General features: G+C 48.0%; 3 protein-coding genes across 4 annotated transcripts; 1 reads left to right on the forward strand and 2 right to left on the reverse strand.

Moving 5' to 3' along the window:
* The first annotated feature begins 14,944 nt into the window (after positions 1-14,944).
* Positions 14,945-30,710, forward strand: Defb124 (defensin beta 124). Its single transcript, XM_021663237.2, has 3 exons — positions 14,945-15,062; positions 28,072-28,350; positions 28,726-30,710. The coding sequence occupies exons 2-3, from the start codon at positions 28,293-28,295 to the stop codon at positions 28,881-28,883; spliced, it is 216 nt and encodes a 71-aa protein (XP_021518912.1). The 5' UTR covers positions 14,945-15,062; positions 28,072-28,292; the 3' UTR covers positions 28,884-30,710.
* Positions 16,646-24,449, reverse strand: Rem1 (RRAD and GEM like GTPase 1). 2 transcript variants are annotated; one of them, XM_021663231.2, is made up of 5 exons: positions 24,340-24,449; positions 23,004-23,565; positions 21,990-22,069; positions 18,209-18,407; positions 16,646-17,403 (listed from the first exon to the last, which is right to left on the reverse strand). In XM_021663231.2, exons 2-5 carry the CDS (start codon positions 23,341-23,343, stop codon positions 17,132-17,134), a joined length of 891 nt encoding a protein of 296 aa, XP_021518906.1. In that variant the 5' UTR covers positions 23,344-23,565; positions 24,340-24,449; the 3' UTR covers positions 16,646-17,131. The 2 variants fall into 2 exon arrangements, with proteins under 2 accessions (XP_021518906.1, XP_060239055.1); XM_060383072.1 differs by having other exon boundaries at positions 24,302-24,385.
* Positions 30,711-39,952: 9,242 nt separating the features above from the next.
* Defb123 (defensin beta 123) lies at positions 39,953-48,444 on the reverse strand. Its single transcript, XM_021663232.2, has 2 exons — positions 48,222-48,444; positions 39,953-40,171 (listed from the first exon to the last, which is right to left on the reverse strand). The coding sequence occupies exons 1-2, from the start codon at positions 48,277-48,279 to the stop codon at positions 40,026-40,028; spliced, it is 204 nt and encodes a 67-aa protein (XP_021518907.1). The 5' UTR covers positions 48,280-48,444; the 3' UTR covers positions 39,953-40,025.
* Positions 48,445-70,349: the final 21,905 nt, after the last annotated feature.

Here is a 70,349-nt window from a genome sequence, read left to right on the forward strand (position 1 = left end):
CTTCATGAATGCTAGACAGAGGTGAGCACTCTATCAGCCTACGCTTGGCCCCAATCTGCAGAATGATCCCATGCTTGCATCCTAGTGCTAGGCTAACAGCCTGGCTGTGTCTGTTGTGGTGGAGTTCGTGGGCACTGCACTTCCTGATGTCAGAGAGATCAGGCTGCATCCGGCCCAGCCTTGGTAGCGATGTCAGCATAAGCACCCTCCTTCTTTCTGGTCCCACCTTCCCTGGGTTTGCCAGCCTGGGTTCCAGGGATGGCTGGCATTTTGAAAAACAGGCAGAGCACAGCATGAAAAGGCAGGGCCCAGGAACTCAAGGAGGAAGCCAGGAGCTTGGATGCTTCTCCCTGGGCAGATGCCAGAACTGTAGCCTCCAGGATCTGCCCTTCCCCCTGCAAGCCCAACAGTCCCTGCCCCTTGCTTTTCATAGCAGGACTTTGAAAACAGTCTCCCGGATGGACACTGGACACGGCGCGCCTCCTCCCTGCACACTTTCCATTCTCAGACTGAGCCTCCGCCAGGCTTCCTCAGGAAAATTGGCTGAAAGAGACATTTTCCATGCTCTTGACTCCTCTGGCTGTGCTGGCGCTCTCCAGCCTCCTCTCCCTCGAGTGACCCACACCCAGAAAGAGGGGGTGCTGTTTGGTCAACCTGCTGTTATTCATCCACCACTTGGTTTGAAGTCATTTTGCTCCCTGGGTCTCAGTGTTCTAATCTACGAATAAGCTACTCAGCTTGCGTGTGGTGGCTGCAGGCTGTAGTCCCAGCACTTGAGAGAAGGATACAGAGGGAGAGCAAGTTGAGGCTAGCCCGAGTCTGGGAGGAGTGCTTGCTGTGCAAGTACCAGGACCAGATTTGGACCTTCATCATTGGTGGGTAGTCATGCCAGCACACCGGGACTCCAGCACTCAGGGAGATGGAGACAGACAGGACCCTGCCTTAATACATAAGGTGGAGAGAGATTGCAGAAGACAAGTGACGTCAACTTCTGGCCCTCACAAACTCATGTGCACATGTACCCCAGCACACATATACCTCACCCCACATATGTGAGCAGGTACATGCATGGACACAAGAAAAATAAAGAAACCATCAAATCCAACCAAGCAATCAATCAACAGCAACATACACACACACTCACACACACAAACCACATGGCTTAGTTGGTAAAGTACCTGGCACACACATACAAGGATCTGAACTGAGTTCAGATCTCTAGGGTCTGCATGAAAAGCTGGGTACAAAGGCACAGGACTATAGCCCATAGCCTTGGGGTAGGGACAGGGATGAACAGACCCTGAAGCTCATTGGCTGGCCAACTTAGCCAAAAATATAAGGTTCAGGAGAGACCCTGTGTCAAAAAGTAAAGGTGAAGCCAGGTGTAGTGGCACACACCTTTAATCCCACCACTCGGGAGGCAGAGACAGGCAGATCTCTGAGTTCGAGGCCAGCCTGGGCTACAGAGTGAGTTCCAGGACAGATAGGGCCATGTAGAGAGACCCTGTCTCAAACAAACAAACAAACAAACAAACAAACAAAGTGAAGAGTGACAGAGGAAGGACACCTCATGTTGACCTTGGTATCACATACCTGTGCACACATGTACAGCCACACACACACACACACACACAAACACACACACAGAATGAGCTACTTGGGAAAGAGGCTTAGTTAGAACTCAGAAATTTTTGGGGGGCGGGCAGTATTGAGAGAGGGTTTCTTTCTGTAGGCTTGGCTGTCCTGGAACTCACTGTGTAGACCAGGCTGGCCTCAAACTCAAACCCTCAGAAATCCAACTGCTTCTGCCTCCTGAGTGCTGGGAGAAGAGGCGTGCGCCACCACACCCGCAAGATCTCAGACATTTCTTTCTGTATTTCATATTATATGTTGCCTGTGACTTTGCCCAAGGTTGGAGTCTTCACTCTGCTCCTCTGTCAGATTCACATCTCTTACTGCTGAAGGCGTTGATGAAGTAGCTGTACTACTTCTCAGGGCTCAGTGACATCAGCTTCTGTGAGACAGAGTCTTACTGTGGAACGAAGCTAGTCTTCAAACTCAGGATCCTTTTGCCTCCTGGGTGATGGGGTTACAGATACGTGCCAGCACTTTTAGCTCTATGTTTGAGACGGGCTCTCACTACAGAGCTTAAATGAGCTGGAACTTTCTACGTAGCCTAGGCTGGCTTCAAACTCTCCATCTTCCTATCTCAGTGCTGGATTTCAGGCATGTGGCATCATGTCTGGCCATTTTATTTTTAAAAGGTTTGCTTATTATTTTAATTGGTGTGTACTAGTGTTTTGCCTGCATGCATGTGTGTCACAACCTGTGTACCTGGTACCCCTGGAAGTTGGAAGAAGGTACCGGGATCTTCTGGAACTGGAGTTAAGGATGCTTGTGAGCTGTCACGTGGGTGCTGCAAACTGAACCCAAGCCTTCCACAAGAACAGCAAATGCTCTTTACCACTGAGCCATTTCTCCATTCCCTTTCTCTCCTTCTCTCTTTCATACAAGGTTTCTCTGTGTAACTGTCCTGGCTGTCCTGGAACTTGCTTTGTAGACCAGGCTGTCCTCAAACTCACAAAGATCCACCTGCCTCTGTCTCCTGAGTGCTGGGATTAATGGCGTGCACCACCACACCCCACTTCTATTCCAACTCTTTTTAATGTTTAACTAATTAATTAAAATTGAGTTTTAGATTAGCAGGTACATGCATGGGCACAAGAAAAATAAAGATAAATAAAAAATAAAGAAACCATCAAATCCAACTAAACAACAGCAACACACACACACTCTCTCTCTCTCTCTCTCTCTCTCTCTCTCTCACACACACACACACACTCACACTCACACAAACCACATGGCTTAGTTGGTAAAGTACCTGCCACACAAGTACAAGGAACAGGTATGTGGCACACACCGCTTCCGTTCCTTTGTAAAACTGAGCAGATCCCACATTTCAGAGGCCAAGTGTCTCCTCTAATCTCTTGCCTGGCACTTGGCTAAGTACAAGGCCCTCACAGGCCGAGCTAGGTGACTGCAGGCTTGCTGTTCTGGCCGAGGCTCTCTTCAGTAGCAGAGCACTTCTCTGGCTAGGCAGAGAACAGAGTGCAGCAGTCCACAGTAAAATACAAGCCAGAGCCAGGTAAGGGGGTGCACACCTTTGATCCCAGCATTCAGGGAGGCAGAGACAGGCGGATCACTGTGAGTCTGAGGCCAGCCTGGTCTACAAATTGAGTCCAGGACAGCCAAACCCTGTCTCAAAAAACAAAACAAAACAGCAAACCCAATCCCCCCCCAACAAAAGACAAAAACATAGTGCAAGCCAGCTTTTAGCAGCCGGGGAGCACAACCACGGAGAGGAATATTGCCCAATTATTGCAATGTGGGAAATGTCATGTAAGCAATGGGGCACTTTCCTACCAGCTGCCTTTCATCCCGTTCTCTAACAGAATGGAAGCAAACAAAGCAACCCGTCCCCCATAAAAAGGCTTGGTGCTGTAAGGTGGGTGGTGGTGTGGTATCAGGTACAGCTCTTTTGGAGGACAATTTAGCAGTGTCTGTTGGACTAATAAAATGTACATGCATTGGATGGATCCCAAGCTTGATCTGGTAATCCCTCTTTCATGTTAAAATATTCACAGCCAGGCAACACGTTTTCAACCAGCCCAGAAGTCTGTCAGTGGACAATGTATGTTACTGTGTGTCCATACTGTGAAATATTTCTCAGTCATGAAAAAGAACACGGTAAAGAAAAATACTGACAAACAGAAAAGAGAAATAGAAAAACAACCAGTGGCAATTGTTGGAGATTTCAATGCTCCTCAGCATGAATGTTAAAAGAAGGTACGTAATTATCAGGTACATGGAAGGCTTGACCAGTGTGGCACAGTGCCTGTGTGGAGACCAGAAAACAACTGTGTGGAGTCAGTTCTCTCCTCTACTTTGAACATACTTACTTGTTATTATGTTTAATATGTGTGTGGGGCATGGGTGTGTACGTGCAAGCACAGCTGCCTACAGAGTCCAGAGGCACTGGATCCCTGGGAGATGTTACAGGGGAGTTGCAGGCTGCCGGACACGGGTCCTCTAGCTAAATGAGATCAGAATTCCTTCTTGATTCCACATCAGAGAACAACACTGCAGTTCTGGCAATGTGGAAGAAATGAAAAAAAAAAAAGGCCAAACATTTTTACAGGATATACGGAGGTGGGTGTTAGTGGGAGATACCTCCAGCGAGGAGGGAGGGGGCATGGAAGGAGTCCTGTGACAGATAACATAGTTCTGTCCAATGGCCCTCATTTCCTTACAGAAACCAACTTGTCTGGAACAGAGAGGATGAAGCAGGATTGGCCCAAAGCAGATATGGCAACCTCATTCCCGTTTTCTTCTGCCCTATAGTGGCATTTCCAGCTTCCCTTGCAGCTAGAGGTAGTAAGATTCACTTGCCAGTGAGCTATAAACAAAAGTCTCTTGGCAAACAATTTCCCCCTTGATTAAAAGAAAGGAGAAAGGAAGGAGGAGGAGGAAGAGGAGGGGAGAAAAAGAGGGAGAGAGAGAGAGAGAGAGCGCTCTGACATTGTTCTTTCTCACTAGTTGTTTGGGATACCAGTATAAAGATGGAATGCTTGGAATTGAGGTAGTCATATTACAGCCACGAGAAAAGACTGACAGAGTTACAGAGTTGCAGACCAGGGTCCTCACCTTTTAGGGCTGATGAATCAACCCCAAATTGCCCACCTCAGGACATGAAGGTAGGAAATGTTCTTCACAGGATTCCCATCATGCATAGCTACAAGCAGCTTTATAGATAAAGGCATCTTTGAAATTTCATGCCATATATTCTCTGTTGTTTTGATTTATCCTTTGAATGAAAATGTATTATTGCTGTAATTCCAAGTTCAGTTTGAAATATACACCTCCTGTCCTAGGGCATCCTTGGTATTCCAAGTGGCAGGAAGAGGTACTGGTGGAGAGAGAGCGCCAGTGAGGAGTGAATAAAAGGAACACTCTGTTCCTTGTAACCTTGTCCTAACTCTGAGGAGCGGCCTTGCAGACTGGGCGGCAGCTGGGAATCCATTTCTCATCTCTTTTTGGGTTTTCATCAAAGGTCATAAAATGCTAGCCTCTGGTTAGACTTTAGATGAAGGCTGTGTATAACTGCTAGACACGTCCAGTTCTTTCAAATTTAAATTTATGTGTATGGGTGTTTTGCCTGAATGTATGTCTGTGCACCATGTATGTGCCTGGTGCCCACAAAAGCATGGTGTCACACAGCTTTAATCCCAGCATTTAGAAGTCAGAGGCAGGAAGATTCTGATGAGTTCAAGTCTAGCCTGGACTACACAGTGAGTTCCAGGCTTACTGGTGAATAAGAGTCCATTATGTCAGGCAGCAGACATAGTTGCTGGAGCAGGAAGCAGAGAGCTCATCTGTTGAACTCAAGCTGAAGTAGAGAGAGTGAACTACAAATGAGGCAGGTTATATACTCTCAAAGCATGCCTCAGTGACATATTTCCTCCTACATCTCCTAAACAGCTCCACCAACGAGGGACTAAGTGTTCAAATGCCTGAACGTGGGAGAGGTTGTTCTGAACCTTGTTGTTCTCTGAAGTCTACCTGTGGCCTCCATGATTTATGTGACCTAACTCTGTGAACACTTCAGTTAGTGACTGCTGGTTTGTGTATGTGTTTGCGTGTTTGGACTCTTGTATAAGCCTAGAACAGCCATGAGCAAGGAGTGCCCTTCACTGTCCTGCTCAAGTTGTGGGGTGTTAACCTACCCGGTAGCTCAGACTGTGGAAGATGTCATGTTGATGGAGGAGGATGATTGGGAGACAAGTTCTACTTCTGTGGGTATGGAGTAGGATTTTCTAAAAGATGAAGAGGGAGAGGTTTGCTCAGTGCAGGTACATTAGTGACCAAATAAGTTGTCAGAAGCAACTTAAAGTAGGAGAAGTTTAGTTTGGCTCATAGTTTCAGGGGACACAGTCTACCATGAAGACATGGTGGCAGGAGCAGCTGACTCTGAGGTGAGGGGAGCTTGCAGTGCTGGCTTCTCACATGACATGGACCAGGAAGCCTAGCTAGGTTATAATTCTTAGGGATCTCCCTAGTGGCCTCTTCCATCAGCTAGACCCTATGTCCCAAAGATTCCCTAGGCCTCTTAAAACAGCACCATAGCCTTCAGGTCCATGAGTCTGGGGGGAAAAGTTCAGACTCTAACTCTAAGCATGCTTCTGGACAAAGGCATGGGCTCCAGAAAGAGAGGCGAGATCAGCTTCTGGGGACAATGACCCATATCCAGTGTGCCCAGGTGTTCTCTTCATGGCCCTTGAAACATGGCTAGGGTGAAGGGGTGAACGAATGAAAGCCCATCCATCACTTCCCTGCAGTCTTTTCTCTAGCCCACTATGGTGGGGAGGTAACTTGCTCTCCACAATGCCCAGTCTAAATCTCTGGTGTCTGTTACATGACATGATGAAGATGTGTTACATTACACTCACTAACAAGATAGATGACTTTTATACAGAGAACTTGGTGGCTGGGGACATGGCTGTGGGCAAAGTGTGAGGACCCGAGTTTGTATCTCCAGCACCCATGTAGCAGCTAGGTATGGTGTTGTACATCTGTGATTCTCACTAAAAGCAGGTCCTGAGAAGCTGCTGGCCAGCTGGAAGCAGCAAGGGCCAGGCTCTGTGGGAGGCTCTATCTTAAAATTAAAGAAATGAAGAGGCACAGAGGAAGATACCTGGCATCCGTCTGGATAGTTAAGAGCACCTGCTGCTCTTGCAGAGGTCCTGAGTTTTGTTCCCAGCACACATACTGGGTGATTTACAACTGCCTGTGTTGAAAGATTATCAATATTTAATATTGATTTATATTTTAGTAAAGCAGTAGTTACTCCCTAACCCCCTACATACCCGGATAACCACACAGAGAGCCTAGGATTTATTTAATTAGCCTAGAACACAATACTGTGCAATAATTACTCCATCCTAAACCTATAAGCTAGTATAGCTTCCTCCCATTCAGATTTCTCACAGTATACTTGGTTTTTAGTCATATCCTAGGTCTGTTTCATTTTATTTTGAGACTAAGACTGGGTCTCACTGTGCAGTCATGAAACTGGCTTTGGAGACCTGGCTGACCTCAAACTCAACAGAAATCCTCTTGCCTCTGCCTCCTAAGTGCTCAAAAAAAAAAAAAAAATCTTCAGCTGTCTGACATATTCATATACAGGCCTATGTACCTGTATGGGTATGTATTTGTATATCAGCACACACACCAGGTGACCTGTGTGGGTCCAGTGTAGTCTCAGGATGGAAAGAAAAGCAAAAGGGGGGTGGAGAGATGGTGCATGTGCTTGGCTTGACATTGCTGGTACTGATGTGACGAGGGAGCTGTGAGCCAAGGAAAGCGGTTTACCCTCTGGGAGCTGAAAAGGAAGAACCGCCTTCAGTCCTGAGGGTACTGATGCCGAAATGCTTCGTATTCAGTCTGGCCAGACCTGTGCCCCAATTTTGCCAAATTGTAAAATAATGAACGGGTGCTATTGAGAGCCACTGAGCTGAAGGGTATTCGTCGTAGAAGCAATAAGGAACAGAAACTCTGACCCACTCGGAGAGGCTTCGTGTAGATGAGACCCCTGCTTACTGCGTGTGGCACCCCTGACATGTGACATCACCTCCTGTTCACCCAGGGCCCTACTTCCCAGGCACCGTAGTCTCAGCAGAGGCTCCAGAAACAGCTGGATCTGTTTGTGGAGGCAGGGTGAGGGCTGGAGGCACGGCACTGCTCTGACAGCAGTTGGGAGTTCTTACCAGAGACCTTTCCTCAGATAAAGTGAGATCCTTGACTTCACCACAGAAAGGAATTCCAGGATGAACCTGTATGGAGAGAGCCTGGCTAAAAAAGCCTGACCAGCTCCATGACAGGCTTCATTTTCTTGCTAGAGAGAACAGGCCTAAGAGAAGAAAAACCACAGAAAAAGGGCAATTAATCAGAAACAGCCAAGACATCTGGCCCAGGGAAGGTAAGGTTGCTTAACTATGGGTTTGAAAAGCACCCAAATCCTGACCTGAGTCACGTAGCCGCCATGGCAGCAGCCAATCCCAGTCGAGCTCATGTAGCCATAGTCAGAATTCCCCCTCTCTGGCTTTAAAAGGGGCCTTTGAGCTCCCCTGGGGGCTGCCGACCTGTTGTGAAGGTGGTGGCCCCAGCATGCTGGACTTCTGCAGAATGAACGCCCTTTGTCGCTTGCGTGCTGCTCCCGTCTGGGTCGTTCTTTCAGTTCCGGACCCTGGCAGTATGAGGCAGAGCGGGAGCTTATTAAAAATATATTTACATATTTCATTATTATTTTTATGTGTATCGGCGTTTTTGCCTTCATGTATGTACATACATCACGTGTGTGCAGTGCCTTCAGAGGTGAAGGAGGTGTTAGGTCCCCCTAAAATGGAAATTCTGGATGAGTGCGAGCCACTGTGTAGGCACTGGGAACTGAACCCAGGTTCTGTGCAGAAGCCCTCTCTCCAGCCCCAAGATTTAAAAAAATAGACTTAAGTTCAGGGGTTAATAGAAAGAGATACGTGCAGAAAAGGAATAGGAGACACCCAAGAGCATGGATGTGGGCTTCTTATAGGTCCATCACACTGCATTATCTCCTTTACAGAACACATATGATTTTGGTGACTCTTGAGGTTATCATCTTCAAAGGCTTGTCAAGGAGTTTAAATAAGGTGGCAGGTGATTCCCGAGGTGCACCAGGACAGGGTTGCAGCTGGGAACAGAAACAGGACAGCTTTACTGAAAGCAAACACTAATAGCTTTACTTGTGAGAGTCTTGCAAAATATCCAGACAGTCAGGTCACACTTGTGTGCATGGTTCACTGCTATTTTTAACTTTTTAAATGGGTTAATCTTTATGGAAAGTGAGTATTGTCTCTCTGCTCTGGCCAGTGCTAATTGTGCTGGAAGCCTTGACTGTCAGCTGGCAAGAAGGGCCCAGAGAGGGGGGTTCTTTTCCTTCCCATGCTCCCATCATCTCCCTATTCTCTGTCCTACCTCAGATCCACTTTTTTTTTTTTTAAAGATTTATTTCGTATATAATGTTCCTCCTGCATGTATGCCAGCACACCAGAAGAGGACACCAGATCCCGTTATAGATGGTTGTGAGCCACTAGCGACTTGAACTCAGGACCACTGGAAGTACAGCCAGTGCTCTTAACTTCTGAGCCATCTCTCCAGGAACTGGAGAGATGTGGGCTCCTGCCTCGTAGTTTCTGGGTAGGAGAAATGGCGGCTTCTAGGCGGCGGCACTTCGGGCCTCGTTAAGGCAGCCCAGGGTGGGCACTAACGACCCACCTGACAGCGCCCCACCTCCCCTCCTTTTGTTGTCTCAGACATAGCTTTCCCTGTTGGTAGCTTCTGTTGATTCTTTTCCTACAGGATCGGTTTGTTTATTTAGCGTGGGTATGGTTCTCTTCTTCCACCGTGCGGGTCCCGAGGATTAAACGCATTATCTTGAGGTTCAGTGGCAAGTGTCTTTACAGGCAGAGCCATTTCCGCCAGACTCTGCAGCTCTGCTCAGGGAGAAACCCTGGTTAAGCCAAGCGGATGATTGGTTTGAAGGTGGCCACGTGGCTATATCTGGTCCAATGGGAAACCTAGATTGCTAAAAGATGCTGGGTGACACCTGGTTGATGAAAGTCATGTGCCCAGGAAGCAGCAGCTTCCTCACTTCCCCTGGATATTATCCTGTTCATATTTGATATTTGAAGCTGGGGTGGCCATATTGGCATCTCAGAGGTAGTGAACCCAGGTAAGCTGGGACTCAGAAGATGGTAGAGAGGAAAGTTGGGAATAAAAAAAAAATTCGGACACCTGTGCTCAGTGTTCACAGCAGCCCTGTTTGCAGTATCAGAAAAAGTTCAATGGGAAGAAAGATGAAAAAAAAAAAAAAAAACAAAACAAAACTTGCACGTTTATAAGCCACACAGTAGAATACTATACAGCACTAAAAAGTATGATCTAGAGCTGGGCACAGTGGCGCATGCCTTTCATCCCAGCACTCAGGAAGGCAGAGGCAGGCAGATCTCTTGTGAGTTTGAGCCAGCCTGGTCTACAAAGCGAGTCAGGACAGCCAAGGCTACACAGAGAAATCCTGTTTCAAAAAAAATTATGAACTATAGTTAATTATCAATCCAAATGAATGAATCTCATAAACACAACATTGGGCATGAAAAGTAAAGCTGAATCATATATATATATGATATATATATATATATATATATATATATATATATATATATATAAAACAGCTGGGTGGTCTAAAAGCTTCAGAGAGCATATACATGGGAAAGGGAAAACGAACTGAACAAAAATATAACTCTAGATCACAGAGTGCCCACTCACTGTGTGTGAGAAGCATCCTGTTAAGAAACAGTAATCTGAGCTCTCACACTGACCGTAAGTGAGGGAAGGGTGAGCCAGAGGTGGTGGGTGGCTTCAAGGAAAGATTTGCAGACATAACAGGGCTGATGGGCATGTGCGCCCCCAGACTATGACAGCATGCACACAACCTGCACAAGCTCATGTCACACAAAAGCCCATCGTGGAGGAGGAGAAGCGCACGAAGCCCCACCCCTAGTCAGAAACTATTTGTAGTCAAGAGCTGCTAGAAGAGGAAGTCGCAGCTATCCTCACTAGAGTGGCCCTGGGGTCACCATGCTCCAAGGAAGGCTCCATGCTCAGTCAGCCGACACAGTCACACTCCACGGTTGTGTGTGTGTTAGAAAAACAACTCGACTTATTTATTTTATTATCTTATGTGTGTTGAGGGTTTTGCCTGCAGGTATGTCTTCGCATCACATGCATGCCTGGAAGAGGACATTGGATCCCCTGGGACTGGAATTACTGATGGCCGTGAGTCACCTTGTGGTGTGAGGAATGGATCTTCTGCAAGAGCAACAAGTGTTCTTAACCACTGAGCCATCTCTCCATCTCCCCCAACCCCTTTCTTCAAGAGAGAGATTGAGCATGAAGTTGGGTAGATGGGGAGAGGGGATCTGGGAGGAGCTGACATAAGGGGAAAAATATAATAAAAATGTATTGCATGAAATTCTAAAAAATAAAATAAAATAAAATAAAAACAAAAAACCAAACCAACCAACCAAACAAAAAAGAAAATGCCCCACAGACACACCTACAGGCCAACCTGATGAGGCAAATCCTCATCCAAGGGTTCCTCTTCCCAAATGACTTTAGTTTGTATCAAATTGACGAAAATCTAACCAGCAAGATGTCTTTGTTATCCATGAAATTGAATAAGCCTCTTCACCTCCCCCCAAAAGAAGGGAGGGAGAAGGGAGGCCAGTACCCACATTTTCCTGATGAGAAAACAGTTCTGAGAGACAAGGAAATTACCCAGTGGTTCCAAACACTTAAAGCTCATTTCACTTTTTCATTTTTATTTTTTGAGACAGGGTCTCTTTCTGCAGTCCTGGCTGTCCTGGAACTCACTAGGTAGCCCATACTGGTCTCAAACTCACAGAGATCCTCCTGCCTCTGATTCCTGAGTGCTGGTACCATCACACCAGCACCCCATCTGATTTTGTGAACTGTAATTATCACTTCCAAAGGGAGACAGGTTGAGTGAGGCCTCAGGGTGAACAGAAACCAAGCTTCCTAAATGGGATCAAATATTGATTTTTGTCTAGTTCTAAAGCTTTACCAACTGGTCTCACTATGAAGTGTGGGAATGTCTCTCTCTCTCTCTCTCTCTCTCTCTCTCTCTCTTTCACACACACACACACACACACACACACACACACACACACACACAATACCCCTTGCCTTGAACTTGGGTCAGATGGAAACGGGGAAAACCACACAACTTTGGTGAACCCAAACCTTCCATCCCATCATTAGTGCTATTTTTAACTGAACTCTGAACTGCAAGGGACAGTGCTTAAATTGAGATGGAACTTGTATATTTTTCCAAGCTGTTAAAATTGAATGCTCAAGTAGTTTTTGAGACAGAATCCACCACACAACAAATTCCACCATAATCTCCTCCTTCAGTGTATTTTGATTTGTCTAAGGTCGTCTGAGTGGCCTGAGTCTAGAGACACTTAATCACTCTGAAGGAGACACACAGGAGTTGTTTTTTGTTTTTTTTTTCCTACATCTCTCTTTCCTTTCCCCTCCCGAGCCAGGCAATTGCACATTTCCATGTTTGCCAGAGATGCCCTCTGTGCCCCTGGCCTTCCTGCACAGCACAGATGAAGGAGGAGCAAGCTGGGTCCTGTGAGACCACGTATTTCCCACCACCCAAGGCCAGGAAGCCATGGCTGGAACTTGATCCTTTTGGGGGCTCCAGGCAGAAGCCTCATGATCCAAGCTGAGAAACGCAAGCGTTCTACCAACAGGGAGCCTCTGTCCTCTGAACAGCAGCTGGGTCGGCTCAGGGGCCAGGTGGCCTTCATCTCTTCGGGACAAGGCCAGCACAGAGCATGACCTTCCTCCACAGCAAGAGGGGGACTCTGAGGAGCGTCGGAGCCCCTGGGGAGACATTCATCTTCCCAGCCTTTATCACTTTTTTTCCATAACAGTACTCTCCCTTTGAGGATCAGTGGGCCAGCTGGAGGCGGAGGGCTTTCAGTGTGTTTTTGTTCCGAGCCCTATTCCCATTACAGGCAATTAGGTACAGGGCAATAGACTTCCCTATTTCCATGACGGTCTTTTCTTGGCTTGCAGTGCCAGCCAAAGGTGGGATGTAGGTGAGCCCCAGCCACTCCGGGACAAGACTGCGCTAGTTTGGATTTTGGTGCTGTTTGCTAACTGTGCAACCCCGGCTGGGTCCCGAACTTCCCTGTGTTACGATTTCTCCACCTTAAAGCTGGCATGGTGACCACACCACCAGTCTCGAGGACTTAGTAAGGCTCCTGTGGAAAGCACCTGGAACAGTCGTACCTTGCTCACAACAAAATGATGCTTGCTGTTATATCACACTGCCTTGAACTTGGACCCTCTCCTCTCTCTGTCTTTAGTTTCTCCAGCCATATAACTAAGAGGATTACTGTATGTACACCCCATGCATGCCCGGAAGAGGACACTGGATCCCCTGGGACTGGAATTACTGATGGCTGTGAGTCACCTCGTGGGTGTGAGGAACAGATCTTGGGTCCTCTGCAAGAGCAACAAGCGCTCTTAACCACTGAGCCATCTCTCCAGCTCCCCCACCCCCTTTCTTCAAGAGAGAGAAAGAGCATGAAGTTGGGCGATGGGGAGAGGGGATACCTCTTGACAGTGGCTGAGGTGACCCGGACTTGTTCCCATTTCTTACATTCTTTTAGCTTCATCGTGTTCATATGTAAATGCTGCTCCTGAGAAGGGGGTGGGGACAGTGGTGACAAGAGGAAACAGGTACCAAGGCACAGGGCTTGACCCTTTCACTCGGAAAGACTTGACAGTTAGCCACCTTGTTTGTTTTGGTGGGGGAGGCCTGCCTAAGAGGGTCGGCTGTGCTTTTCTCATGTGCTGTCCCAACCTGCCGTCTGGACTGGAAGGGCACTTTATAGGTCGTCGGTGAAGTGATGCTGTCCACACTCACTGAGCATCTGTAGAAGCCAGCCGCTGTTACAGCCACTGGTGCTGGAGCCAGAACGGCGTGTAAACTCACCCTTGTGAGCCTCCACGTCTTGGGCTGGGGACGACAGACAAGCAAACATGGGAGCACAGAAACACAACACAGGCTCAGACTCAACCCTTTCCTTTTGCAGACGGAGAATCGGAGGCCTAAGGAAAACTTCCTAAAGTCCTCTTGTGGCATATCCAAAACCTCCAGGCAAATCCTCACTGTTTAGGCCTGCTTACCCTCAACACTGGACCGAGCCAAGGTCTCAAGGTGCGATAGCATACGCGTGAGGAGGTTAAGGTCAGCCTCAGGTACTGTGTCTCAGCAGACATCCATGCCACCTTTTATCGGCAGGTGCCGCCTCGCCTGGCTTTTTGTTTTTGTTTTGTTTTTCAAGACAGGGTTTCTCTGTGTAGTCCCTGTCCCGTAACCACGCTGGCCTCAAACCGAGATCCACCTGCTCTGCCTCCCTAAGTGCTGGGCCTAAAGTGTGCGCCACCTCCACTCACCTTGTAGTTTTGAGACAGGGTCTCTCAGTGCGACCGACAGCTCACAAAGTGAGCTAGGACGAGGATCCAGCGAGGGCCCGGGGCCTGCTCATCTCTGTCTCCTCAGTGTTGAGGTCACAAGTCTGTGCCAGGGTGCCTGGCTTTTTGCATGGGTTCTGTTGAAACTTGGGTCTTTGAGCCTGTGCAGCGCTGGGCCACCTCCCATCCCCATTTTATACATCTCAAAACATTTCATGCTTGTATCAAGTCTGGGGCGGGGAATTGTCATGCGTCTTATTTGATAGTGGGGGGGGGGGCGATGAGGCACACAGAGAGGGAGGGAGGGAGGCTCGCAGCCATCCACATACCCTTTCCCCACCCTGGCTTCCTTTCTTTTCTGGGTGGTCTGGGGGAAGGCCTCTCCTCTTTCTGGCTTCACTTTCCTCGTGGGTGAATTGAGGAGCCCTCCCGATAGCCTCTTCTCCCTGTGACTCCTTTATCCACTTGGTTCTCTAGTGTACCTTCCTACCATCCGGGGTGAGCTCCAGGCAGCCAGCAGTGTCTCTCCAGGGCCAGCTCCCTGCCTTGGCACGTAGTAGACCCTCAATAAAAAGCATGGTGCAAGAATGGAGAGACAGGACAGCACTTGTCCATGGTTCTCGATGCCTGCTGGGAAACGCTGGCCGGCTTTCTCTCTCCCTTCTCAGTCCAGCAGCTGTCTTCCCCTCCTCCCACCCTCGCACCCAGCCCTCCATCCGGCCTGCATTTTTCCGGGTTTGATATCATTTTTTCCACTCTCCCGGCTGCTGCCGGCGGCCTCTGCCAACTTTCCACAGTTACAGCCTCCCACCCCCGTTCTCCACCACAGGCCGGAGACAACTTTGGGCGGGAGACCCTCCTCCACTTCCTGGGCATGGCTGGTGACCAGTGAGATGGTGAGCCGAGGGGAACCGGGTACACCAGGGCACTTTTTTGGGCACTTCATCCTCTGGACTGGGTCACGGGTGATTTCCGTGTGGGGTCCAGCAGTCTTGGGGGGGAGCAGTTGGTTGGAGGCAGGGATGTCAGGCTTCTGAGACAGGATGGTCCAAACAGTTTGCATCTTGTTCTCTTCTCAAAGTGGTGACAGTCCTTCCTCCCCCATCCTCCCCAATGGAAACTCCTGACCTGACCCTACACCCAGCTGGGTCCCCAGCCAGGCGGGAAGCCTCACAATGTCCTCCATCCCTCACAACCAAGGGAGGTTGGAGGAGGGGGCTGGGGCCTGGGGGCCCTGGAGCTCACTGCTTGGTGACCCTGGCTTGCTCTCTGTTCCTCTCAGGGCTTTACTTTCCACATTTGGAAAATGAATGCACTGGACTAAATTAGTGTCTATCCTGGGATTAATGGACTGAGTTCCATGGAATTCATTCCCGCCCTTAAATTATATGAACAATTGTGTTAGAAAATTTGTGTCCTCTCGTTGTTTTGGGAGCATCTGGCTAAGCAGACCTCGCTGGCCTGGACCTTGCTATGTAGATCAGGCTGGCTTTGAAGTTTCAGTGGCTCCTCCTGCCTCTGCCTTTCCTGAACGTTAGAATGTTAGGATTATGGCTATGTACCTAACTTCGACCTCCCTTTCCTGATAGGCTAGATTAGCCTGGAACGCTAGATTCTTCTGCCTCAACCTCCTGAGGTCTAGGGTCATGGGCATGTGCCACTATTCCCACCTCCCCCATAGAACTTTAACCCTCTGCACCCCTTTTCTGTGCAGTGCCAGAATCAAACCTATGACCTCACACATGTTAGGAAGCCCTACCCCTCAGTCACACCTCTACCTCCTATAACTCTATGTGGGTAGACCGGAAGTCATCTGCCCACTTTTTTTTTTTTTTCCCCAGAGACCAAACCCCTGACTGGCCTGGAGCTCAGCAATAAAGCAGGCTGGCCAGCCTGTGAGTTCCAGGGATCCATTGGTCCCTGTCTCCTAGGTGCTGGACTTACACCTAGGAGATGTCGCACCAGGCTGGCTCTTTGCCCGAGTTCTAGGGATGGACCTGGGGACCTGTCCTTAGCTCTTCATCACTGGGCTATTCGCCAGCCCCCTCCTGAAGAGGACTGTGGCAAGGGTCTCGCAGGACTTGGGATCTCAGCAGCCTCTCTTAGCATCTGTGTGATTATGGGCTCCTGCCTTCACTCTCTGAACCTCCTTTCTTAAGTGGCCACACGCACACATACACACATGCATGCACGTGTGAACACACACACACACACACACACACACACACACACGCACACAAACGCACCGGGGTGGGTGTGTGTTTCCTAGCATGTGTGACAGGCTGACAGCTTGGCACAGTCAGTGCCAGGGTGCATCCAGACAGACAACACTTTGTGGGTCTAGAATCTAGGAAATGAACTAAGGCGGAGACAGCAGGTCACTCAGAATCGCGCCATGCACGTGGCCCACAGTGTATCTGTCTCAAAGGCCTGGGGTGGAAACTGAACCCAGCCGTTGGGAGGAGAGCCTGAGCGGATAATTAATTCACCGACTTTATTGATTGTCCAAGGCATCTGGGCCAGCAGGTCAAACCAGTCTACAGTCACGTTAGATGTTTTGAGAGGAGGTGGAGATGCCTGGAGGAGTCCAGGGAAGGAGGTCCCACGCGTCAGACAGGACATCCTGGACTGGTTGAGGGTGGAGCATTCTGAGAACTGGACACAGCCCAGGGACAAAAACTTTTTTTTTTTTTTTAACAAAAAGACACCCACCCTGTAAAAACTGAAAACCCCCAAATCAAAAGACCCCGCTTGTGCCCAGCTTAGGTTTACAGCGTTATAGCCTAGTCATCACTTCCTCAAGCAGGCAGGGTCCTCACAGCCCTGGCTCCTGGCGATGCTCTGACTCCTGATAATGCTCTGGCCATCTTGGCAACCGGTAAGGTCCACCATGGGGACTCCAGGAGATGCACCATTGCCCCTCGGTGGTACCTCTGCGTCCCATCACCCCAGAGAGGCGCTGGTCTTAGAGCACAGCCAGGTTGTGGCAGGACTTGGAGCGAGCCTTGAGTGCCCGGCGTCCTGCACTGCGTGCCGTCAGGCGTGACAGGAAGCGGCGGGCACGCTGGCCCAAGCTGGCCCGTCGTCGCGGGGAAGGTGGCTCCGGGGCCACGCTGTCGTGGCGGCGCAGGCGCAGTTGGCGCACCACGCCCTCGAAGAGCTCTGTCACGTTGTGCTGCAGAGCGGCTGAGGTCTCGATGAACTTGCAGTCGAACACCACTGCGCAGGCACGGCCCTCTGCGGGGGGGGGGGGGGGGCGGGGGGCGGAGACAGCCAGAAGGCAGAGATAAGGGTTGAAAGGGGTCTGTTCAGACCCTCAGGGAGCAATTTCCCAGGGGCCTGCTTAATGCAGGTGTCAGGGGACCCAGGGGCAGGTCACACCAAGCTTTGCGACAGCAGCTCAGTCTAGGGGTTGAAACCCAGCAAGAACAAGGCTGGGAAGATTCCACCTTGTGAGCAAGGCCATTTTAAAGATCTTTGTAGAACCCACTAGATATATGAACCTTATTAAAATATTCCTATGCCACTGTAAATATAATTTACACCTAACTTTAAAAGTTTTGGTTTGTAGTTCCTGGCCAACACACTAAGTGTTTCATACAGAGCTTGAATTTATAATCTCCCTTATTTATAACTGGAGCCATCAATGGCCATTTTTAGCCTTTGAGAGAAGCTGGTAGAAATTAGGTGTGGGTAGAGTGAGGAGTTACGAGGGGGGCGTATTTAAAGCGAAGGTCACAAGGTAAGATGCGGTTCTGGAAATCTCTGTCAGCTGTTGGGGAATGATTGAATAGAGTCAGAGAAACATAGGGACTGGCCTGGACAAAGCAGGGATGCCAGGACGGGGCAGAGGCTTGGGGTGTGGGCGAAGAGGAGGGTGCCTGTAGGACTTGGGTGCCGACTGGGGAGGTGAGAGAGGCCAGCCAGGTTGGTAGTTGCAGGAATGGGCGAGGCTGTAGGGAACAGACCTTTTCGGAGGTGAGCACCGGAGGAGGGGCAGGCGGTCGGAAGGAGAGAGGGTGGGGCAGGGTAAAGGGCTCACCTTCCACCGAGACTTCCCGGCAGCGGGCCAGGTCTGCCTTGTTGCCCACCAGAATGATGGGCACATGGTCGGCCTGGTGCGCACGCCTCAGCTGGATGCGGAGCTCGGAGGCGCTCTCGAAGCTGCTGCGATCGGCGATGGAGTACACGATGACGTAGGCGCTGCCCGCCCGCAGGCACTCCTGGCTCCGGCTTTCACCCTGCGGGGGAGGGACCCCAGGCTCATCCTCAGAGGGTGCCTAGCCCTGGCTGAGAAAGAGGCTTTGTTGGTCTAAAGGGTGGAGCAGGTAGAGGTTCTACTCTGGGTAGTTTTGGAGGGGACAAATTCTATCATAACGCCCCGTGTCACCTGGGGAAAAACCACTGATTCTCTGAGCCTCGGTTTCTTTTCTCGAAAAACTGATGTTTCCTTCCCTCTCCCATTGACTGCTTCATGCTGGGGATTTCGGACGGAAATGGAGTGGGGTCTCTTTCCTGCAAAAGAAGGGTCTAGCTTTGCTTGTTCCGTCTTCTCTCCTTTTTTTTCCCTCCCTTCCTCTTCCTCCTTTTCCTCTTTGACAAGGTCGAACACTGAAGCCCAGAGTGGTTCTGATCTTGAAGCGATTCTCCCGCTCAGCTCCTGGAGTGCAGGGACTGTATTATGTGTGCCCGATTCATTTAGCTCTATCTAGTCTGTGAGGAGAGTTTGGGACACATTTCTTGAGTGTTTCTGCAGTCCAGAATTAAGATAAAAAAGGAAGAGAAGCCTCAGTGGGTAAAAGTCTGGCAGTGAAAGCCGGAGTCTGGTTCTTGGATCCCACCGAGGAAGGAGAGAGCCGACTGCACAGGTTGCCCTCTGACCTCACACCTGCTCTCGGGGAGCCTGTACCTGTACTCATTTACACACTCACATCACCACACACACACACACACACACACACACACACACTCACACTCACACAAAGCCACGAACCTGGTAATAAAATTTTGTGTGTGTGTGTGTGTGTATGAGAGAGAGAGAGACAGAGAGAGAGACAGAGAGAGAACAGAAGGCTAAATTCAGGGGAGGCCTTTCTCAGCACAGTTTTGGAGAGAGCTGAAAGGTCCCCTATATGTGGGGGTGAGGACAGAAAGGGATGGGAGTGGAAAGGGACACTTAAGAAGCAGAGCTCTTTTCTAGTGGTTTGACCAAGGAAAGGAAAGAACCAGAATAACAGAGGCAGAGCTCCTTGAGTGTAGATTTCAGGCCTTTAATGAGGTCTGGTTCCTGTCCTGGAGGCTCAGGTTCTGGAAGGCGGGTTAGGGGATGGGGAGGCACCCTGCAAGGAGGACCATCAGGAGGGACTGCAACAGAGGTGGAGGAGGGGCAAGAGCAGGGGCCGGGTGTCAGGTAAAGCCTGAAGAGTGTGGGAAGCTCCCCAGTGAGCCAGGGGAGCCTCTGGGGAGCAGGGTCTGAAAGCAGGGGAGAAGGCAGTTCAGGGGAAGGAAAGGGCCAGTCTTACCAGCCGCAGTGGGAAAGGCTCGGTGTGTAGAAAGGGAGGAAGATGCTGGAGAGCAGGACAGATGAGCAGAGATGAATCAGGTCCTTGGTGGGGATGGGGGTGGCGGTGGGGGTGGGGGTGGGGGGCAGATGCATGCTCAACAGCTATATTGCTCATCCCTCAGGCCAAATAACATTCGAGTAGAATCAGACAGATGTAGAATGTCAGGGCCTGGAGGATAGCTCCCTGGGTGGCGTGCGCGCACACGTGAGGACCAGAGTTTGACTGAAATTGATTCCCAGAGCACACGTTACAAAAAACAAACAAACAAACAAACAAACAAACAACAAAAAAACAAAACAACCCCCAAACCTAAGTGCAATGTCGAGGTCAGAAGACAACTTTCAGGAGCAGATTTCTCCCTTCCACTTTTGGGGTGTGTGTAAATCTCTGCTTGTCAGGCTTGGCAACAGGCCCCCTTGCTAGGCTTAGCCATCTTGCAGGCCCCCATGCCTGGCCCTTGACTGGTCTCCCTAACTCACTGACCACCCCACAGATTCCTATTCAGAAAGCAGTTCTTTCTTGATGAGCTCCATGAAGCTAGCACCTTGTCTGACTTATTTACTCGAGGGTCTTCAGCATTCGGGCTCACTACAGATACCCCAGCAAGCGTTTCTAATGAATGAATGAGCGAGAAGTGAGACTGTAGCGGGGAGTTTACCAGAGAGAGCCATTGTACCTGGCGTGAATTCTGGCACCTAGGCTTTGACGTACCCTTCTGTAAAGAGTCAGTGACTGTTATCTGAGGTTTATGGAGTTGCTTTTCCAGAAGGATTCTCAGAGCCTTTTTGTAACTTAGCTTCGAGGACATACCTGGCAAACCAGGATGTCTTGTATGGCTGAGAACTGCTTAGGTGATGGTTCCTTTAAAACAACCCCTAGATCGAGAAGAGGCTTTGGTACTCGGAAATTGACTGGCCCAAACTGCCTTCCCTGTAACAGTAAAGAGGCTTCTGGAAGGTAGTTCAGAGTTCAGTCCTCAGAGACAGTTCCACCCTGCTGCTGTGGAAGCTGTGACACAGGGTGTGGTGGCTCTCTGTCTCTGAGCCACCTGAGTAATGAAGAACACCAAAGTGAGGCTTAAGCTGAAGGTTCAGAAAGGGCTGCTCCCGGGGCAGATGGGGAGAGTCCCAGGATTAGCTGTGGAGTTGTGGGCCTGATCTGCCGGCACTCAAGAGCTGTGGACACAGCCTCTCTGAGCGTGCTTGTTGACAGAAAGGGAAGTAGACAAGTGGCTTCACAGCTTTATATGCACATCATAGCATTTGTCCATCATTTTCCAGCATGGGGGGGGGGGAAGGAGCACCATAAACCCCAGTCGTTCTTTTAAGAGTATCCTTAGGCTCACTCCCACCTGGACATCATTTTATACTTGTTGAAAGGAATTGTCCAAGCCAGACATGAGGATGCATGCATGATGTAATTGCAGCCCTGGGGAGGCTGAGGCAGGAGGAATCAAGCATTTGATGGCCAGGTGAAGGTGCCTGCTACCATGCTGGAGGATCCAAGTTCGATCCCCAGACCCACAGGATAGAAGGAGAGAGCTGATTTCAGCAGATTGTCTTCTGACTTCTACCTGTGTTTGTACCCCCCCATACAATATAAATCTAAAAAAAAAAAAAAAAAAATGGCGGAATCATGAGGCCCTATCTAAAAGAGTGAACAGGAGCTGCCCACACAACCCCCTTGCTCTCTTCTTTGGTTCTGTCAGCAGCTCTGTCAGCCACTGAACACTGCCCACTTAGTTCTTTTTGAAACAGGGTCTCTCTACACAGGCCTATTTGTCCTGGCTCACTATGTAGCCCAGGCTGGCTTCCAACTCGGAGATGCGCCTGCCTCTGCCCTCTGCCTCCCAAGTACGAGGACTGAAGATGTGCGCCACCAGGCCTGGCCCAACACTGTGCCCTAAACTTCCTTTAGGAGGCTTAGGTTTAGGGGAAAGATGACACAACTTGGTGGTTTTGTTTGTGGTTTTCTTTTTTCCTTTTTTTTTTTTTTCCTCCAAATGTGGGCATGGGCATAAAGATGAGGAGGCATGCAAAGGGAGAAGTGCATTCTGGGATGTCTGCTGGGAGGGCACAGAGAGGACAGAGGTCAGCGCTGTGAGGTCCTTCTGCCTTTGGAAAAGCGATAGGCTTGGGGGAGGGGGCTGAGGCTGTCTCCACGCTAATCCCTGCCCTGTACACCCCACCTGTATTGGACAGGTGTCTACTATTATGCATTTCGGCATCCCTCACCCTAGGCATGCTTACAGTGTCGTACCAGTTTCTCGGCCTCCCGGGTGTCCATGACCACCACTGTGGCGTCCTCTCCGTCCACTGAGAGGGTTCTCTCGTACACATCTGCAATCAAGGGGGAGGGCGGAGTCTGAGGGTGGAGCAGGCCCTTGGAGCTACAGGGCTCCCTTACCTCCCCTTTCTTGTCAGTCACTCCTTCACACTTCCTTGGGGATCCTGTCCACGTGTCACACAGCTGTGTACTTGGCACATGGCAGGCACTTGTGAGAGGCTGGTGGTGTCAGTTGAATGAGTGTGGGCTGGCGGGGTAGCCTGGGAAACCCCTCTCCACTCTAGCTCAGTGTGCGCTGAGGCAGGTCATGTTATCTCCGGCTTCAGTGTCCCCATCTCTTACGCACAGGTCTGCATGTGTACACTACTCCCAGGGAAATCATTACTGGAGAACGGGCCTGGCTAGATGGTCTCCATTTTCTCTCCATGTTTAGCCACTCCTTGCCTACATACCCTGTGTCCTCACAGCCAGTCCTGCAGGGGCCTATCTTCACGTCGTCTATCCTCCTCCTGTGTATCTGCTTGTCTTGGGGCCTATGGCCCTGCAGCACCTGACCCCACGTGCTCAATGCATTTTGGGGTGTAAAGCAATCCAGAGCTCAGAACTGGAGCTCCGAAACCCTCCATTTGGGAAGAATGTTAGTTTTCTTTTAGGTCTTGGCGACTTACAGATGGGAGGGGAGGGAGTCTGAGAGTCAGGAGGTTTTGGGGCTGGGAAATTCCAAGCTGGGTGAAAGCCCACCCATAGCTTCAGATTTTCTCCCCTGAAGACATGGAGACAAATCATGTACCTTTCATCCAATGTCCCTCCTCTAGCCCAGTCCAGGCTGTGTCCTGCACAGTCCTAGGTGAGCATCATTTACTTCCTAGCATGTGGGAATGATGCCCTTTTTGAGTTGGACAGTGTGGGTGACCTGCAATCTGTGCCCCTGGTCACTGACTTTTCAGTCCTATGATCACAGCATGGCTTGTCCCACAGGGCTCCTACCTCCCAGCTGTTCATGAAGCTCCCGATCTTGTTTCCCTGCAAAGAGGCTGGCCAGGCTGGTCTTCCCAACACCAGAGTCTCCAAGCAGCACCACCCTGTAGAGGGCCTCCCAAGAGCCTTCAGAGTCACTGGATTCAGAGGACCACCCATCCTGGATAGCGGAGGGTTTCCGAACGGGTGGGTTGAGGGAGGCTGACTGGCCCAGTCGGGGATGCTGGGATTGAGGAGGGGGCGCTGTGCACAGGCGGCCAGGCTGGTGGCCCCTGGCCGACAGGGGCAGTGGAGTGCTGGCTCTACGGCGCAGGGTGGTCTTTGCTTCTTGCTGGGTGTTAAGAGTCATCCTCAGTGAGGAGATCTCTAGCTTCCCTGGCTCCTTCCTTCCTTTCCAAAGAAGGGGCTGGGCAGTAAGTCCGAAGCCCGGAGTCTCTTCTTCTCTGGGTCCTGATGAACTTTCGGAAATGTTTTCTTCCAGAGTCCTCTCTGGTTCAACTGGGAAGAGACTTTTCAGTTCCGTGGGATTGGGGCCGTTGCTGGTTTCAGGCCTAGAATCCACCGGGTCCGCCTAGAAGGGGCGAGGGCACAGGCTGTGAACACTCACAGATGCGCACACCCAGACGCAGATTACCGGGATCCGAGGATGACCCCTTTCCCCCATGACACAGACACAGACAGGGCTGCAGCGAGTTGGGAGACCTAGAGCATCTACAGCGCACACATCCTGCCTACCCAGACCAGGGAGGGTGTCCCTCCCTACAGAAAGCATCGGAACCCTCCCCCCCCCCCGCCCGTCTCCTTCACTTGTTTAGAGTTGGGGGACACCGAGGAGAGCTGAGGCCTCTGGGAAGTTTTATTCCTGCTGCCCGAAGAGGAAGGGCACGGTGCGTTGGTGCCCCACAAGGGCAAGGGGCTCCCGGGGGATCTCTCTGGCTGTAACCCGAGTGCCCTGGTGCCATGGGAACGGCGTGCCCGGCCCGCCCCTGCGTGAAAAATTCAGAAGCCGCTGGCGCCATGGCCCCCAGCTGTTGTTGGGGAGGGTGGGAGGCTGCGAGGGATTCGGCAACAGGTTTGGTGACAGAACAGGGTGCAGGAGGGGAACCGGGAGGGGAGCCCACAAGGCTCGGGACTCAAGAGCCCTTTCGGGGAGTCCGGGTTGGAACTTTCCCGACTCGCGGTCCTGGATGTGAGTTCCGAGTCCTGGGGCGCGCGGGGGTGGTGGCGGTGTCCCTTGTGCCAGGCTCTCCCATCCTGTCCCCCACTCCCCCGCACCCCTTGGAACTCCCAGTCCTCACACTGCGTACAGGGGTCGGGAGAACTCCGTCCGGACAGGCAAGTTTACCTTGATGCACGGTGGCTCCAAGTCCCCACCGCCCCAGCTGTTGGGTACTCTGCTGTCCCCCGGCCTCAGCGCGCAGCCCCCAGCCGGTCCCGCCCGGTCCAGCGCCACCCCGCCCCGTGCGGCCCCGCCTTGTCAAGGCAGCCCGGGTCCCCGCCCTGTAGACCTCCTCCAATCCTCCGCCTGAGGTGGGGGTGGCCGTGTAGGAATGGGGTGCTGGAGACTGAGTTTATTTCTTGCTCTAGATGTCCCTCTGTGTCCACCTTCGCTCCCCTTACCTACCGGGGCACACCGACTTCAGCCCTGGACGGAAGCCTCTACGGGGAACATGGTGTTCAGGGTCCCAGGTTCCTTCTTGCAAGGGAGGCGATTCTGCAGGAGTGGGCTTTGGGCTAAGGAGTCTGCGTTTTAAACAAATGCCCAAGCGACGCAGATAACTCACAGAACACACTTTGAGAAAGCCCTGGGTGGAGGGGTAATTTTGGAAAAGGGATTGGAAGAAGAGAGAGTCTATGTCGGCTGTAGTAAAGAGTTCGGAATGTCTGATTCTGCTATCATTGATTCACTCGCCATCCGTTTGCTCATGATAAGTAGGGACTAAGGCACCTGTCCTTCAGTTTACTGTCCCCTTTAAAAAATTAATACTTAAAAACATTTATTTGCTGGGGGCAGGGAGCGGGGAGAGCTTGTCATGGAATCTGTTTAGGTGACAGAAGACAACTTGCAGGAGATGGTTCTCTCCTTGAACTCACGTTGTGAGAGCTGGCAGCAGGCGCCTTTACCTGCTGAGCCATCTCATGGCCCAGTCTATCCACGGTTAGTTACCCACTGAAACTGTCGTAGGCAAGTCGAATCAGGAAAGACACTGATCTTGGTGAAGGAGCTGGCTGCAAGGCCAGGAATCAAGCTCTGTGAGCCGGGAGCCACCTTCGTGTGGTGGTGGCGGAGGGGCAGGAGGCCAGGCTGTACCTGTGGTGAGGCTCCCGGTCACGGCTGAGGGGCTCCAGGTTTGGAACAGATGGATGAAGCAGGGTAGGCTGGCTCAGCCCCCGCAGGGCTTGGGGCGAGAGCAACTTCCCTCTGGTCTGACTTTCTTCTGCAGCCTGGAGATCAGGCTGTGCTCAGCTCCGAGTTTCAGCACCCTGCAGAAGGCGGCTTCCGGGTTGTGCCTCGCCTTGGGTGACCCCACCTTACAGAGTGGCAGCTGGCTTCGTTTTGACTGCCCATGCAGAGCGGGATGCTACCTCCCGTGAGCACCACCCAGGAGGCAGAGAGCCACAGTCAACTTAGTCCTACCAGGGAAAGTGCAGCCTCTGTCAGCTTATCAAAGCAGACCGGCCCATGGAGACTCATCGGTGTATGAGAACTGCAGTAGAAAAACAGACAGGTGGACTTACAGAACACCAGATTTGTAAAGGGCACGGCACCCTCACCTGGACCCCATAGAAAGGCCAAGTGATGCAGCCATGGCAACATCCCCACAGACCTGTCATGTGACCACCTGCCCCACGTGTCAAGAGACAAAAAGATCTCCCAGTTATCCAGGGCTTCAGCTCAGCAGTCTCCACTATTTGACATGGCCTGCTTGAATTACCATTCATTCAACCGCTGTCCATCCACTATCCGGCTAGACTGGTCCTGCTGACCTCTCTGGCTCGTGGCTCAACCCTGTGTCTGGGCTCTGTGAGCCTCCAGAAGCTGTCTACTTATGTTGTTAATATCTTGTCTTACCACTGGTGGTGACTTCTCTGGTCCTATCTGCCTTCTGCCTCCAGTGGGACTCTTTGAACTCCTTGGCTGCTTTAACCCCTTGTTGTAGCTATACTATAGCGTGTGTATACACGTGCACACACAGACACACAGACACACACACACACAGACATACACCTATATAGACAGATACATGCATAAAACTGTGTGAAGTGTAATATTAATAATTAAGATCGGAATAAAAGGCTCTGAGATTGCCAAGGACCAATTATTAAGCCAGGACTGCCTGATAAATTGCAGCTAGTGAAATAGACATAGCTTGTGGCTTCATTGTCTTTCAATAAATTCTGGCACTGGGGAAAGACACAAATGTGATCATGCTTCTACCATGTGGCTTGGCTGCCCCAGTCTCCCTGCAGGATGAGCTGAGCTGTGCCTGGGAGTGGTGACCTGGTTTCCAGCCCTCGTTCTGTGACTCAGTCACTGAGTGATCGTAGTCAACTCCCCAGCTTGGGGTTCAGTTTCTTGATTTAAAATTGTAATCTGCTGGATGGATGTGGTGGGGTGTACTTATGAATTCCAGCACTCGAGGGTTGAGGCAGGAGGATTTTGGGTTCCAGGCCAGCCTGGGCTACATAGTAAATTCTGGGTCAGCCTCGCTGCACAGCATGGCCCTGTCTTAACACCCAAGGAAAAAGTAACTGGAGCTAACCTCCCTAAAATATACAAACAAATAGACACATTTTTCTCTATGACATAGAAGTGCTAACTTGGCATTTAAGACATCATGGCCAGTAGTCATTTTAGCCTCTTCTAAGGAGGCCTTGATGCTGTGACCTGCCCTTTCAGGTCCATTCTGCTCCCTTTGTCGGGGATACCCTTTCCCTGCTCATCTTTCCTGATGTAACCTAGACGCTTATGTACCGGATGCCAAGCTAAGCTCTGCGCATGTGTTATCTTGGTGGCTCTGTCTGTAGTGGTATTTTTAGAAAGGCCTGGAGGACTTCCATGGCTCTTTGATTCAGAAATTTGGGGTAGGGCTGGGGAGTACGCATGTCTCTCAGGGAGGAGTAGGGGTTTGCTGCTCCAGGGACCACACTCTGAGAACCTTGTTTCATTCAATGCTCCGAAGGTGGTTATTGCTTTCTACCGGGAAAGTGTTCTTCCATTTTCAGAGTAGACCTAGGGACTGGAGAGATGGCTCAGTGGTTAAGAGCACTTGCTGCTCTTGCAGAGGACCCAGTGCAGGTCTCAGTGCCCCCATGGTGGTTCACAACCATCCCTAACTCCAGTTCCAGGAGATCTGATCGCCTTCTGACCTCTGTAAGCACAATGCACACACCTGGTGCACACACACACATGCAGAAAAAGAAAGCCCCATAAAACAAAATAAATAAACCCAATAAAAATAAGTAATTAATTCAAAGGGAGAAAAGGACAGCTGCCATAATTTTGTAGGTGATACACTGGGCCTCTTCGCAGTTTGGTGACTTGTTTAAGCTCTTACAGTGAATAGGGAGTGGGTTGGTGACTTCTGTCATTGTTATGACAAAATCAACTTAAAGGAGGAAGGGTTTATCTGGCTTATGGTTTGAGGGGACCATCCATCAGTGTGGGCATCAGGAAGCAGATGGTCTTGTTGTATCTTTGTGTATCTTTGTGAGGGTGGAGAGGGAGGGAGAGAGAGAGAGAGAGAGAGAGAGAGAGAGAGAGAGAGAGAGAGAGAGAGAAAATACTGGTGCTCAGCTCATTTTCTCTTTTCTGTCCAGTCCAGGATGATCCTGGCCCATGGAGAGGTTGCCTACATTTAGGGTGTGTCTCCCTATCTCCGTTAAGCCAACCTAGAAATTATAGACATACCTAAATGTTGGCCTTCTTAGGTGATCAGAGATGCTGTCAAGTTGACAATCAGTATTGGCAATCACATGGGAAGATGCTGGACAGAAGCAGGCCTTTCTCAAGTATTTTCTTACTCTCATAGGCTGGGAAGATTCATTTGTCTCTCTCTCTCTCCCTCTTTCTCAGACCTCAAGTCCTTGCACAGCCTTAGGAGGATGTTGCTGGCTATTACACGTAGAGCTAGCCATAAGGGAGTTAAACAACCTTGGGATCACGTGGCCTCATCCTCCCACCTGGACTTGCTGCCCATGGCTCTGCAGACCATAAAAGCTGGGCAGGCAGCAAGACTGTATGCTGGGTTCCTCTCCTGACTTCTTCCCAGTGGCCTCCCCAGGAGCTCAGCGGCCATGGCACCGTGGGTTCTGCTCACTGTGGCTCTTCTGGTCCTGGGTCATGTGCCACCAGGTAATCAATCATCTGTGTGTGCGTGTGTGTGTGTGTGTGTGTGTGTGTGTGTGTGAGAGAGAGAGAGAGAGAGAGAGAGAGACTATGATGATTTAATTAAGATTTTTAACCTCCTCTCCACCTGTATAAGAGGGATTGCAATAAGACCAACTGCAGTCATTAGCTGTTAGAGAGGTGTTCAGCGTGTAGCTGGTGGGTGGCTTTACTTGGACAATAAATCATTCTCTTAACCCGTAGTCTAACCTCGCATTATAACTCAGTGCTCTCACTTATGACTTGTGGCCTAACAAATGACCGGAGCGCTGATCTGTTACCAGTGTGGCCTAACCAGTGGCCCACAGGCTGTTCTGTGATCTGTGGTCTTCTTCCACCCAGGAGGCACTGAGTTCAAACGGTGCTGGAACGGCCAGGGGGCCTGCCGGACGTACTGCACGAGGCAGGAATCCTTCATGCACCTGTGTCCAGATGCTTCCCTGTGCTGCCTTGCCTACTCGCTCCAGCGTCCACCAGGCACCAAGCCTGGAGACGAGTAGCTCGCTCTGGGGCTGGCATCCTTGCTGGCCAATAAAATCCATGCTGCCAGCTCTCTCCGTGTTCTGCTTGCATGACTGAGTTCATTTCCCCACAGGGAAGGAGATGAAGAGGATGCTTGTGTGCGGGCGGTGGGGGGGGGGGATGGTTGCCGGAGGAGGTGCTGGGGAGAGTGGGCGTTAATGACCATTCTAAATGTTCCGGGCTTGATTAACTCCGGAAAAAATAATCCATCCTCCTGACCTCTTCCTCAGGATCCTCACCTGCAATGTGGGGATAATGATATTGGTTGGTTGGGACTTTGCAGAATACCAAAAGCAAGGTAGAGCTCACGATAAATTAACAAGGGTTAAGGATACCATGATCGACAACACCTGTGTGCCATCCAGCAGGAGATGGTGAGTTTGGCTTAAAAGGCAAGGCAACTTGGCTGGGAGGGGAAAGGCTTCCTCCTTCTTCATCTCCTACTCAGTACTTCGTGAAGCTGCCCAAGTAAGTGGCCCTAAGAACCACATTAAGTGGTCTTCACATGAACAGAGGGCGGTCCATCCCTTCTGGGATGAGGATCAGTGATGCCGGAAGGTGGAGGAGGCAACCCCAGCAGAATCACACAGGTACCTGGAGATGCACGGGGTTCAATTCCTCTCTGCCTGTTTGTGTTTGGATGGAAAAACAGGAAGTTCACTTTGCAGGGATCCCTCCTCACTACAAAAAAAAAAAAAAAATCTGGAGGTGTAGGGATGTGGTTTTGTGGTGGAGAGCTTCCGTAGTGTACGTGCAACACACACACACACACACACACACACACACACACACACACCATTTCTATGATCCCATTTTCTTGGGCCACTGACCATATGACCACTGAGAAGACTTGAGGCCCCGTGTCCTCTTTAGAGAATGTGGGGGAACAGCTGGAGGGCAGTGCTTGGTAATCAGAACCAATGACAGTCACAGCTCTCAACACTAACATAGCCCCGACAATAACACTGGCAACGTAATACTTTCCCTGGAACCTTCTTGGCTGACTTCTGTTTGTGTCTGGTGTACCATCTCACAGTCTCGTGGCTGTTTCCTGCTTAAGACGCCTGGAAAAGGAGAATTCTGCTCTTCAGTTCCTGAGGAGACCTGAGCTTACGAGAAAGGGGGTCAGGAGCTCCTCTTTCTGCCACCTTCTCTCTGGGATTGAGCCCCCAGAATAACCTAGTGTACAATAACGTTGTCAAGAGCAGAGGCTCCTGTCCTGTGTTCCTGAGACTTCAGAATTTGTGCCAGTGAAGGGTGCTGGTGTGACAGAGGGGCAGTCAGAGGACACCTGTCCTGCTGATGAAGAGTTTAAGTTAGCCAGGATATAACTCCATTTTGAAATAAAGATCTTGACTGGGACCTGAATTCAGGTACCAGGAAATATCACAGAATGTACACCTGGCAGGAAAAAAGTTAACTCTCCTAGCAGCAGCCTCCAGGACATATAACAGAATAAATGCTTCATAGAAAATAGAGACAAACTCCCTGGCAATAATCAATGGGAATCGGTTGAGAATTGGGTGGGAAAATTCTCCCCAATGTTTCAGATGTGGTTTAGAAAAATAGCCATTGTGATTATATGCCTTAGCCATGGTGATTATGTGCCTCAGAAAAGGTCACCCAGCCCTGCTAAACCTCACCCAATTCTGTAACGCCAAGGCTTGTGCCCCCTGCTTGCTGTCATGGAAACCCCCTGCTCACAGACTTTCTCTTTAAAAATCCTGCTCACTCAGAGCTCGGGGTCTCACTTCTCTACTGCTGCACCAGTGAGACTTGGGTCCCGAGTTCGATCGCTCTCGTAATAAAGCTCTCTTGCAATTGCCTCGAGTCGTCTCCTGGTGGTCTCTGAGGGTCCCATGAACCTGGCATAACACTGAGTGTGAAACCTTTATTTTTTTTGCCCCCTTGGTACTTGCAGATGTGCCAAGGTGACTGGAGAGGAAAAGAGACAGACATGCCCACGGAGCTCAGGAACAACGCTTCAGTGCTGAACGATTTCCATCACGAAGTGAACAGAGGAGAGGTCAAATGCCGGTGCCCTGGTTCCTGCTCTGTTCCTGTGTGGTCCGTGTGGGGAACTGAGGGCTAGCCAGCTGTTCAAGCGCAGCACCCCATGGTGGAGCCAAGGTGCAAGAGCTTAGGAACAGGAGTGCTGAGGGTTCCAGGAGGCCAGCTGAGCCACAGGAGTGAGTGCGAGGTGACATTAGCTTAGGACAGCCGTGAAGAGCCAGAGGGAGACCACACCAGGCTGTCCTCGGCGGTGACCACAGCCATCCCCTCCTCAGTGGACCCCAGCCAGCACCAGTCTTTCCCATTTTCTGTTGCACACGGGCGGAGCTGGGTGAGAAGAGTAGGTGTTGGAGGTTATTCTGATGCTCATTACTGGCCCTCAGGATCTGCTCACTGCACATAGGTACACCCATCCTTGTTTTGTAAACCTTCCTAAGACCTTATACCTGATTGGCTGATTAAAGGCCTGTACCTGGGCAGGGAAAAATGGGTTAGCCATGGCTAAGGTTTCCAGGCTTTAGAGGACAGGAGAATCACAAAAAACAGACGGACAGGAAGAGAGGTGGAAGGAGGATGGCCAAGATGGGTTAGCGTGGAGAAGAAACCATGTGGGCCAGGAGGAAGGACTCCAATAATGGCATGGAAAGGCCAAGATGAAGAATACAAGCAAATATCTTGGCGTTATGGATGGAAGGTAGCCCAGATAGGAAAGATTAAGGCATATGGCATTGGATGGGGGCTGGGAGATGGGTGGTGAGGTTATTGAGACAGCATAGGTAGAAATATCTGCCCGGCCCGAGGTAATAAGGCAATTATAAAATCTAACAGGTGTCTGTGTCTTACTATTTGTGATATCCAGTTAGATAATACTGCCAACATAATTACAGTGCTAAGAATAATAATCTATAACCCTACACTCATTTAAAAAAATTACGACAACAAGCAGGACCCTGGATGACTGAGTTCTCATTCAGGTCAAACCTCTGGATTTTGGAAACCCCAAAGGGACACTTTGATAGTTTAGGAGAATCATATGGAAAGAGATTCTCAATGATGAATTACCTAGACCAGGCTGGCTTGTGGCCGTGTCTGTGCAGGATTGTCTTGACGGTTAACTGAGTTAGGAGGTCCCCCATGAATGTAGACTGGCCTCATTTTACGGCCTGGACCCTGAACTATGTACGAGTGAAGAAAGCTGGTTGAGGAGTTGCAGCAAGTAAGCAGGTGGCATGGTTGCGCTCGTCTCTGCCCTTGACTGTGGCTATGATGTCACCACCTGCTTGAGTTCCTGCCTCAGCCTCTCAGTGATAGCCCGTAGTCTGGAACTGTAAGCCACATAAACCCTTCCTTCCCTCATCTGATTCCCAGCAAAAATGATGCCAGAATACATGTTTAATCCCAGGCTTAAGCCAATAGCCAGGCTAGACCTAACTTTAGCCCCTTGCCCTGACCTCATTCCCCCAGTACTTCATGCACAGCCTTAGATGTCACATGTGTGGCTTTGAGATTCTGCCGTAAAGTTGGTGATGACCTCTGAGAGCCGGGGTCAGACAGACAGATGCTTTCACCCTAGCTGTGCTGCAGGTTGTGGGACCCAGTCACTCCTGAGCCTTATCGCCAGGTTTCTTTGCTGTCAAGTGGAAATCACCGCAGCCTACAATGGGATGGCTGGTTCAGGGGTCAGAGAAGGTGGCTCAGCGCCTTGAAAGTGCCCAGTAATACAAGCCACTGCGATCTGTCACTGCTGCTGAGCAAAAGGCACCTGGCCACCTTCCCCCAATAGTTCTCTCACAAGAAACAGTACTAAGAGTTTCCATGGTTTCTTTAGGTATTGACTGTGTTGAATAGTTTTATGTCAACTTGACATAAGCTAGAGTCATCTGAGAGGCGGGATTGAGAAAATGCCTCCGTAAGAGCAGAATGCCAGTGAGCCTGTAGGGCATTTTTAAAATAAGTGCTTGACGCTGGAGGGCTCAGCCCTCTTCTGGGTGGTACCTGGGCTGGTGGTCTTGGGTTTTACAATAAAGCAGACTAAATAAGCCATAAGGAGCAAGCCAGTAAGCAGCACTTCTCCATGGCCGTTGTGTCAGCTCCTGTATCTAGGTTTCTGCTCAGTCTGAGTTCCTGTCCTGGCTTCCTTTAGTGATGGGCTACAATGTGGCAGTTTAAGCCAACTAAGCCTTTTCCTCCACAACTTGCTTCTGGTCATGGTGTATCACTGCAGCAATAGAAATTCTAACTAAGACAAGTTGTTACCAGGAGTGGGGTGTTGCTGTGAAGTCCTGACCATGTTTTGAGGAGAACTGTGGAAGGACTTTGGAACTTTGGGCTAGAAAAGCCATTGAGTGTTGAAAGCTCAGTCGGCTGTTCTGTGGGAACATGGAGGGTAAGAACACTGAGATTAGTGTTGAGAACAGGATGGAAGCCTGGCTTGTGGAGTTTCAGAGGGAAGCAAAGACTCTACCAGGCCTTCTGTAGGAAGAATCTGTGGCTCTGGTTAGCTGGGACTAAAGAATCAGCTGTGATGAAGCTGTGATTAAGCATCACTAAGGTGAAATCTCCTGAGAAGGTGGTACTGGTTTTGAAGGCATGAAAGGGTCATGGAGGGCAGCTAAGGCTTGACACTGTTGGTGGAGTACCTGAGGAGAGCCCAGGAGAAGGTGAAGGCGCAGCCCAGTTGCAGCAAGAGACCCCAGCGTTTTGGAGACGCCAGTACCATATGATAACCAGCAGGAACAGTAGCAGCGGTGGGGCAGAGCCGGCTGGGGCCTGGAAGGCAAGCTGTGTCTGCTGCAGACAGTGGAGCCAGAGAAGTGACCCGAGCCTTTTGGAGGAGCCTAGAAGATTGTGAGTTGATTCCAGATATTAGATATTGAATTATTTATACAGCTGGAGTTTGGTTCTGCTTTGCTCAGATTACGATGATTCCTTTGGCTCTTCCTTTTTACAGTAAGAAAATATTGTGTTTTACTTTATTTTATTGAAGTCCACAGTTGAGAGGCTTTAGATTTTAAAAGATTCTTTGGATTAAAGAGAGAGAGAGAAAAAAAATAATTAAAGAGACAGAGAGAGAGAGAGAGTTTTAAAGTGTTTGAAGTTGTAAGACTATGGGATTTTTAAGTTTGAAAATGGTTTTATATTGTGATGTCAATATTAGTGTGTGACCTTGGGGATGAACCAAGATGCAAAGGTGTGGCTTAACAGTGATTTGTGTGTCAAGCTGACAAAGGATCAGTTGTATTAAATAGTTTTCTGTCAACCTGAAACAAGTTAAAGTCATTGTGGAGGGAACCTTAGTTCAGACAATGTTTCCATTTTTCCACCTTTATAGTCTCAGTGTGCATATTTTTAATTTTTTTTAAAGATTTGTTTATTAGGTATAAAGATCTGTTTATTATGTATACGGTGTTCTGCCAGCACATACACCTGCACACCGGAAGAGGCCACCAGATCTCACTATAGATGGTTGTGAGCCACCATGTGGTAGCTGGGAATTGAACTCAGGACCTCTGGAACATCAGCCAGTGCTCTCAACCTCTGAGCCATCTCTCCAGCCTGCCCTTAGTGTGCATCTTTTGAGAGCTATTTGCACGTAAATTTCAGGTGTAGTGGTTTATTTATTTATCTATTTATTTATTTCACTTCTTTGTTTTTCTAAGACAAAGGTACCTTTTTATGTGGCCGACACAGAATGTGATTGAAACCAGCTGTTGACAGCAGAGGGTGGGGGGTGGGGAAGGGAATCTCATTGTTTAATCTTCAGAGCTTACCTAGATAGAAAACACCAGCTCTCAGTTGTAGCCTTTGTTTGACCTCCTTGACCTGAGACTGGCGATGGCAGGGCTAGCTATGCAGCTAGGTGGACAGAGGGCTTCCTGGATGAAGCCCTGGGCTTGATCACCGGCACCATGCTGAACATGGCACATGCAAGGAGGAGTTAGAAGAGCAGGATCAACTACACAGAAAGTCCAGAGCCAGCCTGGGGTACACGAGAAGAGGGAGCTTATTGTGCTTGCGAGTCACTGACATTTGTCGCCCATCCAGCAGTTTGCCTTATGGCATGCCCCTCGGCTTGAGCTGCTGGTTTTACTTATGACTGGGTTAGACGCCACATTTGGCCAGAATGTTCCAGGAGTGATGGAACGTAAGTGTGTCTCTCTTAACGGGTCATATCAGAGAAAGCCAGGGGTCTTCCAATGACTGAAGCCACGGCAGACAGATCATATAGTTTTCAAAACCTTTTAAAATGTTTAATTTAAAATTACACACACACACACACACACACACACACACACGCACGCACACACACACGTGGTGTGTGTGAGTGTGCATATGTGGTTATGCACAGCAATGTGTGAGAGCCCTTGGAGGTCAGAGACACTGGATTCTCTGGAGCTGGAATTGCATGTGGTGTGAGCTCTCTGATGTGGGCGCTGGGGACTGAACCCTGGTCTTCTTCCAGAGCAGTGTGCCATCTCTCCAGCTCACCACCGTGCCTTAAAAACCTTTCCCCTAATTGCAAAACAGAACGTGCTCACTGAGAAAAGTACAAATGAGAGAACAAAAACTATGTTTATTGTGCAGCAAAGCAAATACAAATGTGTAAAATGTGGTTTAAAAACAAAATGGAGTCAAGCTGTGGATACTTTATGACCTTGTGTCTTTGCCACTGCAGAACATTTCTGGGCATGCTTACATTCTCGCTCTCTCTCTCTCTCTCTCTCTCTCTCTCTCTCTCTCTGTTTCAGACAGGGTCTCTATGTAGTCCTGGCTGTCTTGGTGGAACTTTATCTCAGATATCAACTTGTCTCTGCCTCTCAAATGCTGGGATTCAATGTGTGCCCCATGCCCAGCATTTTTTTTTTTTTGAAGAAAAGATATTCAGACCTAAAATATCTCCCGAAAGTTACTATAAAAATTTTCACTTTTTATAATTCCAGTCTTATGTTGAAGATACTTTGAGCGCATTACAGCATGCACCTGTAATTTCAGCACCCGGATGGCTGAAGTGGGAGCTTCATGAGTTCCAGGCCAGCCTGGGCAGCTCTATTTGAGACAATCCATCTGACCTTTTCCTTTAGACTTCCGTCAAGGGCCAGCTCTATGAGTCTCACAGGCAGATACTGCCACCTCGTGGTTATTTGGGGAATCTACTAGGCAACTCTTCTTTGATGGTTGATTCCCTACTGGCATGTAATGTGTGTGACTGTCCAGGGAAATGAAATTTCCCCTATTTCCAACACTTGTACGTGAGAAATCCAGATGCAAGTATTTCTTGTCAACTGAATTTTCCTGTGCAGATCACAAAAATACTGTGCAAATCACAGGATCGTTACTTTGTTCTGGGAGACCCTTTTACAAATATTTATTAATTTTTATTATTTAAATGTTTGAGTCATTGCTTGCATGAATGTCTGTGCACCACGTGAGTGTAGGCACCCAACGACTCCAGAAGAACAGCTTTGGATTCCATGAACTGGAGTTACAGGCCATCTGTGAGCTGCCATGTGGGTGCTAGGACCCCAACTCAGTCCTTTGCAAGAGCAGCAAACACTCTTGATCACGGACTCATCTCTCTAGCCACTGGGAGATTCCTTATTTCTACTATTCACTGCTTGAAAAATAGTCACTTATTTTTATTTGATGTCTGCAGATGTTTTCTCCACATCTGTACCTGGTTCCTGCAGAGGTTGGAAGAGGGTATCAGACGCCTGGAGCTGGAGTTACAGGCAGGTATGAGCCACCATGTGGGTGCTGGGAACTGCACCCAGGTCCTCCGTACGAACAGCAAGAGCCACCTAGCCATCTCTCTGGCTCTCTCTGCTCCTCCTGCTGCTTCCCCTTCCTACCCTTCTTTTTCCTTTTTTCCCCTTTTCTTTCCCGTGGCCCTGGGGGTCAGAGCCAGTGCTATGTACATGTCGGACCAGTGTTGGACACTGAGCCACTTTCTAGCCCTTCATTGCTGCTTGTAGATCATTTTAGCTGTCCACGTACTCTTGACTTGATTTTTTTTTTTTTTTTTTTTTTTACAAATAACACACACCTAGAAATGTATTAATTTTATCTCAGCTCTAAAATTCTCTGGTATATAAATTTTCAAAATTATTAAGGTTTACACCCTTGCCCTGCCCCCACCCGATGCACGTGTGTACACATGCTCAGCATGTGTACCATGACACATCTGTGGAGCCAGATAACTAGAGGGAGCTGGTTCTCTTTCTGTCACCAGGTAGGGCCTGTAGATTGAACTCCGGTCATCAAGCTTGGCAACAAGTGCCCTTAGCTGCTGAGCTGTCTCCCTGGGCCCTCTAACAATTTCTTTTCTCTTCCTCTCCCCCTCCTCCCTTTCTTGCTCCTCCTTCTCCCCTCCCCCCTTTCCCTCTCCCTCTGTTCCCTCTCCTTCTTCCCCCGCCCTTCTTCTCCTCTTCCTTCTCCTCGTCTTTTGGTTTTCGTAAGACAGGGTTTCTCCGTTCTCTATGTAACAGAGCCCTAGGTATCCTGGACACTTTTGTAGACAGGGCTGGTCTTAAACTCAGAGAGATCTGCCTGCCTCTGCCTCCCGAGTGCTGGGATCAAACTTGTGCACTACCATGTTCTGCACCAAATAATTTCTTTATGACCCTCTAGATTTCTGCTATAATGTCTCCGTTTTAATCTCCATTTGTATTTTTAACTTAAAAAACTACTCATCATTGTGTGTTCGAGATGCCTGTGAGCCATGGGCGTGCTTGTGGAGGTCACAGGACGATGCTGTGGAGTCGTTCTTCTGCTCCAACCTTTAGGTGGGTTCTTATTGATCTCAGGTCACCGTGCCTCTGTGGCAGGTACGGCCACCCGCAGAGCCATCTCAGTGGCTCTCTAATCAGAGCCTTCTGCTTTTCAGTGTATCAACCTTGCTTATTATTAGTAGAATTATTTGTGCGCATGTTCGTGTCTGTAAATCCCATGGTATATGTGTAGAGGTCAGAGGAGGACTTTGTGTGTGGGTCCTCCCCCTTCACGTTGTCTGTGACAGGCTCTTTGTTATTTTTGTGCTGCATGTGCTGGGCAAGGTGGTCCATGTGCCCTGGGACCCTCCCTGTCTGCCTCCCATCTCTCTGTAGAGTGCTGGGGTCACAGAGGCTCTTGCTCTGCATCCAGCATTTGCACGGGTTCCAGGGATGTGAACTCAGGTTCTCACACTTGTGTAGCAAATGAGCCACCTTCCTCACCCCCTGCCACCCCCCAGCCCCCAGCTTATCTTTTCAGTGAACCAGCTCTGTCTGATTATGTCTTTGTCTCGTTCTTTTAGCTTCTTCATTAGTTTTCCATCCACCAATTTTGAGTTTGGCCTATTCTTGTGCTTTTATGACCTTGAGGCACATCATTAAGTTGTTTATGGGAAACCACTCTGATCCTTAGATGTAGGCTCTCACAGTGATGAACATCTCTCCCAGAACCACCTTAGCTGTCTTACAAAGCTTAAATTTTTTTCTTCCTTGATTTCTTCAATGACCGACTGACCACTTAAGAGTGCATTGTTCAATTCCCATGCGTAGACCAATTTCTCTTGCTGTTGCTCATAGGGATCCCAGGAAGCCCCGAGTGAATGAAATGCTGAGTGTTGTTGGCACGGGTACCGCCATGACAAGGGGCACGGCTCAGAACTGGCAAAGCCTCCTTCCTCTGGTCCAAGCACAAGTGTTTACAATTGATCGGTGTGCAAAAAAACTAGCAACTATGGCTTCCTCCTGCTGGGCGTTTGTAACCCAAGACTTCTGGCCTGCAGAGACCTCCTAGGAGATTGGCAAGACCCTCCATGCTGTGCTGGACACACCAGAAAGGCTGGCAGTAGTTGCAGCCCCATGAGAGCACATGCCTTGCCCGACTCCAGATTTTCTGTATGTGTGTCTATGTGTCTGCCTGTCCTTTCTTCATTTTCTTCACACTCCAGTCAGGCTTCCAGGACCAAGCTCCATGGGAATTGATTGCTACCTTGATTTTCACTTTCTGTGTTTGTGGATGTGTGTGAGAACACGTGTGTGTGTGTGTGTGTGTGTGTGTGTGTGTGTGTGTGCAGGTGCAAGAATGCCTATGTATGTGGAGGTCAGAGGTCACCCTCTGGTGTCAGTTCTCAGGAGCTGTCTGTAGTTGAGACAAGCTCTGAAGCTTGTGTTTCACTATGATTCTTGTGTTTGGTTTTCACTGCTTTTCAGATCACTGGACTGCCAGCTCACTCAGTAGATTGACAAGCCTATAAGTCATTTTCTTAATTAGTGATTGATGGGGAGGGCCTGGCCCTTTGTGGATGGGGCCATCCCTGTGCTAGTGATTCTGGGTTCTGTAAGAGAGCAGACTGACCAAGCCATGAGGAGCAAGCCAGTAAGCAGCACCTCTCTGTGGCCTCTGCCTCAGCTCGTGCCTCCAGGTTCCTGCCATGTTTAAGTTCCTGACGTCCTTTGATGATGAACTGTGGTGTGGAAGTGAAGCCTAAGCCGAATAAACCCTTTCTCCCCAACTTGCTTTTTGGTTCATAGTGATTCATTGCAGCAACAGAAACCCCAAGACAATCTAAAATACTGTATAGACAGGAATATCACCTTCCCTTTAGGGACAGCAGAGTTTCTTCTATTAGGCTGTTGCACGCGCTTGTTAATCCACTTCTGCAAACTGAGCCAATTGAGTACACTTATGTCTTGTGCAAGGAGGGTTTAAGGATTAAAAAATAATGATTTTGAGGTTACAGAGATTAATAATATCAACGATCATTGGACGAGGGCAGTGGGGTTACTGAGGACTGATCAAGTCAACCTCTGCAAGTGATTATACCTCAAGCCTCCAACCTAAGCAGTTCTAGAACACACGTGTACATAAGCACACCTCTGCTGGCTGCCCAGCAGTTAATGTCATCATATGCTTCATGGATTCAAGAAAATCCCACTGTTCACCTATGAGGGACAGAGACGTCATATGATGATGATGATGATGATACTTTTGCTTTCCCAAACTTGAAAACTGCTAGCATAGATGAGCAAGCAACACAGAGGTTGGGCAGGTGCATTTATTGACTGAGCTCAAGGATCCACGGGGTCAGCCTAGGACGGCTTTGCCAAGGGCGACATCCCCGCTTAGAACATCCAGGGCTTTGGCTTCGGCTGGAACTTGGGTTTCACGCAGCACATCTTCCCGTTTGTGCAGTAGACATAGACGCTCTCCTTCCGGGAGCACCGGTGGCGGCACTTGCCATGGAGATTCCAGCATTTCTGAGTGTCACCTGATACAAAGGAGAGAGAGAGAGAGAGAGAGAGAGAGAGGAGATCACGTCAGTCCCAAGAAGAGGGTGGCTCTGGTCTGGAGGAGCTGGCACACGAGTGAGAAGTTCACTTCCTTCCCTTCGACCCCTTCCACCTACTGATGTTTTTCCTGACCTCATTTTTTTGCCCAGCCTTTCTTTGACCGCAAATTTAGACTAAATGATGGAACGTTGGAAATCTGCCTTGAAAGGGCTGTTGTAGACAGCCTGGGTTACATAAAACTTGTCTTAAAAAAACAAAACAAAACAAAACAAAAACCCAAACCAAGAGAGAAACAACAGGGGACCAGCTAGGAATGCCGTTCCCCCTGGGGCTGTGCAGGAGGGACAGCAGTGGCTGCCCAAGACAAAGCGAAGGCCCATGCCCACTTCTCCGTGCGGCACCAGTCCTGCCTCAGCTTGCAGATGCCTTGGTGTCCCTCAGATGAACAAAGTCTTTAAGCTCTAGCTGAGTCACAGGTTTCCTTTTGACAGTTCAAACAGAGGCCCAGACATGGAGCAAGGGGTGGAGAAGGGCAAGGGAAGCCTTGGAAGAAGAGGCATAGAATTCCAGCTTCTACACATCAGCACCGGCCTTGCCCTGTCTGGGCGTTCCCTCACAGAAGGGGAATGACATTCCATCTGTCACCAAGGAAAGAAATGACAACAAATGCTCTCCACGATGTGAGGAAAGAGGAGGCCTTGTTCGCTGCTGGTGGAGCGCACCTGCACGGCCATCATGGCAATCAGTGCAGAGGTCCCTCAGCTGACTGAAACTAGAATGACCGTAGAACCCATGTGTACCATCCCCAAATATACCGAGGGCCTTTACGGCAGTCTGTGCTATCAGAGACTGCACCTCTGTGCTTGCACCTCTGTGTCTGTTGATGTACCGTTCACGACAGCCAAGATATGGAATCAGTCTAGAGGTCCATCGACACATGAATAAAGCTAATGAAGTCCGTATACACAGCTGTAGCAGGAATGAAATCATGACATTTGCAGCAAAACGGATGCAGCTGGGGATTATTATGTTATATAGGACTAAGACAAACCTTGCCTTTTTTGTGTATGGAATCGAGATTTAAACATATATAGACACATAGGAATGCCATGGAAGTAGGACAGGAACCGTGAGAGGAGAAGTTGTCTTGAGATGAGAAGAGGGAACAAGAAAGGGTTGTGGAATGTACAGACATGAAAGCAAAAGTAGGAAGGGGACCAGCCAGGGGGCAGAGGGGAAGGCGGGTGTAAACGAGACACAAAATATATGATACATGTGCATGGAAGTGTCACCATGAGACCCGTTGTCGGCTAGCTGAAAAATAGCAGCTACTTAAATCAGCATTAAAAATTTCAGATGGGGCAGAGAGGAGAGAGAGAGAGAGGGAGAGAGAGAAACATGTCCACACCATGGCAGTCTCCAAAGGGAACCCCTCTCATCTTTGAACACTTTTCTGAACACACCTGTGAGGTAATTACCAAAGTCTGGGAAGGGTCACGAGAGAGCTAGGCAGAGCTGTCCTCAGGACTGGGAATATGTGTGTGCTCTTCCGCCAGAGCAGAAAGGCTTTAGAAAACCTATAGCTTTCGGGGGGCCAGAAGGATGGCTCAGAGGCAAAGAGCACTTGCTGCTCTGTCTGGCTTAGTTTCCAGCACCCACACAGCAGCTCACAACAAGCCGAAACTTCAGTTCCAAGGGACCTGACAACCCTCTCCGGTCGCTGCAGACACCAGGCATGCATACGGTGCCCAGACCTACATACGGGCAACAGGCACATAAAAAGAAAACAAATACCTCTTTAAGAAACTCGGCCAGTCAGTGAGCACACAGGTATAATTCCAGCACCCAGGAAGTGGAGGCAGGAAGACTGGAGGCAAGTGCCAGTCTATATAGTGAGTTCAAAGTCAGCCTGAGTCACACGAGACTAAATAAGTAAAAAAAAATAAACAAAGTTAAAAAGTCTCTCCAAAAAGATGAATGAACTTGGAGACACAAAACAGAAACTACTCAAAATGAAGTTCAGAGGAAGAACGAAGCGGCGGGGACCGAACGCTGCTAGATCAACACGTCAGCAGCGGAGGTGCCAAAGGAGAGAGGGGGCAGAGATGACCAGAGGGGGCAAAGAAACGGCACCTGGAAAATCTCAAGTGCGACAAGATTCCGAGCAGCCAGAAACCTGTTTCCTAACACAACTCCGGAAAAGCTGTGCTCAGGCATACCCATGTGCACATACCTGCCATGGTACATGCATGTAGATACGGAAGCTGAAGGGGAGGTGTTTGGAGAGTAGGAGGGAGGCCAGCAGGAGTGGTAGATAGGTGTATGTGGGCGTGTGCTCGTGTGTGGTGAGAGCGTGTGTATATGAGTGTGTGTGTCTGTGTGTGGTGTGTGCCGTGTGTGTATGAGAGTGTGTGTGTCTGTATGGGTGAGTGTGTGTGCATACACGCTCTGGACTGCTTCTCTTTGAGAATAACAGCCTTTCGTAAGGAAAATAGATTTATTTATGGTTTGGCTGAAATGGGGCAACAAAGATGGGCCTCCTTTCTCCCTTTCTTGTATTGATGTTACAATTTCATAGGAAAGATGCAACAATGGTCCAGGCATCCCCACGTGTCCTGAGATGAGCAGTCAGAACGCTGTGGGATCTCTTCCAGGGAGACAACCAGCAAGAATAAAAGAACAAGGATACACACACATATACATATATACATATGTATGTGTACACACACACACACACACACACACACACATATGAACGGGTGTGTGTATGCTGTCCTGGAATCTCTTCCAGGGAGGCAAGTTCCCATGGTGACCCCAGGGCTTCTGCACAAGGGATTACTGAGAAAATTTTAAATCTTTGGGGTGCAATGTTCCAGTAGTGTCAGTACTGAAGAGAGCCATGTCCAAAACCCACCTGCCCCCCTCTGGTATAGAGGACCCTTGGCTTTTTCTTTTTCTAGGATGTGTCTCTGGGTCTCTTCAGGTCTCGGACCCATCACCCCACAGCAAGGACCAGCACATGACAAGCCTGCCAATCACAGTGTCCCATCCAACAGTCCGAGCCCCGGGCCTTCCCAGCGACTGATGTCATGAATTCAGGTGTGTGTGAGTGGCCGTCCCTGTGAACCTATGCCATCACCATAGAGAGGACTTACTCATTTTATTCTGCGTGTTTGAGAGTTTTGTATGTATGTATGCATGTGAACCACACATGTGTGGTACCCAAAGAAGCCAGAAGAGGGCACAGAATCCTCTGGACCGGAGTAACAACAGGTTGAGTGTGGGTACTGGAACCCAGCCCAGGGCCTTCAGGAGAGCAGCGAGTTCTCCTGTCCCGCCATTAACATCTTAATCAGAGCAGCTGGGACTACCTGCAAGAGACCCTCCAGCCTGGGCCTGTGGAAGGTCCCTCATAGACAGAGGGGTTGGAGAGGCCGTTAGACTCTCACTTCCTCTTGCACCCTCTCTCAGCTGTTGTCATTCTCGCCCAGCTGCATGTTCTCTCAGGAGCCACTGGAGGATTGAGCAGGAAGGGTAACTGAGGAAGGGGACTCCATCTATCAACTACAGGAACACCATTTTCCATGCTGCCACGAGACACTGGTGCACCTGTTTTGGGGTTACCTGTTGCCCCTGTGTATAACCCCTCACTCACGCTCAGTAAATTGCTAGACCTGGGTAGAATCCTTACTTTGGTCTACAACTTCCTGCCACCCCAGTTTGAACTCCTCTGACCGATTTGTTCACGAGCAGAAGACGGAGGAGCCTGAGTTTCTCAAACAGCAGTGGTGGATACTTTGTATCTGAAATCCTGTCCCCTTGTAGGGATGCAGTGTCCCATTCTCCCCACAAGGAATCTGGTTTCCCAAAACAAATGCAGCATTGATTTCCATGAGGCGTGAGGAGCAGATAGGATGTTTCATACAAAACTGTCACTCTTGCTCTCTACCCCCTCCTCCCACTCTCTGTTTTTCTTTCTCTCTCTCTCTTTTGGGGGTGTGTGTCATTCTGTAGCTGAGAATGACCTTGAACTTTTCTCAAGTCCTGGGATCCCCAGTTTGTGCCGCTATGCCTAGCTTCCTCCTTCCTCTTTACTTTGGGCTTTCCTCAGAAATTCGGCCTTCAGTTTGTTCTCAGCCTGGGCCAGATGTCAGCCTTTTACGCCTGCCTTGGGGCCCCACCTTGCTTGTGACTCTCGAAAGCATACATGCTGCAGTTAACCTCCATGCCTTCCTTTTCCCTCTAGATTCAGTGGCTCTCAACCTTCCTAATGCTGCAGCCCCTTAATCCAGTTCCTCATTTTGTGGTTTCCTCCAACCATAAACTTATTCTGTTGCAACTTCATAACTGAAATTTTGCTGCCGCTATGAATCATAATGTAAACATCTGATAAAGACACCCAAAGGGGTCTGGGCTCACAGCTGAGAACAGCTGGGTCTAAAGCTGTTTCTTTGTTGGGTAAACTGTTGCCAGCCCTCACAGACCTTTGGCTGTGCAGTGTCCTGTGTAGCAGGGTGTCGTGTTTGAGGTGGCGAGGCTGCAGCACGGTGCTGCTAGTCTTTATAAAGATGGATGGGCATTGCACAAGAACACTAACACAGGTACTAGGTTTTTCAAAGTAAAGCTTGTGCATCAAGCAGACCCTCCTCATCAAGGATGGGACAATTTGAGTTCACTAAGAGTAGCCAGGTGTGGTAGCCCTCAGCAGGCAGAGGCAGGTGGGTCTCTGTGAGTTTGAGGGCAGCTTGGTCTAAATAGTGAGTTTCCCGAAATCCAGGCCCACACACCAGAGGATACTGTGAGTTCTATTCTGAGCATGCAACTGGCAAAATCCTAAATTGCGGGAGAATCCAGGTCAGTGACCAGTTATTTCAAGACAACTTGTAAAGACAGAGGGATGAAGATCAGAGAAATATTAAAAGGCATATTTTTAAAAACAGGATGTTTGCCAGTCAGGGCTACACCGTGAGATCCTGTCTCAGAAATAAAACACAAACAAAAGATGTTTAGGGATGTAACCTTGGCAATGAGTATTTCGTGAAGACATAAAAAAATATCAGTCACTCTACAAGTCAGGACACTTTGGGGGAGGGAGAGAATGCTGGTAGGGATGCCGGGGGAGGGGCTTAGTGGAGGGCAGCTGCCTGAGCTGTGTGGTGTTAAGGGGAGCTATACTTGGTCACCTTTGCCAAGCAGTGAGTTTGTTTCCGTGGCTGTGATTCTGCCTTACTTTGTAGCAAAGCTAAGAAAGAAACAGCCACTTAATGAGATCTCATGTTTTGAAGATTTATTTATTTCTATTTTAGATGTAGGTGTTTTTTTGTCTGTGTGTGCACAGGCCAGATGAGGGTGTTAGTCCTTGGGACCTGGAGTTGCAGATGGCTGTCAGCTGCTGTGAGATGTCAGTTTTAACTCAAGAATGTCAAAATGACCCACTGTGTGTGTTGCATGAACAGAGGGCAGGAAAGAGCATCTGGTGTTCATCGAGACAGGGTCTCTCGCTGAGCTGAAAATTCACCAATCTGGTTAGCCCAGCTTGATAGCGGGTTCCTGGATCTGTCTGTTGCCACCTTCCAACACGGATTATGAGCAGGCACATCTGGCATTTTATGTGAGTGCTGAGGGTCCGAACTCAGGTCTCTTTTGCTTGCACAGGAAATGTTCTTACCCACTAAAGCGTCCCTCCAACCCTGAGCATTTTATACTTACACTTATTCATTCCTGTATTGTCTGCACAGCCAAGGACAATTTAACGGAACGGAGCCAGTCTGCTCATAACGAGAGGGTCTTAGTGCTCAATCAAGTTCAGGCTGTCAGGCTTGGCGGCAAGTGTGTTTACCCACTGTCATTCTAAAGATTTTTAAGGGCTGTACATTTTGGCCCCCTTTCATCCTGAGACCCTTTGACTGTCCAAAGGTGGAACAGTTAGGATGACAGTCATAATTTAGCTTAAGTGAGATAAGAGTTGGTCATAGCAAGACCGTCATTTCAGCAATCAAAATTTACTGAAGAAAGTAAAGGCCTGGCTAAAGCCTGGTGGGTTCAGACAGAACCAACTCACTGCAGGCTGTCAGAGATGAAGGCGATGGCCAAAGGATTGATGGCTTCCACTCAACCCCTCTTACAGGAAGTGGAAGAGAAACTCTTCCAAGAGCTTCCTGAGAATTGAGGAGTTTATATTCACCTCCATCACCATCAACATCATCATCGTCATCATCATCATCATCATCAGCAGCAGCACGAGCTGCCTGAAAAACTCCCCTATCCCTGTCAGCCTGACGTCATCAACATGCTAGGGGTGGATGCTGGCTAACCTGAACGTTAGGGAAATGCAGAGAAGCTGAGCTAGCGCTGCAGGAGGGACAGTTTGCTAGCAACACCCAGAATGGTTCTGAAGCAGTGTCGGCACCTCAGGCGGGTGTCAGCTAGGACCTTTGGGAAAGGCTTAGCTTCTGCACCTCATCCAACCCTCAGAGAGCTGGGAGGCAGCACAGGGAAGCAGCAGAAGCTCTTCCTACTGTGCTCAGCAGCAGGTAGCATAACGCCAGTCCAGGAGGCACCCACATTCCCTGGTGTGGTGGACAGAATTGTAAACAGCACCATCTTTAGCTCCCCCAGGGCCACAGCGACCCATTTCCTGGTCGTCGCTGTGTTCAACCCTAGACATTTAACTCCTGGGTCTTCCAGGTGAAAGCAAGGTTGCCACCTCTTCCAGAATGGCGGTTGCTGAGAAGGTTCACCTGAATGTCACAGTCCACGTGAAACTAACTGCTCACCCCCTCTTTCAGACAGGGCCTTGTTTATCCCAGACTGACCTTAAACAGCGGTAAGTAGCCGCTGAATTCAGATCCTTCAGCCTCCACCTCCCAGTCCTGGGATTCCAATCCTGCACGACCACACCTAATTTCCGTGGTGCAAGGAATCAAAGCCAGGGCTTCCTCTGTGCTGGGTGAGCACTGTATCAACTGGGCTGCAGCCCAAATGTGTGTGCTTTCTCTGTTGTTCCCTCAACCTGCTATTACTACACACACGAAACACACATACTACACACAGAAACTGGATAAATGAGAAACTGATCCTCTGAACAGTGGTGAAGGCGGTCGGGGTGGGTCGGGGGTCAGATAATGGTGAGCCAGTTGCCAACTTGGGCTCTTGGCTTTTCTTCCTCCCTTAGATGAAGGATGTTTCAGGGCCCCAGGAGGGAACAGCTTGGCTAGGAACATAGCATGTTCTGATTCTGGAAAGTTTGACAGTCTTGGGTGGACAGAAGCTATACCAGGTGAGTCGAAGAATGCAGGTAGGGTTGCTGGGAAGGATAGGCTGACCTTCTCCGGCTAGGTTCTCCCATGGTCCTCCTCTGGCCCACATGCTTCCTCACCCGTGGCTCCCATCAGCCACCCACCCCTCCATTGTGGGTTGGGTCCCCTCAGGTAGCACGCTCTCCCTGGAATAGGGTGCTTTTTGTATGTTTATTCTCCCTGGAACACCCTTCCCTGTCCACCTCTTCCCCTCTGATGCCTAACTTTCAGTCACTCCTCGGGACTCTGCCGCCCCTCAGATTAGCTGGCCCTACTCACGTGTACCCACTTCGCTTTGCCACAGCTTTGGGTAGAATGTTTTTCAGCTGTGCCCAAGGGCCACGCCATTTGCCTCCATAGTCCTAGCTCTACCACTGAGTACGGTACAGAGAGAGGAGTGGTAAACACGAGCTTCTCTCTTCCATTAAGGTGGCTGTGGCTCTTACTAAGCCTAGACTATTTGGGGCCTATTCTGCAAGAGAGCTGCTGTTGCCTTCTCCTTGCTGGCTGCTCCTACCACCACACTGGCCCTTTGCACAACTTGGTAGAGCCGAGCATGGAGCCGGTGGTGGTTAAGCCATTCCGGATGTTGTTGCTGGTAACTAAGATTCAGCACCCAGCAAGACGCCGCCTTCATGGGGTTGCGAATGGTGGCTCCTGGCCTCTAAGGCTTCACTGACAGGGGCAGGGAGTCTCTACCTGACCCTTTCCATGAGGAGATCTACATTACCTGGAGTGAGCTGGGACAAGAGCAGTAGTGCGGCCAAAGCCAGTAGCAGGAGCTTCATGGTGGGAGAAGGCCCAAGGTGAGGCTTGGAGTCCAAACCTGCGGCAAAGATAGTGGCTAGCAGGGGAGGCCGGCCTCTCTAGCAGAAGTTCCTTGGATCTCCGGGGACATCCCACGGGAACAGCCCTTATCCGGATGGATACAGTGTGGAGCCACACCAGCCGAGTCCACAGGATCCCTTTATCTTTTGGATAGGGAGGGTGAGGACAGCCAATGTCCAAGGCCACAAAGTACAACTTTTCCCCACCAGCTCTGTGCCAAATTAGAGCCGGGACCACAAGGGGGCGCAGTACAAATGCCATTGAGCACACATCTTTGGCTTGCAGAATTAACAACAGGCTCTGGAAGAGAGGAAAATATGGGGTTCCAGGCAGGGCAAGGTCTGTTCAAGAGTAAGTACATTAGAGGAACAAGAACCGGGAGGAAAATGGCATTGGAGGGCTCTCTGAGCACCAGCCCTGTACTAACCAAGCACAGGGTTGCTCTCGGTGCTGGGCTGAGCCCCTTCCTCAGGGATGCAAGAACAGAGGTTCCCTGAACCCTGGTCTGAACATTCATTCATTCTCATTTCTTCAGCTCCCTTAGCAGGAGCGAGGTGGCTGCTTCTGCAGCTGGTAGTGCTTTCTTGTCATTTTTCAACTTTCCAGCAAAAGTAAGAACTTCCCTGCATTAACTATCCTTTGTCTCCATTATTTATGTGAGGTCTCCTTCCTGACTGGACCCTCCTGGTATAAAGGTCAAGAGGATCAAACATGGTAGAGCTTATGAGCTAAGACAGTGAGCAAACCATCTGTGGGAACAGAGAATATTGAATGTTCTGCCCAAGATTTACACAGAGGTAAATGGAAGGATGAGGTCCTAGTCTTTCAGTAATTCCTTCAAGAAGCTTTACAAGGAAAAGATAAAAGCCTGGCATTGTGACCCATGCCTGTAATCCCAGCACTCAGGAAGGCAGAGTCAGGCAGATCTCTGGGAGTTTGAGGCCAGCCTGGTCTATAAAGTAAGTCCAGGACAGCCAAGGCTACATAGAGAAACCTTGTCTCAAAAAGCTGAGGGGTGGGGAGAAGGAGAGGAAAACAGAGAGTGGGAGAGGAAGAGAGAGAGAGAGAAAGGGAGAGAAAGAGAGAGAGAGAAAGGGAGAGAAAGAGAGAGAGAGAAAGGGAGAGAAAGAGAGAGAGAGAGAGAGAGAGAGAGAGAGAGAGAGGAAGAAATGGTCTGGGAAGGGATCCAGTATCCAATCCTACAGCTCTACCGTGGTGGCCTGCTGCCTCTCATCATCCTGTGAAGTTTCAGTCTGAGGACAGCCACGATCAGCATCATGAACTAAGGAAGCAATGGTAAAATGAGTCTCAGCTTAATTGTTGAAGTTGCTGCAAAAGCAAAGACTTGGTGAGGAACAGAGGATATTAGCTCATTTCCACGGGTGATGGCCAGGATCTGAAGGCACCCCAGGACTTCCATGGGAAGGTGCAGGGCTCTGCTGGACTCCTGATGTCTGTTGATGGCAGTCACAGAGAAGTGGTTAGTGGTGAACCTGGCCTGTGGGGTTAGTTTGGTCAGCAGTGACGGAAGTGGGGAAGGAGAGCTGTTATGAAATCAGAAACTGTGAGAAACAGCCTATTGGTGTACTTATTAAAAACTCTTTTATTTACATTTCTTATATCTCTTCCTACTCCACCCCAATCCTTCCCAATACCCCAATGCCAGGTAGGAGACAGTAGCTTTGTGGGAGAGGGGGTGCAGTTCTCTTAGCTGCTTCCTGCTGGTTAGGGTCTTTCGGTTCTTTGGAGGCAGTCCAGTCCTTGTTTCAGATCTCCAACTTCTTGTCTTACTGCATCAATAGCAACAGGAGCTGCAGGAGGAAAGCAGCATCAGCCTTGTTAGTTCTCGGAACTGCTCCACACTCTGGTGGCCGTTGTCTCCAGAGATCATTCACATTTAAAATGGTGGCTGCAAAGTGACACTCAAGTCCACAGAGGGAAGAAAGCTGAGGAGAAGAATTTCATTCTAGCCAGGGCCTCTTACCTGCCTGGATATTCTTCAAAATGTCACAAAGCAGAATGTTTGAATGTGTGGGACAGGTGGCCCTCACACTCCTCCTTTTGGAGAATGTATTTATTGGATTCTTTTCTTCCTGAGAGATCTTCACTGTCTACCATGCTTGGGTATGGGAAGGAGGTTGGCTTTCAGGGTGAGAACTGATGTACTCAGGGCTTAGTAGGAAATACCTACTCTACAAACTTATGCTTAATCTTGGAAAGTATTGTAAAACTTACCCTTTGAATATTGTCTCTTGATCTTATTTACTCCCCCCTGAGTCTCTTAGCTCTCCTACACCTTTTTAAAGAGACATGTGTTATGTAGCCAAGGCTGGCCTTGATTTCATGTGTTGATGTAGCTGAAGGTGACCATGAACTTCTGAGCCTCCTGCTTCTACAGGCGGGTGTTATCATGGCTGTTTTATTAAAGGGCTGATTAAGGGCTGAATCCAGGGCCTTGAGGGTTCTGAACAATTCCTCAGGCAGCTGAGCCATGTTGTTAGCCTTTCCACTAATTTAATTTTTATTTAAACAGATTTGTTTTTATTTTTCATTATGTATAAATGTATGTGCATATGTGTATGTGTGTGGGTGTCTGTATGTGTGTATGTGCAGGTGCACTTGGAAGGCTGAAGACCCCCTGGACTTTTGATGGTTGTAATGGATCCACCCACCACATGATGCTGAAATCAGTTCCCTTGCAAAAGGAGTGTGCATTCTTTTCTTTTTTTTTTTTTTTTCTTTTTTTTTAACAGGATTTTTCTGTGTAGTCTTGGCTATCCTAGACTAGCTTTGTAGACCAGGCCAGCCTCTGTCTCCATGAGAACAGTATGCATTCTTTAATGCTGAGACACCTTTCTAGTTCTTACATGATACTGGGAGATTATTTCTTCTTCTCTTCCTCCTCCTCCTTCGATTCTTCTTCCTCCTTTTCTTGTTCTTCTTGTTCTTGTTCTTGTTCTGCCTGTTCTTCTTCCTTTAGTTCAATATGCAAAACCCAAGGCTTCAAGATTCACCTTTTTCTGGGTTTCAATTTGTTTCATCAAGTATTTGGAGCAGATGAGCTATGGGGGTCCATTCACCCATCAATTTATATGGTTCTGTAGGTGTAGAAATGACACAGAAAGAAAATGGATGCGGCATACCAAGGATTTCAGCTCCCTCACATGGCAGGGAGGTGGCATTTTCACTCACATATTCTTGGGCTCATCCACCCTTCGACCACGGAGCTTCCTCTCAACCCTCCACTCCCAAGTACATGGTGGCACCGGCAAAGCCACACTCCCCTCCTGGGCCCACTCTATGCATATTCATGTACTACTGCACCTTTAAACACCATCCCAGAATAGGTATTAGTGTGGTGGGTTCTCTCAGTTACAGGGGACAAAAAGGACCTGGTGAGGAGACAGAGGAAGATGCTGTGTGAACACCTCCAGGCACACCTCAGATATCATGGCCTGTTCATGGGTAGAAAGGCCACTTTCATCTTGATTAGTAACCAAAGGAAAAAAATTGAAATGTCAAGGTGGTATCATTTTCTGCTACAAAATTAATGGGACTATTATTTTATCAATAATCCAGAAGTTTAAGATGATTTTTTTTTTGTCTATATGTGTATGAGTGTGAGTGTGGCTTTGTGCACATGAGGGCAGTGCCCGATGAGGCCAGTGAGAGCTTTGATCCCCTGGAGCTGGAGTTTCTGAAGGTTGTGATTTGGTGACTTGAGTGTGGGGAACTGAACCTGAGTCCTCTGCAAGATCAGCACATGCTCTTAACCCCCAAGCTGTCTCCCCAGTCCCAACACAGAGTCACTTGTATAGGGAGAGAGCAGTACTCTTAGTATAAACAGCAGGATGCCGTGTCCTTTTGGCAGGGTGCTGGCCAACACCCAAGTCACAAAAATGTGCTTGGCTAGAGTCCTTACAAGGAGAAGGCAATTTGGACAGAAATACAGGAAATGTTCTATGATGAGGGAGGCAGAGGTTGAAGCTGTGCCTTTCTAAGCTGAGGAATGACAAGGGCCAGCAGCAGCAAGGGACCAGCAGAGAGGACAGAGCACACACACCTCTGGGTCTCTGGAGGAGCCAGCATTGTCACCATTTTGATTTTGAATTTGTAGCGTCCAGGATAGTGGAGAAAAAAAAATCTGTTTTTATTTCTCCATTGTGGTGTTGAATGACAGCTCTAGCAATCAAATAGACCATCATTTCAAGTTAAAACACGACTATGCTGCTGCTGTGATGGTTACATTCCCTGTCAGCTTGCCTGGTTTGGGAAGTGTCTCTGAGACCTCTGGCTGTATCTGTTGAGGCATGAACAGAGAGAAATATGGAAGGTGGACTTGCACTTAATATGAGTAACACCATCCCATAGGCCAGAGACCAAAGGGAAAAGTCAGCTCGATTGGTGTTTTCTTTCTCTCTGCTTCCTGGCCACCACAATGTAGGCAGCTTTGCTACTGTCTCTTGCCATGATCCTTCATCTCACCATGACTCAGACAAAATGATTGAAACTTCAGAAGAAGCTTTGAGCCCAAAGAAGCATCTTCTCCCTTTAAACTGCTTTTCTCCAGTATTTCGTCACAGGGATGTGAAGTCTAGATAACATAGTATCTTTGGCTGCTTGTGATGATAGAGCAGTGGGAATAACCATGATCTTTCTTCCTTCCAGGTAAGCAATTGTATAAGCCAGTTGGGGAAGCAAACTCTCTCTGCATTCACCTGCATGGTTTTGAACACCAAGAATACCTTTGAAGAAAATAAGCCAAAACAAAACAAAACAAAACAACCCCCCAACCAACCAACCAACCAACCAAACAAACAAACAAACAAAAAAACAAAACCAGTTATGTGTTGACTGCACCACCACAGGGACTTTGGTTTCTAATTCCAGAAAAATAAATGGCTAGGAAAGAGCATTTCTGTTGCATCTTAAACATCTTGACTAAATATTGGCATAATGTGTGATATTAGCCCCTTGCAAACTCTGAACAACCTAGTGTTAAGGAGGAGGTAAGTGCCAGAGGACTCACTAACAGACTCAATGCCCCACCACCAAACCAAACCAAACCAAACAAAACAAAGCAAAACAAAACAACAAGAAAAAACAACTCAGGACATAAAGTCCTTTAGGTAGTGATTGTCTGTCTGTCTGGGTCAGGTCATCCTCTCACCTCCAAACAGGTATAAAAGATGGTGCCGGACTCTGTCTGGCTCAGCTCAAACCAGTTCCAGGGATCCCCTCACCAGGGAGCATCCCCAGAGTACAGTTGCCCAGTAAACTCTGCAATCTTAGGGATGCTTAAACCCCTGTATCTATCCTTGCATCTTATGAATACATCTATAGCAGACTGACTTCTGGGGAAAATGGGCTGCCAAGGAGAGCACACCCTCTCCTGGACACCCGTCCTGGGCACAGCATTCACGTGGCACACAGACATATATTATTGCACCAAACCCATATACATAAAAACAAAAGGGTCTTTTAGAAATTTACAGGAACCATGTGCTTAGCTGAGTCAAAATCCATAGGAAGTGAATTTAAAAACAACCCGGTTTATTGTGAAATCAATATCATTTGACAGCATAAAAATTGAAAATGTCAGAGGGTGGCTCTTCATAACCCAGTGTTCTGTGTCTTAGAATTTTGCCTTGTTTCTTGCTGAAGGGGATGAGTGCTGTGAAGGAAGAAAAGACTATTTCCTGTTTCTTATCCACCCCCATTCCCGAGGAATCATGCTGCAGGCAGGGGTAGCTCATTCTTCTGGGAATCCGTGCACAGAATAAAGAGGCTAAGAGCTGTGGGCTCAGCCTGCCCCTCCTGTACTCAGCAGTGAGTCTCCTGTGCAGAAGGCATCACTGCAATCTTTCCCCTCCTTCCCTTGGCCCTGCAGGAGAATGTAGCCACTTGCTGTCTCCCCCATTTCTTCGTGGGAGCCAATGCCATTTGTTTCCCAAGCTACAACCTCAGCACTAACTTATAAAGATGTTTATCTCTGCGCTGCCCTCCTGCCTTTTCTCATGACATAGCTGACTGTTCAAGGTCATTGGAAGGCATTGTGTCGCTCAGAGCTTGCTGGAATGAAACATTCTGCAATTCTCAGGCGTTCGAAAGACAAAGAATAACCTTGTAAAGTTACTTAAAAAAAATCAGTCAAGTCTGCCCAACAGGAAGGACTAAGACTTCAAAGGTTTGAGAACCTTATAAATTCTTCCCGATTATTTCAGGGACCCAGGATGGGAGGGTGTTGGTTCGGCAGGGGATTAGCTTCGGGAGAGACTAACAGAACCCCACTGTCACCGCAAGTGCCTCAGTTGGACCCAAAAGCCAGGTAGTGGTGGCTAACACAACAGATTTTAAAGAGAGGTGGTGGTGTATCTGGCTGGGCCAGCTGATGGCCCCAAAGAAGATTTAAAGAAAATCGATGGTTGTGGACTCGGTCTAGTTCAGTTCAAACCAGCTCGGGAGACGGCCTCACTGGGGCGCATGCCCAGACCGCAGTCACCCTTTCCCCTGGTGATTGCAATTTTAGGGGCCACTTAACCTCTTGTATGTATTCTTGAATCGTGTATATTTAACTTATAACAGACAGACTGCATTGTGGGTAAAATGGGCTGACAAGAAGAGCTCGCCAGTTTCCTGGGAGTTTCCACCCTGGAGGAGGCACAGGGGAGAGAGGGTGACAGAGAAAAGAGAGCCATAAGCCCAGTGACTGCCAGGATCCGCACCATTTCTGCTTGGCTCAGCTGGCTCCTGCTGTAAAGTGTGCACCTTGGTTTACCCTGCTGAGTTAAGGAAACCCCTGGCTGCTCTCTGTACTGCTGTGTCCTGTCTGAGTTCTCTTTGGGGAACACAAGAGCTAGGAGTGCTTCTGGGGTCTAGAGGAGAGAACACTCTAGACCACCTTGTCCTTGTTAAGCTTTTCTCTTGCTACGATGAAAATCCTGACCAAAAGAAACTTGGGAAGCCTTTAGTTGCCTTTAAGAATCCAGCCCATCATTGGTTGAAGCCAAGGCAGGAATTCAAGGCAGGAGCCTGGAGACAGGAACTGAAGCAGAGACCATGGGGAATATATTCTACTAACTCTGTCTCTCTGTCTCTCTCTCTGTGTCTCCTTCTCTCTCTGTCTCTTTCTATCTCTCTGCATAATTAGCTTACATCTATAGCTAAAAATGTTATTGCCCACAGTGGCTGGGGCTCTCTCATGTTAAATAACAGTCAACAACATGACACATTGACAGACCCACAGGCCAGTCTGATGGAGCCAATCCTTAGCTGAGGTTCTGTCTTCCCAAGTGTGTCAAGTTGAAAACCAAGATCACCCCCACACTCCTTGTAACCAGTCTTCCTAAGGCTGAGTGGGGCCAGCACTAAGATTCTGTGAAGCCAGCTCCAAGAAGAGAGCCAAGGCTGCCATCAGCAGTGGAATCAAGAAGAGTCTGTAGTTTGTCCAGAAAGATATCCAGGCTGGGGTGCTTTTCATAGACCCCTTACCTGGATCTCCATGTAACCTTGCTGAGGCAGCTGTGGTAAAGAAACTGTACAGAATTAAAGATTAGGAATCATGGCCCTGGGACTGACTCTAGAGGTAAGCCCTTGTAGTTGGGCCCACGCTGGTGGCAAAACCTCAGACTTCTGTAACCTTTCATTTTCTGTGTATCTGGAGTGACCTGGGAGTACAGTGGGTTGGCCTGAGTGTTTTACTCTGTGGGCTCCAATCTGCTCACTGCTGAGACTGATCCTAGAGAGAATAGGATTCACTCTAAGATCACACAAAAAGCGGGCTCAGCTGGGACAGTGAGCTGACTAACTTCTATCTTTCTTGGCTTCAGTGCCGAAATTCTTCCTAAAACAGAGCATTTTATGCAGTAGGAGAGTTTTTCTTTGATAGAGAATAGCTTGATAAACTCACTCTGCTAGAAGTGTGGGCAGTGTCCTCTCTTAGTTCCCATGGGAAAGAGCACCTGGAGAAAGGAGCTTGTCTGGCTGGAGCGAAGGCTGTTCAGAGTGTGCCCTGCTCTTCCAGAGGACCTGAGTTCAGCGTCCAGCACCCATGTGGTGCTTGGCAACTGCCTGTAACTCCAGCTCCAGCTCCATATATATATGCTAAAATTAAAACAGTCTTTTGCATATGTATGTTTGTGTGTTTGTTTGAGACAAGGTCCCTCTATGAAGTCTTGGCTGTCTTGGAACTTGCTGTGTAAATCTACCTCCCTCTGCCTCTCAAATTTGGGGATTAAGCACCTGTGCCATCATGCCCAGCAATAATTTCTTTATGAAAAGTGTGTGAGTAGTTTTTTTTCCATTTTTGTAAATATTCTTCTTTTTAAAATTATTATCATTTATTACAATGTATTCAATTTGTATCCTGGCTGTGGCCCCCTTTCTCATCTCCTCCCAATCTCACCCTTCCTCCCCTTTTTCCCTCTATCCTCCTCCCCTAGTCTACTGATAGGGGAGGTCTTTCTCCTGTCTTCTATTTGACTCTAGCCTAGCAGGTCTCATCAGTGGATGGTTGTATTGTCTTTCTTTGTGACCTGGTCAGGCTGCAAACCCCAGAAGGAGATGATCAGAGAGCCTGTCACTAGTTCATGCCAGAGAAACCCTGCTTCCATACTAGGGACCTCACTTGGAGGCTGGGTCAATGGGTTATATCTTAGTTGGAGTTTTAGGTCCTCTCAATGCATGGTCCTTGGTTGAGGTATCAGTCTCTGCAGGGCCCCCAGGGCTCAGTTTTTGTGGCTCTGTTGGTCTTCTTTTGGAGCTCCTGTCCCCTCCAGGTCTTTCTCTCTCCCCCTTCTTTCATAAGATTCCCTGCAGTCTGCCCAAAGTTTGGCTATGTGGCTTAGCCTCTGCTTTGATACCTTAATCAGTAGAATCTTTCAGAGACTGTCTGTGGTAGGCTCCTGTCCTGTTCCTTGTCTTCTGATGTCTATTGCTTTGTCCTTCTGAATGAGGATCGAACATCTTCCTTAGGGTCCTTCTTCTTGCTTAGCTTCTTTAGGTATACAGATTTTAGTATGTTTATCCTATATTATATGGCTAGTATCCAGTTATGAGTGAGTGTATACCGTGTGTGTCTTTCTGCTTCTGGGTTACTTCACTCAAGATGCTCTTTTCTAGTTCCCACCATTTGCCTGCACATTTCATGATTTCCTTGTTTTTAATAGCTGAGTAGTATTCCATTGTGTAAATGTACCACAATTTCTGTATCCATTCCTCAGTTGAGGGACATCTAGGTTGCTTCCAGCTTCTGGCTATCACAAATAGAGATGCTGTGAACATGGTGAAACAAATGTCCTTGTTGTATACTTGAGAATATTTTAGATAAATGCCTAGGAGGGGTATAACTGGATCTTGAGGTAGCACTACTCCTAATTGTCTGAGAAAGTGTCAGATTGATTTCCAAAGTGGTTGTATAAGTTTACATTCCCATTCTCTAAGATCCATCCCCACCTCCCTACCTTCCCCCCAACTTCATGTTTGTTTTTGTTAAATAAATATTTTATTATAGTGTGTGTGGGGGGTTGTGGGTGTTTGGTCTGCATGTGTGTCTGTGTACCACCTGGACCATAGAAGCCAAATGATGGTGTTGGATTCTATGAAACTGGAATTGCTGACAGTTGTGAGCTGTCAAGTGGGTTATGGGAACCTAAGTGGGGCCCTCTAGAAGAGTAGCCTGTCATTTTAGCCACTGAGCAGTCTCTCCAGCTCCACCCTGTTAAAATGTCTCAGTTACTCCAGGTTGTGCTGCCCATAGACTCATGGATGTGGGGCTGTTCAGTGGAGCATAGACAATAAATATGCTAGGGGCCACACTCCTAAGAAAAAAAAATCTCAGTCTCCCAGCAGCCACGAAATATAAACAGCTTCTCAGTTACGGCTTTGGGCTCATAAGTTTCTTTACCACCAGAGTAGAGGATTCTGGGCTGGCTTTTGATAAAGCCTGGCATATACTTACAGTGGTTTAATTCGGCCATTAATTAGGAATTAGTCTTTCTGGTCTGGATAAGGGGATAGGGAGTCTTAGCTTAGGAGTGTGTGGTCAGTGCTGTGGGTGTGGAGGCCTAGGGATGGAGACGCACACTGTACCTCTGTTCCTCTGAGAACACGTGTCCCAGCTGATTACAGGCAGCAGGCATCCAGAGCTCTCACCCAGTGCCTTGTGTTTTGCTAGACACAGGTCAATTCCCTGGATTTCCTAAAGCCATGAAGACTGCAATGTTGGCTATGGCTCTGCTGCTGCTTAATTCCCAGGTCATTTCAGGTAACCTAGCCCCCTTCAGAGGAGGGACAAATTGTAGAGTGGGTCTGGGTGGATGTTGGGATGGGTATGTTTGTTTGTAGCAGTGGGAAGAGCCTCACATCTTGGGATAAAACCTCCTGGGACACTCATTTTTCTGTGTTTCAATTTCTTTAATTTCTAATTTTTATGTAGCAAAAATTTATGTAGAAAGGTCAAGACTGGGAACATTATTGTGCAATGAAGGCAGCTTCTTTGTTTTCTGTAATTCTTCAGAGAGTTCCAGAACCTTCTGTTCTGTTGGTAGGAAAGTTGGGAGTTAGAGCTGCAGGGATTGCATATAAATCTGTAGCCAATTGCATCAGCCTCTTATGGTCTGAGATACAGTTCTGGCTTGGAGAAAGGGTTAGGCCTCCAGGGTTTCTACCTTCATCCTTCCCTTTCTTCTTCCCTCAGTAACAGCTGGATTAAGGAGACAGTGGATACATCATTACTCAGTTAGGTATGACTTATTTTAGACCAATGAGTTTGTGTTTGTTTGTTTCTTTTGTTTTTTGAGACAGGGTTTCTCTTTATAACAGTCTTGGCTGTCCTGGAACGCACTTTGTATACTTCGCTGGCTTTGAACTCACAGACTTTAGACTAATTGTTTTGAGCCACACATTGAATCTGTTGCTACCATCATCCCTCTTTTAGGACAAACTCCTAGTCAAGGCAGAGGGAGAGCATTAGAGCTGAGGTGTTGATCTTTACAATATTGTGTTTCTTGTCTTTCATAGCTTCCTCAGTCTCTTGTGTGATAGGATGCTTCAGGCTTGTTTTGTAGTTTTTTGACCAAAAATGGTCTCCACAATTACACTTTCTAATTCTTATCGACTGGCCAATGTTTCTAAGCTTTGCAGTCACCACAGTCATGGAAAAAATATTTTTAAGAATAAGCACCCATGAATTCCTACTGGTGCTTCTGATTCACAACCTACTTCTATATTCCCTTCTTTCTTTTTCTTTTTGTTGTTGTTTGCATGGAACCCAGGTCCTCATGGATCTTACGGAAGTGCTCTGCCACTGAGTCACACAGCGGGCAGCTAGCAATGGTGGGATAGACCCTTCTTCCTCCTTTCGCTGTCTTCCCACAAATACCTCTGCGGCAACTTGGCCTCAGGCCCTGGACCATGTCCGCACATGTTCTCAGTGTACCACATCTTTGCACAGTGCTGGGTGGCTCTTCGTCAGGACGTTTAGCCGCGGAGTCTTTTACACCGTCATTTCATGTTTGCATTTTTGTGGTTCATGATAGACCAACACTCTGTCACTGAGCTCTGGTGGTCTGATTTTAACTTGTCATTTAGTTAGAGTTCTATAAGTCACTGTGCACTTAACAGTTATTTCTGTTTGCTTCAGTTTGCTTCAGTTTGCTGGTCTGAAGCTCTGTACCTGTTAGAGTCCTTAGGAAGGACATGGAGGCAACATTGTCCAGTTTCAGATGTGAAGAGTCCTTTGTTATCCTTTGTCTTCGGAAGGCGTGAGTAGCTTGTATACACGATACCAATCTTTATGCTGACATGAAGAAGCAGTATTTTGTGTTCATTTGGGTGGGTGCCTGCATGTGTGCATGTGTTTGTGTGTGCGTGCATGTGTGTGTGTATGTGTGCTTTCATATCTCTGTGTGTGTGTGTGTGTGCACATGCTTTCGTGTGTGTGTGTGTGTCTGTGTAGTCTACTGAATTCATTCATACAGAGATACTCATATGTATGTGTTTTTAGTGCTGACCACTGGGGTAGCTGGCCAGGGAGCTGGTCCCTGGAGAAAGCTGCTTTTTTCCCCTCTCAGCCACCGTGGATTGCCTGTTGCTCTTCCTCTAGGGAGTGAGGCCCTGTGAGAGTTCTCCTATCCAGGCTGGTGTGTCTGCTGGTGAGGTCATGTAGGTCTTATTCATGCAGCCATAATGTTAGGGTTTCATGGGCTTAGCATCCCAGTCACGTCTAGAAGACAGGGCTTAGCAGCTGGTGTCCTGGTCCTCTGTCTCCTGTTGTCTTTCCATTCTTCTCCTGTGGTGTTCCCTGAGTGGGTGGGTTCTTTTGTAGATACAGTACTTGGGTCAGGCTCCCTATGGTTATTAATTGTGTGCCTTTTGCTCAGTTGTGCATCTATTCCTTTTTATTTAAATATGCTTTCAACTTTGTATTTTTCTCAAGCCATTAGGTTTCATTATTTGCTAATGATTAGGGTTTTTTTTTCTTGTAAAATATCTTAAACTGCTCAATCTTTGCTGAGGTTTTATCATTTCATAGCTGGATTTAGTTAATACTAGTGTTTTTATGCAAATCAATTAATGATTAATTTTATTTACATTTTACAATTTATTTTGAGACAGGGTCTCATGTAGCTGAAGCTGGTCTCGAATGCACCTTGAACTCTTGATCCTCTGCCCCATCTCCTGAGTGCTGAGATTATAAATAAGGGCCAACATGCCCAGTCTTTGCTATGCTAAGACTGGAACTCAGGGCTTCGAGAATGCTTGGCAAGCACCAACTGAGCCACACAGTCTGTGCTATTCATCCCCACAGCTCTCTGAGACATCTACATCTGTAGAAAAGAGGAAACAGATTCTTAGGAAGGAAGCCACCAGCTCAAGGCTTACCTACTAGCTGGCTTGGGACACAGAGTTCAAATCCAGGTCGATAGGTTCTGATGGTTCATTTGTTAACCTCATAACCCACCATGCTTGTTAAGCCTTGCAAGTCACTGCACTTCCAAGAGGAAGTCTTTATGAAGGGCTGGGATTGGTACTAAGTGTCCTTAGAGGATGTGTGATGATACAAGGTCCCCAAACCTCTAGAGGTGACCACTCCTTCCCCTGCCTCCATTTTATTGCCTGGGCCTCTGCCCTTTACCTGGATCCTCAGGACTGATGCAGGTGTCTTTTGTTTTGCTCTGAAATAGGGAAAAGTGAATTGTGCTGGGATTTTCTTGGTACCTGCCGTCTCAGATGCTTCAAGAAGGAAGTGGTCTATACCGATCGGTGCCCGAAACACAAATGGTGCTGTGTGAAGTACAACCCTCTGTCGCAGATTGCACAGAATTTGAATTAGTAGTCTAAAGGCTAAGGCTGGAAAAATGGAGGTGGACCTACTCACCTCAGTGGTTTCCGGAGCTTCATTAAAGCATCTTTGGCCGCCTTTTGTGTTTGCCTCTTTGTATACACAACCAAAGGCCAACATCAGGCATTAGGTATTTGGTAAAAGGGTGTATCTAGTTCATCTTACCTAGGACTTCTGCATCAGTGGACTTAACCAAGCACATGACAAAACTGTTCAGAAAAAAAATGTGTCATTATTGGTGCAGACTACCTTTCCTCGTTGTTTTTAAACAGTACATTTGAGAAGTATTTACATGGCATTTACACTGTATTAGGAATTATAGGTAATCTAGACATGCTGTAGGTATATGGTTAGGTTTTGCAATCCTTGGAAATGCTGAAATATATGTACCCCGATTCTCTCACATACGGTGTGACACTGTTTGTGTGTGACCTGCTTTCCCTCCCGCAGTTGCTTTACATCTTATGCATGTTATTTGGGCATATTGATTGTGTAAGTGGAAGGTTTTATAGTGATATTGTTATATGGCGTACAGTATATTTTCATCATGTTCATCCCCATTACATTCTTAAACTTCCCTCCAGCCCTATTTAGATCACTTTTAATATTTGTGTCTTTTTAATGCTACTCAGCAATTAAAAGCAAGGAAATCATGAAATTTGCAGGCAAAAAGTGGGAACTAGAAAAGATCATCCTGAGTGAGGTATCCCAGAAGAAAGACACACATGGTATATACTCACTTATAAGTGGATACTAGACCTATAATATAGGATAAACATACTACAATCTGTACACCTAAAGAAGCTAATCAAGAAGGAGGACTCTGGGTAAGATGCTCAATCCTCATTCAGAAAGGTAAATGGAATAGATCTGGAAGAGGGAGAAAACAGGGAACAGGACAGGAGTCTACCTCAGAGGGTCTCTGAAAGACTGTACCCAGCAGGGTATAGAAACAGATGCTAAGACTCATAGCCAAACTTTGGGTAGAGTGCAGGGAATCTTATGAAAGAAGGGGGAGAGAGAAAGACCTGGAGGGGACAGGAGCTCCACAAGGACAGCAACAGAATCTTTTTTTTTTTTTTTTTTTTTGAGGCAGCTTTGTCACTATGTCACCTTGGCTGTCCTCGAACTCCATATTTAGACCTGGCTAGACTCAAACTCATAGAGGTCCACCTGCTTCTGCCTCCTGATTGCTAGGATTAAGGGTGTGGGCCACCGAACCATGCTTCTGCCTCTTTTATATAGATTCTGTGGATCATACCTGGAACCTCGTGCTTGTGTGGTAAGCGCTTTAGTGGACGAGCTGTCAGTGTAGGACTTTGTAGACCATGGCAAGAGTTGTGCAGTGTTGAGGATCTTTATATGTGTTAACATTTTTCATATAATAGTTTAATGAATTCTTTGAAAATTTTATATCTACATACAATCTATTTTGACTATATTCAGCCCCTCCTCCTTCCCCTGCCTTTTCTCAGATCCATCTCCACCTCCCTACTTTCCTCCCAACCTCATGTCTATCTTTGTAAAAAAACATTTATTATAGTGTGTGTGTGGGGGGGTGAGGGGCTGTGGGTGTTTGTCTGCATGTGTGTCTGTGTACCGCCTGCACCATAGAGGCCAAAAGAAGGTATTGGATCCTCTGGAACTGGAATTGCTGACAGTTGTGAGCTGTCATGTGGGTTTCACTAAAGATCAGCCCGTGATTTTAACCAGTGAGCAGTCTCTCCAGCCCTACCCTATTAAAAATATCTCAGCTAGTCCAATTGTGCTGTTGATAGTTTCATGGATGTGGGGACATTCAATAGAGCATAGACAATCTACTAGGGGCCACACGTAAAAATAAACAACTGACTCTCCCTCTCTCAGCTGCCATGAAATGTCAACACCTTCTCAGTTATGGCTTTGGGCTCATAAGCTTCATTACCACTAGAGTAGAGTAGAGTGGCTTTTGATAAAGCCTGACATATTTTACAGTGGTATAGTCTGGCCATTGTAGGAGTTGGTCTTGCTGGTCCTCGAGTGGATAAGGGAGTGTTAGCTTAGGAGTGTGGTCAGTGCTGTGGGTGTGGAGGCCTGGGCTGGGGAGGCAGAGTATACCTGTGGACCTCTGAGAACATATGTCCCAGAAAATTACAGGCAGCAGGCATCCAGAGCTCTCACCCAGTGCCTTGTGTTTTTCTAGACACAGGTCAACACCCTGCATTTCCTAAGGCCATGAAGACTGCAGTGTTGGCCATGACTCTGCTGCTGCTTCAGTCCCAGGTCATTCCAGGTAACCTAGCCCCTTCAGAGGAGGGACAGAGTTGGTGAGTGGGTCTGGGTGGATGGTGGGATGGGTTGAGGCTGTTTTTCTGGGGCAGTGGGAAGAGCCTCAGATCTTGAGATAAAACCTGCCCGGCATCTCATTTCTCTGTGCTTCAATTTTCTAATTTCTAATTTTTGTGTGACAAAAAAATTCGGTAGAAAGGTCAAGACTGGGAACATTAGTGTGTAATGAAGGCAGCTTCTTTGTTTCCTGTAATTCTTCAGAGAGTTCCAGAACCTTCTATTCTGTTGGTAGGAAAGTTGGGAGTTAGAGCTGCAGGGATTGCATATAAACCTGGAAGCCAATAGCATCAGCCTCTTATGGTCTGAGATACAGTTCTGGCTTGGAGAAAGGGTTAGGCCTCCAGGGTTTCTACCTTCACCCTCCCTTTCTTCTTCCCTCAATAACAGCTGGATTCAGGAGACAGTGGATTCAGCATTACTCAGTTAGGTATGATTTATTTTAGACCAATGAGTTTGTGTTTGTTTGTTTTTTTTTTTGTTTTTTGAGACAGGGTTTCTCTTTATAACAGTCTTGGCTGTCCTGGAACGCACTTTGTATACTTCGCTGGCTTTGAACTCACAGACTTTAGACTAATTGTTTTGAGCCACACATTGAATCTATTGCTACCATCATCCCTCTTGCAGGACAAACTCCTAGTCAAGGCAGAGGGAGAGCCTTACATCTGAGGCACTGATATTTGTAATATTGTGTTTCTTGTCTTTCATAGCTTCCTCAGTCTCTTGTGTGATAGGATGCTTCAGGCTTGTTTTGTAGTTTTTTGACCAAAAATGGTCTCCACAATTACACTTTCTAATTCTTTTTTTTAATCTGCTCAGTAGCAATACTATATACTCTCAGTTCAACTGCAGCTTTTTTTTTGAAAATTTTTAACTTTTTTTTTATTTTTATTTTTTTATTTTATTATTATTTTTTTTTATCAGTTACATTTTATTAACTCTGTATCCCAGCCGTGTTCCGATCCCTCATTCCCTCCCAGTCCCTCCCTCCCTCCCTCATCTCCACCGTGCCCCTTTCCAAGTCCACTGATAGGGGGGACCTCCTCCCCATTCATTTGATCCTGTTTTATCAGGTATCTTCAGGACTGGCTGCAAAGCCCTCCTCTGTGGCCTAACAGGACTGCTCCTCCCTTGGGGGGTGGGGAGGCCAAAGAGCCAGTCATTGAGTTCCTGTTAGAAATAGTCCTTGTTCCCCTCACTTTGGGAAACCAATTGGTTACTGAGCTACCACAGGCTACATCTGAGTGGAGGTTCTAGGTTATATCCATACATGGTCCTTGGTTGAATGTCAGTCTAATTACACTTTATTCACTTTGTATCCCCCCATAAGCCCCTCCCTCTTCCCCTCCCGATTCCACCCTCCCTCCCCCTTCTTCATGCATGCCCCTCCCCAAGTCCACTGATAGGGGAGGTCCCCCTCTCCTTCCTTCTGATCTTAATTTATCAGATCTCATCAGGAGTGGCGGCATTGTCATCTTCTGTGGCCTGGTAAGGCTGCTCCCCCTCAGGGGGAGGTGATCAAAGAGCAGGCCAATCAGATTATGTCAGAGGCAGTCCCTGTTCCCGTTACTATGTAACCCACTTGGACACTAAACTGTGAGTGCAACAGAACCAGAAAATCTGAACACAGGGCTCTTCCCAGAGACTCATGCTCCAACCAAGTATCATTCATGGAGATAGCCTAGAACCCCTGCCCATGGCACTTTCTAATTCTTATTGACTGGCCAATGTTTCTAAGCTTTGCAGTCACCACAGCCATGGGGGAAAACTTTTTAAAAATAAGCACGCATGAATTCCTACTGGTGCTTCTGATTTAAATTCACAACCTACTTCTATATTCCCTTCTTTCTTTTTCTTTTTGTCGTTGTTTGCATGGAACCCAGGTCCTCATGGATCTTACGGAAGTGCTCTGCCACTGAGTCACACAGCGGGCAGCTAGCAATGGTGGGATAGACCCTTCTTCCTCCTTTCGCTGTCTTCCCACAAATACCTCTGCAGCAACTTGGTCTCAGGCCCTGGACCATGTCCGCACATGTTCTCAGTGTACCACATCTTTGCACAGTGCTGGGTGGCTCTTCGTCAGGACGTTTAGCCGCGGAGTCTTTTACACCGTCATTTTGTATTTGTATTTTTGTGGTTCATGATAGACCAACACTCTGTCACTGAGCTCTGGTGGTCTGATTTTTAGTTGTCATTTAGTTAAAGTTCTACAAGTATCATGCACTTAACAGTTAATTTTGTGTCCAATTTGCTCTTTTGAAGCTCTGTGTCTGTTAGAGTCCTTAGGAAGGACATGGAGGCAATATTTGTCCAGTTTCAGATGTGACGAGTCCCTTGTTGTCCTTTGTCCTTGGAAGGCGTGAGTAGCTCGAATACATGACAAGAATCTTTATTCTTTCATAAAGCAATATTTTCAATAAGTTTTATTATAAGCTGGACTTCTTGTGTGTGTGTGTGTGTTTATGTGTGTGTTTAGTCTTCTGAATTCATTCCTACAGTGATGCTTGTATGTATGTTTGTTTAGTGCTGACCACTAGGGTAGCTGACCAGGGAGCTGATCCCTGGAGAAAAGTGCTTTTTCTCCTCTCAGCCACCATGGATTGCCTGTTGCTCTTCCTCTAGGGAGTGAGGCTCTGTGAGAGTTCTCCTATCCAGGCTGGTGTGTCTACTGGTGTGGTCATGTAGGTCTTATTCATGCAGCCATAATGTTAGGGTTTCATGGGCATAGCATCCCAGTCACGTCTAGAAGACAGGGCTTAGCAGCTGGTGTCCTGGTCGTCTGTCTCCTGTTGTCTTTCCATTCTTCTCCTGTGGTGTTCCCTGAGTGGGTGGGTTCTTTTGTAGATACAGTGCTTAGGTCAGGCTCCCTATGGTTATTAATTGTATGCCTTTTGTTCAGTTGTGCATCTATTCTTTTTTATTTAAATATGCTTTCAACTTTGTATTTTTCTCAAGCCATTAGGTTTCATTATTTGCTAATGATTAGGGTTTTTTTTCTTGTAAAATATCTTAAACTGCTCAATCTTTGCTGAGATATTGTTATTGCATTGGAGATTTATTTAATTCTAGTGTTTTATACATATCAATTAATAATTAATTTATTTACGTTTTCCTTTTATTTCTTTTGAGACAGGTTTTCATATTGCTGAAGCCACTCACTCACCCTGTATTGCTCATAAGGCTCTTGAACTCTTGATTCTCCTGCCCCTATCTCCTGAGTGCTGAGATTATAAATATGGGCCAACATGCCCAGTCTATGCTACGCTAAGGCTGGAACTCAGGGTTACAAGCATGTGAGGCAAGCACCAGCTGTCTCTGCTAGTCATTACCACAGCCCTCTGAGACGTCTATGTCTGTATTAAAGAGGAAACAGAGCCTTAGGAAGGAAGCCACTCGCTCAACGTTCTACCAGCTGGCTTGGGATACAGATAGAGTTCAAGTCCAGGTCTGATGGTTTATTTTGTTAGCCTCATAACCCACTGTGCTTTTTATCCTTGCAAGTCACTGCACTTCCAAGAGGAAGCATTTATGAAGGTCTGGGACTGGTACTGAGTGTCCTTAGAGGATGTGACATGGTAAAAAGTCCGGAAGCCTCGGAGGAAGGTGAGCTCTCCTTCCACTGCCTTCATTTTATTTCCTGGGCCTCTGGCCTCTACCAGGATTCTCAGGACTGATACAGGTGTCCTTGTTTTTGTTTTGGAATAGGGAACAGTAAAAAGTGCAAACGTTTACATGGTACCTGTCGTCACAAATGCCTCCAAGATGAAAGGGTCCATTTCACGTGGTGCCCAAGCCGCAAACTGTGCTGTTTGGCTACAGGATGGGAACCCCGTGTTTCATAGAATTTGAATTAGCACTCTAAATCCAAGGGGTACAAAAATGAAGGTGGACCTACCGAATTCAGTGGTTTCCTGAGCTTCATTAAAGCATTTTTGTTCGACTTCTGTGTTTGACTCTTTGTATGCGAACCAAAGGCCAACGTTAGGCATTTGGTAAAAGGGTGTAACCAGTTCACCTTACCTAGGACTTCTGCATCATTGCAGTTAACCAACTGCTTGGCAAAAATGTTCAGAAAAAAATGTGTCATTACTGGTGCAGGCTACCTTTTCTAATTGTTTTAAACAATACATTTGAGAGCTATGTACGCGACGTTTACACTGTGTTAGGAATTACAGGTGATCTAGACATGATGTCGGTATATGGTTAGGGTCTGCAGTCCCTGGAAATGCCAAAATATGTGTACCCAAATTCTCTCACATACTGTGTGACACTGTTTGTGTGTAACTGTTCAACCCCCTCAGTTGCTTTATTTTTTATATATGTTATTAGGCTATATTGATTGTGGAAGATAGTAGATTTTATTTTGACATTTTCATTTGGCCTAAGGTATGTTTTGATCATGTTTATACCCATTACTTTCTTACACTTTCTCCCCTATCCTCTTTAGCTTCCCTAATAGCCCTCTTTCAATATTGGTGTCTTTTTAATTTTCTTCTTTAGATTCTACATCTGAGAGAAACAACGATGTTTGTTTTTCTGACCCGGGCTTATTTCACTTATATAATCTCCACTTCTGCTCATTTTCCTTAAAACAAACGATTTCATTGTCTATGACTGAATACATAGACTTCATTGTCCATTTATTCCATATTTTCTTCCTTTCTACTTTCTTACATTTGGTTTCTGACACAAGGTCTCACTCCGTAGCTCAGGACACTCTGGAACTCACTGTGGAATCCAAGTGGCCTTGAACTTGTGACTCTCCTCCTGCTCCAGCCTCCTGAGTGTAGCAGTTACCAGTGTGAGTTACCACATCTGACTGTCCAACATTGTGTTCATCTGTTCATAAGCTGGGGGACACTCAGGCTGTCTTCATGAGTTGGCTGCTGTGAGGAGCGCTGTGATAATCCCTGATAAGCAGGTAGCCATAACACGTGCCTCCTTAGCTTGCTGCCAGTGTGTGTCCAGGACTAGGATGGCCATGTAGTGGCAGTTCTAGTTTTAATTGTTTAGGGGAACTACCATAGTCATCTCTGTGGTGGATGCACTAATTTACATTCTCAGAAGCAGGATGTAGGAGCTCTGTTTCCCTTTCACCCGCTCCAGGATCTTGTTTCTTCTCAATGATTGTTAGTTTTAATATAGAATGGGGAGATATCTACAAGCTATTCTTCTGACAGAACTAGTACCTAGAATACATAAAGAACTCAAAACAGCAAAAATGACCAATAATTACATAAAGTTATGACCAACATCTTTAGCTATCAGGGAAGTGCAAACCCAAATCCCTCATGTACTTCAGGTCATGTCAAGGTCACTTGTCATGCCTGATGGAATGGAAGCATTTATAAATAGTATGTAAATGACTGCACAGGCAGCCAGGGAAGCTGGATCTATTACATATTAGGGGCAGTGCAAGCTTTCGATCTCACCCATTCCTGAACATGTCTTTAGAGCATTAATGGGGCCTAATGATCAAGGAAAACCATGTGTACATAGGCTGTATGACATGGCGATGACAGGCATCTGTGCTGAGAAAGCATCAGCACAACTAAGTGAATGAACTCATCCATCCATCACAGAGTTAGTTACTCTTCCTTGTTGCCATGAAAAAGTAATTGACCAGAAATTGTTTAAGGGATAAAGGTTTTCTTTTGGCTTCCAATTTGTAAAAGATGGCTCCTCATGGGGAAGAAGACATGGGCAAGAGCGTGAATCAGCTGGTGAATTTGTCTCCATAGTCCACAAGCAGTGTGAGGTGAGTGCTGACATTTGCCACCCCACCACCTGCTGCCTCATTTTCAGTCAGGGACCTCAGCCCGTGGAGTGGGGCCTCACATGGTCAGGGTGGATCTTCCTCAGTTGAGCCTCTCTAGACACACCCTTATAGACACATCCATTATTCCTGATAAATGCCCCATTTGTCTTTTGGATCAGGAGGGTGAGAACATCCAAGGTCCAAGGCCACAAAGTACAGCTCTTCCTCCCCACACCAGCACTGTATAGAATTATCCAAGGGACCACAAGGGGGCGCCACAACACAAATGCCATTGAGCACACATCATTGGCTTGAGGAATTAACACCAGACTCTGGAAGAGAAGAAGATATGGGGTTCCAGTCAGGGCAAGATCTGTTCAAGGGCTGTTCAAGGTCCATTCAAGAGGAACAAGAACCAGGAGGAAAATGGAATTCGAGGGCTCTCTGAGCACCAGCCCTGTACTATCCAAGCACAGGGTTGCTCTTGGTGCTGGGTTGAGCCCCTTCCTCAGGGATGCAAGAGCAGAGGTTCTCTGAGCCCTGGTCTGAACATTCATTCATTCTCATTTCTTCAGCTCCCTTAGCAGGAGCGAGGTGGCTGCTTT

The sequence above is a fragment of the Meriones unguiculatus genome, chromosome 4, assembly GCF_030254825.1.
Source record: "Meriones unguiculatus strain TT.TT164.6M chromosome 4, Bangor_MerUng_6.1, whole genome shotgun sequence".
Classification (NCBI taxonomy): domain Eukaryota; kingdom Metazoa; phylum Chordata; class Mammalia; order Rodentia; family Muridae; genus Meriones; species Meriones unguiculatus.

Excerpts from the sequence above, each read along its gene's own strand:
- Rem1 (XM_021663231.2), bottom strand. The coding sequence starts at position 23,343 with ATGACTCTTAACACCCAGCAAGAAGCAAAGACCACCCTGCGCCGTAGA. Across the intron at positions 22,070-23,003 it reads GCTTCATGAACAGCTGGGAG|ATGTGTACGAGAGAACCCTC; the intron begins GTAGGAGCCCTG and ends CCTTGATTGCAG. Across the intron at positions 17,404-18,208 it reads CCGGGAAGTCTCGGTGGAAG|AGGGCCGTGCCTGCGCAGTG; the intron begins GTGAGCCCTTTA and ends CCCCCCCCGCAG.
- Defb123 (XM_021663232.2), bottom strand. The coding sequence starts at position 48,279 with ATGAAGCTCCTGCTACTGGCTTTGGCCGCACTACTGCTCTTGTCCCAG. Across the intron at positions 40,172-48,221 it reads CTTGTCCCAGCTCACTCCAG|GTGACACTCAGAAATGCTGG; the intron begins GTAATGTAGATC and ends CCTTTGTATCAG.
- Defb124 (XM_021663237.2), top strand. The coding sequence starts at position 28,293 with ATGGCACCGTGGGTTCTGCTCACTGTGGCTCTTCTGGTCCTGGGTCAT. Across the intron at positions 28,351-28,725 it reads CCTGGGTCATGTGCCACCAG|GAGGCACTGAGTTCAAACGG; the intron begins GTAATCAATCAT and ends TCTTCCACCCAG.